Source organism: Pristis pectinata, chromosome 12 (assembly GCF_009764475.1).
Source record: "Pristis pectinata isolate sPriPec2 chromosome 12, sPriPec2.1.pri, whole genome shotgun sequence".
In the NCBI taxonomy this organism is placed as follows: domain Eukaryota; kingdom Metazoa; phylum Chordata; class Chondrichthyes; order Rhinopristiformes; family Pristidae; genus Pristis; species Pristis pectinata.
This window is the reverse complement of record NC_067416.1, coordinates 56,679,840-56,750,140: the sequence shown is the minus strand read 5'-3', so window position 1 is coordinate 56,750,140 and position 70,301 is coordinate 56,679,840. Positions and strand designations below refer to the sequence as shown.

General features: G+C 46.7%; 1 pseudogene; it reads right to left on the bottom strand.

Moving 5' to 3' along the window:
* Positions 1-9,587: 9,587 nt before the first annotated feature.
* On the bottom strand, positions 9,588-38,798 carry LOC127576519 (Ig heavy chain C region, secreted form-like; annotated as a pseudogene).
* Between the last annotated feature and the right edge of the window lie 31,503 nt (positions 38,799-70,301).

The window sequence follows — 70,301 nt, the reverse complement described above, 5'->3', positions numbered from 1 at the left end:
TTTGGTCACATCTCCTTTAATTTTCTCCTTCTTGCTCACCTGCCAGTAGATTTGGACCTGGCTCAGATCAGCACCCACAACCATGCACACCAGAGTAGCCGTCTTGTTGATCCAAATCTCTTCAGTGGAGGGATTTTGGATAAAGACAGACAATTCTGCAGATGAGAAATAGAAAACTTACAAAGCGGACAAGCTCTGGTGTCAGCTGGCTTCACAACTTCAGCATAGACTTGCACTGAATCTCACTCTGTACAAACTGTACATTGGAATGAAACCAGGGTTGTTTATGGTGGGGGGGGGGGGGGGTTGATTCTCTCTGCTTACAGCCTTTGACTGGGAAAGTAAAATCAAACATCAGGTAACTCATTTCGTGGGGAACCAGTGGGACTTCAAGATAGTTGCAAGGCTGCGACATTTACCTGCTTTGCTGTCAATAAAATGTGATCTCAGAGCTGTGAAATGCAATCAGAGATGCAGTTGCTGACCAAAGAAAACATTTCCTGAATTCTTCTTGTCTGGGTGCCTGTGTGGGACTGTCGATCCATTTGTGACATTGGGCCTGCTGAATCATTGAGGTATCTCGTCTCTGTTCAGACTGAGCCTGGGATTCCTCCAGCTTGAAAATCCTGATGTCGACTTTCCAATCTCCATGACCCTGCCTCTCTCCATGTCTGTAACTTCCACCAACAAAACAAGAATATTCAGAGAATATTACACTCCTCCCGCTGTTGTCCCTCAGTGAACAGGACTCCTGTGACCGGTGACTGTGCCTTCTCTGTAACGTCGGTCACAAGCACTGGAAGTCACTTACTAAACCTCAGTGGTAAATCCCCTCTGTCCTCCTTCAAGCTGATCCTTGAAACAATCACATGTGGTAAGGTAGCATATTGGTTCAGCGACTGGCCTGGAGACACGAGTTCACATCCGAACAAGGCAGCTGAGAATTCAAATTCAGTGAAACCAATTCTGCAATAAATCCAGTGTCAATAACACCGACAACAAGATGACTACATTGTTCAAACCAACTGGTTCACTGACATCCTTGATGGAAGGAAATCTGCCATCCATCCCTGCTCTGGTCCATGTGTGACTCCACACCCACTTGTGACTGCTCTCAGAAATGGCCCAGCAATCCCTGATTTCAAGTACATTTCGGGATGGGCATGTTACGCTGGCCTTGCCACTGAGGTCGAAATGCTTTGAATGAATCAAATATCTTTGACCAGGTTTGTGGGCACCTGTTCTCTGGCTTGGTGACAGCTTTGTCTGTCAATGCTCCAGTGAAGTACTTGGTGTGTTTAAGTTTTTCAAAGGAACTCTTTGATGGGAACTTGTTGATGATCACCAGGCAAAGAAAGGTAATTTGCAATGGCTGTGCAAAACACTTCTTCTCAAGGTTGTGACTACTTCTGCAGAGAGGTATTTTCCCCCAACTTTCAAACCTGAATCATAAAGCATAGAACAGTACAGTACAGGAACAGGCCCTTCAGCCCACAATATGGTGCCAAACCAATTACATTTGTAATAGAATGTCCAACTAAACTAATCCCTTCTGCCTACACAATGTCCGTATCCGATCACTTCCCTCACATTCATGTGCCTATCTAAGAGCTTCTTGAATGCCCCTAATGAAATTTGCCTCCACCACCACCCCAGGCAGCACATTCCAGGTACCCACCACTCTCTGTGTAAAAAAAAACTTGCCCTGCACATCTCCTTAGAATTTACTCCCTATCACCTTAAATTCATGCCCTCTGGTATGAGACATTTCAACCTTGGGGAGAAGATACTGACTGTCTACTCTATCTATGCCTCTCATACTCCTATGAACTTCTATAAGATCTCCCCTTAGCCTCCGCCGCTCCAGAGAGAACAACCAAGTTAACCAACCTCTCCTCATAGCACATGCCGTCGTTGGATGAGGAACAGAAGGTTTGATCAATTATCACATGTATTTTACACTGTCACCTGTCTTGTAAAGCACCATCGTCACCTCAGGTACCCCTCAGCTCACTGCATGTTCTGTGCACCATCCACACACGCATTCACTCTGGTCCACATTGACTGATCTCACTCTCCAAGACTTGTGTGGAGAGGGAGGGTGCCTGTGTGATTCGCTGTGTCTGATTCGCTGTGTTAAAACTGAATTGTACAAAGGTAAGAGGAGTGAACTGCTTCGGCTACAGGTTGAGCTGAGGGCCTGTTGACAGGGCCCTTTCTTCAATAAATTTACAGTGTTCTCTATTTCTTTTCACTGATGTCTGAATAAGTTTGTGGCCAATTTCTTTTCAAACGTATTGGGCAAATGGAGCACTACGACATTCTGTAGTCGTAGATTGGTAAAGGTTGGTCAGAGTTTGGGCAATGATTTGTGAATTTAGGTTCAGTCAGCAGTGCCCTGATGTTGAAGATTGCCAAGTGTTCAGCCCTGTGCTGCAGTGCTAATCCGAAAGCAGTGTTTAATTTTGTAAACCTTAGGGTGGAATTTAACCAAACACCGACCTGAACTTGAGAATACCAAATTTCTATCATTGACTGAACTCAGTGATTGGGAAGCAGGAAAATAGAACTGTTATAGGTTTTGCTCCTGATGCAAACCCTAATCTGCGGGTCATAAGAAAACAAGAACACAGGAAAATAGGGACACAAGAGACTGCAGAGGCTGGAATCTGAAGCAAAATCAAGATGCTGCAGGAACTCAGCAGGTCAGGCAGCATCTGTGGAGGGTAATGGACAGTCGGTGGTTTGGGTCGAGCCCTTCATCTGGTCTGATAGAGGGGAGATTGAGGTGAGGGGAAGGGTTGCAGCAAGAGTTGGCAAGTGATAGGTGGATCCAGGTGATGAGGGCTGATCGGCAAATGGAGGAGGAAGAGTGGAAATAGCGACAGAGGCTTTGAGGTGAGAGGTGGAGGTGACAAAGGGCTGTTGATGATGGAATCTGATGGGAAAGGAAGGTGGGACATGGAACAAAATGAGGGAGGTGGGGAGGGCAGGTGGGAACAGTAGGGGGAGTGTGTGGGTGATGGGCAGATGAGGGGTGGAGGAGGGGGAAGAAACAGGATGATGGGGTGGCTGGGATGGGTTTAGCAGGAACTGGGGAGACCAGGAGGAGAGGGAAACATCGACTGTCCAGTGCCCTCCACCGATGACGCCTGACCTGCTGAGTTCCTCCAGCGTTTTGTTTTATGCAGAAGACAACAGGAGCTGGAGGAGACCTCCTGGCCCCTCGGACCTGCCCCCGTCAATGATCTCACTTTGCTGCAGTTGTCCCGTTCACTTCATCTATTGGCACCTTGACACTTTAAACCTTCCTGCCACACTTCTTACAATGGCACCTGCTTTACTGTTGCTGGAAGCTCAGAGAAATAGCTTTGCATCCCATGATCTACGTCATTAATAAGGTCAGTTAATAGTTACAGTGTCAACAAAGATCGTTGCAGGATACTGTTCATCATCACATCCTGCTGGGTTCAGTACCCACCCATCGTCTCTTCTGTCTGTCTCCTGTCATTCAGCCAATTCCCAACCCAGCTGAACATACAAGATGTGGCCATTTCCCATTGGCTAAGTGGGAGTTACTTCAAGTACATTGTGACAGGTGGACTCAGAAAGACCGAGGTCCAATCCGTTCACCTTCTGTCACCCTGACTGTCACACGACACAGTGATAATGGAGTTGTCGACGAACAATTGCAAATAATCTCTGTCCATGAGTCTACAGCAGATCCAGGCACGGTGTGGGGACACCCACTGGTGGAAGGTGTTGTCCACTGTAGATCCAAAGTCACTCATTTCTCCTGAGTCTGCATTACCTACCACAACTCATTTCCCAAGGTACTCGTTTAATGTCTCCCAAAACACACCTGCATTTTCATATTTTCTTTGATTGGTGACACTGACATACATTTAACCTCTCATTGGGACTGGACAAATCTCATGTGTGATCTCCAGTCACATTCCACAATGCCTGCTCCAATGGAACTCTGAGATCTCCACCAATATAAAGGCTGGCTGATATAGTCCTCTGGACATTCAGTGTGATCAATGCCAAGGAGAGATGTTGTGGAAAGCTGGAGGAAAGTGTGTCCTCAATCACCCCTCCAGATATAACATCTAATCTCTGACCCAACAATAAAGCTGCTTGTGTTGGACCTTCAGTGAACTGGATCAGAACTGGTGTCGCAGCTGCAGTCACTTGAGCACAAACAGTGCATTAGGATTTCAGCCGAATGTTCGTCACAACCCTGTTTAGATTGTGAACCACGTAACAGCATTCTGCACTCTGCACAGAGTATCAGTGACATTCTGGAGATACAGTGAGGAGTGAGGTCCCAGTGGAGGAGCACTGAGGCCAGTAAATCATTAGAGGGCCTCCCTCTGTCTCTGTCTCTCCCTGCTTTAGCCTCTCAGTTTGTCCTACTGCCTTCCCTCTTTGATTCTTTCACACACTATTTCTCTCTCTGTCTGTTTCTCTCCCATTTCATCTTTTGTCTCTGTTTGCAATTCTCTCCGTCTCTGTCTCCACTCGTCTCACAAGAACAAAAGAAAATGGGAGCAGGAGCAGATCACCAGGTAGCTCCAACCTGCCCTGCCATTCAGTGTGATCATGGCTGATCTGTGCTGGCCTCAACTCCTCTTCTGTGCCTCTTCTCCAAAGCCCTGAATTCAAATGTTTATCCTTCTCCACCTTAAATATATGGAATGATCTGGCCTCCACCATTCTCTGGGGCTGAGAATTGCAGAGATTCACCCCCTCTGAGGGAAGAAATTTCTCCACACCTCAGTTTTAAATGACCGGCCCCTGACTTTATAACTATGTCCCCTTGTTTGTGACTCTCTCACTGGTGAAAACATCTCAACATCTACCCTCTCATGTCCCTTCGGTATCTTGCATGTTTGAGTAAAGACATCCCTCATTCTTCTAAACTCCAAGGAATACAGACCCAGACTGTCCAGCCTCTAACTGTCTGACAGTCCTGAGAGACAAAGGTTTAACTGCACCATCGGAATAGAACAGTTCCCAACACTGAGATGTTTCTTTTATTCAGCCCCACACGTGCAGAGCTGGTGAGCAACAGCAAGGTGACCGAGGACAGTGATCCCCCTTGTTTGACACAGATGTAATGTGTGGCTCAGTGGTTCGCAATGTCTCCTCTTGGTCAGAGGTTGTGGGTTCAATTTTCTTTCCAGGGCCTTGCACCAATAATCAAGACCAACACTCCAGAGAAGTCCCGAGGGTCAGATCCACCATTTGAGGTGCTGTCATTGGGATGAGGTTTTAAGCAGAGGCTTATTAAGTAGATCTCAGTCATCCCCGACACAACTGGAAGAGGAATATGAGAGTTCTCCTTGGAGTTTATCATGCAACAAGCAGCTAAACACAGAAGATCTGACCAGATCCGATTTGCTCTGTGGGAGCTTGCTTGGAGTACATTGTGACAGTTAGACGAGGAAAGACCATGGTGCAATCCGTTCACCTTCTGTCACATGACACAGTGATAATGGAGTTGTTGGTCAATGATTGCAAACAATCTCTGTCCACTAGTCAACAACAGCTCCAGGGATGGTGTGAGGACACCCGATGCGGGAAGGTTTGGGACACCATTGATCTAAACATACTTATTTCTCCCTGAGTGTGCATCACCTACCACACCTCATGTCCAAAGTTACTCATTTCCTGCCTCCTAAACCCACACCAACAAGGGACACTCACAAACCAAACATTTTCATGTCACATTGATTGAACTTGGATCAGTAGATTGAAACATGCAAAGACTTGATCATAGAATCATTGAACAGTACAGCACAATACAGGCCCTTTGGCCCACAATGTTGTGCCAACCTTTAAACCTCACTTAATTCTATCTAACCCCTTCCTCCCACATATCCCCCTATTTTAAATTCCTCCATATGCTTATCTAGCAATCTCTTGAATATGACCAATGTACCTTCCTCCACCAATACCCCAGGCAGCACATTCCATGCCCCAACCACTCTCTGGGTAAAAAACCTTCCTCTGATATCTCCCTCGAACTTCCCACCCATTACTTTAAAGTCATGCCCACTTGTATTGAGTATTGGTGCCCTGGGAAAGAGGCGCTGGCTGTCTACTCTATCTATTCCTCTTAATATTTTGTACACCTCTGTCAGGTCTCCCCTCATCCTCCTTCTCTCCAAAGAGTAAAGCCCGAGCTCCCTTAGTCTCTCCTCATAATGCATACTCTCTGAACCAGGCAGCATCCTAGTAAATCTCCTCTGCATCCTCGCCAATGCTTCCACATCCTTCTTATAATGAGGTGACTAGATCTGGACACAGTACTCTAAGTGTGGTCTAACCAGAGTTTTGTAGAGCTGCATCATTACCTCGTGGCTCTTAAACTCAATCCCATGACTTATGAATATTAACATCCCATAAGTTTTCTTAACTACCCTATCCATCTGTGAGGCAACTTTCAGGGATCTGTGGATATGAACCCCCAGATCCCTCTGCTCCTCCACACTACCCAGAATCCTGCCATTAACTTTGTACTCCGTCTTGGAGTTTATCCTTCCAAAGTGTACCACCTCACACTTCTCCAGATTGAACTCTATCTGCCACTTCTCAGCCCAGCTCTGCATCCCATCAATGTCCCTCTGCAATCTTCGACAACACCACCAACCTTTGTGTCATCTGCAAACTTTCCAACCCACCCTTTTACCCCCGTCATCCACATTATTAATAAAAATCACGAAAAGCAGAGGTCCCAGAACCGATCCTTGTAGGACACCGCTAGTCACAGCCCTCCAATCTGCATGCACTCCCTCCACCACAACCCTCTGCTTTTTACAGGCAAGCCAGTTCTGAATCCACACTGCCAAGCTTCGCTGGATCCCATGCCCTCTGACCTTCTGAAGAAGCCTACCATGTGGAACCTTGTCAAATGCCTTACTAAAATCCATGAAGACCACATCTACTGCACTACGCTCATCAGTCTGCCTGGTCACCTCCTCAAAGAACACTATCAGGCTTGTGAGACATGATCTGCCTTTCACAAAACCATGCTGGCTGTCCCTGATCAGACCATGATTCTCCAAATGCCCATAGATCATATCTCCAAGAATCCTTTCCAACAGCTTGCCCACCACAGACGTAAGGCTCACTGATCTATAATTCCCTCGACTATCCCGACTACCTTTTTTGAATAAGAGGACAACATTTGCCACCCTCCAATCCTCCGGTACCATTCCCATGGACAACAAGGACTCAAAGATCCTGGCCAACGGTTCAGCAATCTCCTCCCTTGCCTTGCGGAGGTGCCTGGGGAATATTCCATCAAGCCCCGGGGACTTATTTGTCCTAATATTTTCTAACAGCTCCAACACATCCTCTTTCTTGATATCCACATGCTCTAGAACATTAACCTTACCAAAACTGTCCTCAGCATCATCAATGCCCTTCTCCTTGGTGAATACTGAAGAGAAATATTCATTGAGGACCTGACCCACTTCCACAGCTTCCAGGCACATCTTCTCTCCTTTGTCTCTAATTGGTCCTACCTTTACTCTCATCATCCTTCTGCTCTTTACATAAGTGAAAAGTGCCTTGGGGTTTTCCTTAACTCTACTCACCAAGGCCTTTTCACGTCCCCTTCTTACTCTCCTCAGCCCCTTCTTAAGTTCCTTCCTTGCTACCCTGTATTCCTCATGAGCTCTATCTGATCCTTGCTGCCTACACCTTATGTATGCTGCCTCCTTCCTCCTAACTAGATGTTCCACCTCTCTTGTCACCCATGGTTCCCTCACCCTGCCATTCTTTCTCTGCCTCACTGGGACAAATTTATCCCTGACATCCTGCAAGAGATCCCTGAACAACAACCACATCTCCATAGTACATTTCCCTTCAAAAATATCATCCCAATTTACACTCGCAAGTTCCAGCCTTATAGCCTCATAATTTGCCCTTCCCCAATTAAATATCTTCCTGTCCTCTTTGCTCCTATCCCTGTCCATGACAATGCTGAAGGTTATGGAGCAGTGGTCACTGTCCCCCAAATGCTCACCCACCAAAAGATCTGTCACCTGACCTGGTTCATTACCTAATACTAGATCTAATATGGCATTCCCTCTAGTCGGCCTGTCAACATACTGTGACAGGAATCCGTCCTGGACACACTTCTCAAACTCTTTCCCGTCTTCAACTTTGGTACTAAGCAGGTGCCAATCAATATTTGGGAAGTTGAAGTCTCCCATGATAACAACCCTGTTATTTTTGCACCTTTCCAAAATCTGCCTCCCAATCTGCTCCTCAGTATCCTTACTGCTACTAGGGGGCCTGTAGAATACTCCCAGTAGAGTAACTGCTCCTTTCTTGTTCCTAACTTCCACCCGTACTGACTCCAGAGAGGATCCTGCTACATTGTCCACCCTTTCTGCAGCTGTAATAGTATCCCTGACCAGTAACACCACCCCTCCTCCTCTTCTCCCCTCCTCCCTATCCCTTTTAAAACCCAAAAATCCGGGAATATTCAGTATCCATTCCTGCCCTGGTGACAGCCAATTCTCTGCAGGAGCCACAATATCAGTTCCATATATTTATCCAAGCTCTCAGTTCATCAGCCTTATACCTGATACTCCTTGCATTTAAGTAAGTGCACTTGAGCCCATCCACCTTACTACTTTTATACCCTATACTCTGCTTCTCCTTCCTCAAAACTCTATGTTAGATCTGTCTTTACTCCATGCACTTTTCCACTGACCTATCCTTCTGGTTCCCATCCCCCTTACAAACTAGTTTAATCCCTCCCGAACCACACTAGCAAACCTGCCTACAAGGATATTGGTCCCTCCTCGAGTTCAGGTGTAACCCGTCCACTCTGTAGAGGTCCCATCTTCCCCAGAAGAGAGCCCAATGATCCAAAAATCTTAAACCTTGTCCCCTGCGCCAACTCCTCAGCCACGCATTCATCTGCCATCTCCTGCTATTCTTACCTTCACTACCACGTGGCACTGGCAGCAATCCTGAGATTGCTACCCTTGAGGTCCTGTTCTTCAGCCTTCTCCCTAGCTCCCTAAACTCACTGTTCAGGACCTCATCCCCCTTCATACCTATGTCGTTGGTACAAACATGCACCACGACTCCTGGCTGCTTTTCCTCCCGCTCGAGAATGCTGTGGACCCAGTCAGAGACATCCCGGACCCTGGCACCTGGGAGGCAACATACCATCTGGGATTCTCGCTCACGTGCACAGAATTGCCTGTCTGAGCCCCTAACTATAGAGTCCCCTATCACTACTGCCCTCCTCTCTCTTTCCCTCCCCTTCTGAGCCACAGGGTTGGACTCTGGCCAGAGGGACTGCCGCTGTTGCTTCCCCCAGGTAGGCTGTCTCCCCCAACAGCACTCAAGATGGACCACTTATTGTCAAGGGGTACAGCCACAGGGTACTCTCTAGTACCTGACTCTTCCCCTTCCTCTCTGTGATCCACTTGCCTCGTGCGATCCCACAGTGTTCCATTTGAACATGGCAGAAAAAGGTCTGAAACGGGTCCCAGAAGCTCTGAGGTTTGTGGTGAATCATGTTTGTAGCTTCATTTGATTCTTGATTCTAATTTTGTTCTTAATTATTTTAAAAGGTCCAGATTTTGATCATGTTTCAATGAGTTAAACTGTCCTCTATGACAGTTAATAATCATAAAACTATCAAAACAAGGGTTTTATTGATTGAATCATGCGGTTTTATACACAAGATTTAAAACTATCAGTCAGAACAAGTGAGAGATTGACCAGGGTGGGTTTGCTCTGAGATTTATTGATGCTTCGGAACAGACTGGTTGTGATCGACTCATGTCCCACCAGACAGGAGAAAGTGGTGCCGCTATTCCAGTCCTCTGGAGAAACCTTCAACTGACTGGTCATTGTGTTCCAGCCGTTTCTGGGGTCCTTGGTCACTGGCTGGTTCACGAACCCTGTCTTCAGAAGGGTGTCGTTGGCCATCCAGGCCACGTAGATCTCTGCAGGAGAGAAGTTGGTGACCAGGCACATCAAGGTCACCGTCTGATCTGTCTCTACCTCATCCAATGAAGGGGGGAGGAGGTAGACGTGAGGACGAGTCACAACACCACCTGGGAACAGAGAGAACCTCAGTTAGACTGAATCTTTCAATAATTTCCAACGCAACACATTCTGCTCTTATACCAACATGGGCAACGTCTGCATTTTGAGGGACTTCACTTTTCCTGAAACTAAAGGCTTTTCCTTTTCTGCTCATTGTTGGGATGTGCAGAGTGGAAATCTTGAATCTGGTGCATTTTATAGCTTCCAGTGAGGTTAGTATATTCAGTTTAATCAACGGGAGCCACTGAACACAGAGACTTGACAGAAAGTGGAACTCAGCCCCTGGACTTGTGTCATCCTGTGCTGTCTGTTCTATCTCGCCTTCAGTCTGTGCCTCAACCTCCCTGCCCTTCCAGTCACTGACTTGACCCAGTCTCAACCTCATGCTGTGAAAGCTGCAAATCCCTCTCCCTCTACCCCATCACAGGAACTCACCACACAGGAGCCAGTGTGGTTTTGGGTGAGGCTGCTGTGGGGATTTGGGATTTTACTGATGTGGTTAATCAGGGGGGTTAAATCTTCTTTTGGTCCCTCACACTCTCTGACAAACTGTACTGGGCATTCACTGCAGTTTAGAAGAATGAGAGGGAATCCCATAGAAACCTGTCAAATTCTTACCAGGATTGGACAGACTGGATGGAGGAAGAATGTTGGGGGATGGTGGGGGAATCCAGGACCAGGGCTGGCAGTCTAAGCTGTGTTGGTGTGAGAGGGAGTGAGAACCTGTGGAATTCTCTCCCACAGAAAGCAGTTGAAGCCTCATCATTAAATATATTCAAGAGTGAGTTGTATATATTTCTTCGGGTGGAGGGATCAAGGGATATGGAGAGAAAGCAGGAACAGGGGACTGAATTTGGTTGATCAGCCAAGACCATATTTGAATGGCTGAGGAGGATGGAGGGGCCCAGTGACCCACTGCTGCTCATTTTCTGTTGGTCTGTCACAGTGCTGGAAGGTGATAACTCTGTCCATTTGTGAAGATCAGACTCACACCGAGCTCTGTCCACACGTACCTGTGTCCTTCTTGATGGATCTCTTCTCCGGCGTTGGCAAACTCTTGTCCTCCACCCGACACAAGTACTCAGCCCCACTGTCCCACTCTGCAGCAGGGACTGTCAGTCTGCTGGTGATCGTGTCTTCACCTCTGTCGCTGTGTGGACCCTGAGTCCTCACCCCATCTTCTCTCCTCCTTCCGTCCACCTGCCAGGTTACCCTGAATCCCTGTAAATCATTGTGAACCACCTTACACAGAATGGTCGCCGTCCTGTTCGTCCAGATCTCTTCGAAGGAAGGTTTGCTTAAAGTGACTGAGGGGCGGGTATCTGGACATTCATCAGGGAGAAACGTCACAATTATTATTTCATCGTTTCCCAGTGAATGAGTGCGTCACTGACAGGACCGACATTTCTTGCTCAGCTCCAGTGAATGCTTTGCCGGTCCCATCAAGATCAGTTGAGACTTATCTACATTGGTGAAGGAATGAAGCTCCCCTATTGAGCAGACAGGGTAAACACCCCGAAGGAATGTACATGAACAAGTTTGGCTCTTACATTTTTGCTTTTTCACTTAAACTGTTATTAAAACAAATACAGAAATTACCCAGCATTTCAGGCTGTGTCTGTGGAGAGGGAAACACAGCTGAGGTTTCAGGTGAAAACTATTCCAGCACTTTTCCTTTATATTTTAAAATTTAAGCATCAGAAATATTTAGTTTTTGTCACTAACGTTTAAATGCATTCATTCTCGAATAGAACATGGAACGGTACAGCACAGGAACAGGCCCTTCGGCCCCCAATGTTGTGCTGAACTAATTAAAATAGTAATTAAATGCCTAATTAAACTAATCCTTTCTGTCTACACAATGCACAAAGCCACCAACGCAGCTGAACCTGTGATCACAGTGGAGGACATAAGATCAGTCTTCCGAAGAGTGAACACGAGGAAAGCACCTGGCCCAAATGGTGTCCCGGGCCGCATGCTCAGATCTTGTGCTGATCAGCTGGCAGAAGTATTTGCGGACATATTCAACCTCTCCCTGCTTCAATCTCAGGTTCCCTCCTGTTTTAAGAAGACCACTATCATCCCGGTACCAAAGAAAAGCAAGGTAACATGCCTCAATGACTACCAACCAGTGGCTCTGACATCCACCATCATGAAGTGCTTTGAGAGGTTGGTCATAGCACACATCAACTCCAGCCTACCAGACAACCTGCACCCATTGCAATTCTCCTATCACCGAAACAGGTCTACAGCGGATGCCATCTCCCTGGCCCTTCACTCAGCTCTGGAATATCTGGACAGTAAAGACACTTACATTAGACTATTGTTTATTGACTACAGCTCTGCCTTCAATACAATAATACCAAGCAAGCTTGTCACCAAACTTCGAGACCTAGGACTCAACATCTCCCTCTGTAACTGGTTCCTTGACTTTCGAACAAACAGACCGCAATCAGTGAGGATGGGCAGCAATTCCTCCGGCACGATTATTCTCAGCACGGGTGCACCTCAAGGCTGCGTACTCAGCCCTCTACTCTACTCCCTATACGTTCATGACTGTGTAGCCAGATTCTGCTCTAACTCCATCTACAAGTTTGCAGATGATGCCACCATTGTAGGCCGTATCTCAAACAGCGATGAGTCGGAGTACAGGAAGGAGATAGAGAGCTCAGTGGAATGGTGTCATGACAACAACCTTTCCCTCAATGTCAACAAAACTAAAGAGCTGGTCATTGACTTCAGGAAAGGGGGCGGTGTACATATGCACCTGTCTACATCAGTGGTGCTGCGGTCTAGAGAGTTGACAGCTTCAAGTTCCTGGGAGTGCACGTCACCAACAACCTGTCCTGGACAAACCATGTGGATGCCATGGCCAAGAAAGCTCACCAGTGCCTCTACTTCCAAAGGAGATTAAAGAAATTTGGTTTGTCCCCTTTGACTCTCACCAACTTTTACCAATGCACCATAGAAAGCATCCTATCAGGATGCATCACGGCTTGGTATGGCAACTGCTCTGCCCAAGACTGCAAGAAGCTGCAGAGAATTGTGGACACCAGTCTCCCCTCCTTAGACTCTGTCTTTACCTCTCGCTGTCTTGGTGTAGCAGCCAGCATAATCAAAGACCCCACCCACCTGGGACATTCTCTCTTTTCTCCTCTTCCATCAGGTAGAAGATACAGGAGCCTGAGGGCACGTACCACCAGACTTAAGGACAGCTTCTACCCCACTGTGATAAGACTATTGAACAGTGCCCTTATACAATGAGATGGACTATGACCTCACGATCTACCTTGTTGTGACCTTGCACCTTATTGCACTGCACTTTCTCTGCAGCTGTGACACTTTACTCTGTACTGTTATTGTTTTTACCCATACTACATCAATGCACTCTGTACTAAATGTAACTGCACTGTGTAATGAATTGGCCTGTAAGATCGGTTTGTAAGACAAGTTTTTCACTGTACCTTAGTAAAAGTGACAATAATAAACCAATACCAATGTGCATATCGAAGGGCCTTTTAAACACCTCGATCGTATTTGCCTCCACTACGACCCCTGCCCGTGCATTCCAGGCACCCACAACTCATTGTGTATAAAACTTGCCCTGCACATTTCCTGAGAACTTACCCCCTCTCACTTTAAATGCATGCACTCTATCTGGTATTAGGCATTTCAACCTTGAGAAAAATATACCAGCTGTCTACTCTATCTATGCCTCTCATAATCTTATAAACTTCTATCAGGTCTCCCCTCAGCCTCCAACTCTCTGGTTGAACAACCCAAGTTTGTCCAACCTTTCCTTATAGCACATGCCCTCTAATCCAGACAGCGTCCTGGTAAACCTCTTCTGCACCCTCTCCACAGCCTCCACATCCTTCCTGTAATGGAGCAACCAGAACTGGATGCAATACTCCAGATGCAGCTGACTAGAGTTTCAGCAAACAGAGTTAGCATTTCCGATGAAAAATATTCCAGCACATTGCTTTATATTTTAAAATTCAGGGCTCTCCAGGGTGCCTGTCCAGTGAAACGGTTTGGATTGTCCTCAAATTATGAAAATATTTTCAGAGATGCAATTATTTCTCTGGCCAGGCTTCTAGAATATCATTTCACTCACATAACCACAACAGGGCTGCACCATGTTTCAGTGTTGACCTTGTCTGGCAGAGTTTATAGTGCAAAGCAAACAATTTCAATTATGGGGTGAGTCCCAGTCCCTACCTTGGATGTTCTTCACTTGCTTCTTGATACGGGTGTTGGAGGGGGGATGTGTCACTGTGCAGCTGAAGACTGAGTCTGACTTCCACTCCTGTAAGCTCACGGTCAGGAAGTAGCTGGCACTAAAAGTGCCCCCCTGCTCCAGAGCAGTCGGTGTAGCGCTGGTGTTGGAGGTGATCAAGGAGCTGCCTTTCTCCCAGGTGACGCTGACGCGGTCGGGGTAGAATCCAGAGACCACACACTCGAGGGTGGCCGTGCTCCGATTCTTGGTCTCTTCCTGTGGTGGAGGCAGCAGTCTGACCTCGGGACCCTTTGTCTCCACTGGAATAGACGAGCAAACAAACAACAGACTAGTAAAACACTTTTACTCAGGAAACTAATGTTGGCCGTTTACTCATTGATCTCTTGCCCACCTTTGGTACTTTTTGTTCCTGCTGACACTGGTGTGGATGGATGAGGCCCTTGAGCAGAGCACACGTACTCCACCCCACTGAACCACTCCTCCACACTGGTCTGGAGTTCACTGATCACTGTGTTTCGGATCCCTTCCCTCTCCGGTGGTCAGGTCACAGCTTCTTTAGTTCTGTCCTTCCCGCTCACCTCCCAAGAGATGTGGACCTTGCTCGGATCAGTACAGATAATCGTGCACTTCAGGACAGCGGTGTTGTTGATCCACATCTCTTCAATGCCAGGGTTTTGAATAAAGACAGACAATTCTGTGGATTGAAAATGGAAAAGTTCAGGATCTTACTGCAGACTTTCCTATTGCTTATCTTCGGTCAGGACGGATCATCAGTACTTTACAGCTGTATTTACTGGAAACAGAATGACAGAAACACCCAGGGTTTCACACGTTGCTGCAAGTTTTGACTGTGAAAATAAAATCAGAACAAAAGACGTGCCAACAAGGTTTTGAATCCCTTTCCAATGACTGTGACCAATAAATTTACAGTGAGGCTGAGCAACATTTAGTTCCTGTGAGAGAGAGAAGCATGAAGGTTCCTTAGCAGAGACACAGTTCAGTATATCCTCTGCTTGGAGCCCCTGTGGCATTGATAAGTAACACTGAGCACTGTGAATCAATGAGAATCCTTTTCTCTGTCTGGGCTGAGCCTGGGATTCACTCACTTTAAAAACTTCACATCCCGACGTTCCAGTCTTACTGTGACCGTGGCCTTCCCCATCTCTGCAACCTTCACCTCCCACACAACCTTCAGTAAAGGTTGCATCCTTCCAACTCTGGTCACTCATACACCTGCACTCCATCTGTTGGTGGCCGTGTCTTTAGCAGTCTTGCTGACAAACACTGAAGCTCACTCAGTAAACTTCCACAGGAGACCCGAGTCTCTCCTCCTTGAAATGAGCAGCTATGATAAGAGTGTATCCATAAGTTGCTGTGCTGATGATCTGGTGATGTAGTTCAAATCCCACCTGGCAGCTGGGAATTTAAATTCAATTAATTAATGCCTTCTGGAGTAAAAAGCTGGCATTATGTGGTGAGAACTGTGGAAGGTTTTGAACTGTCATAAAACCCATGCTGTTCACTGCTTTTCTTCAGGGGAGGAAATCTGTCACCCACATATGGTCTGGCTGGTATGTGACTGCAGACCTGCAGCAATACGGCTGAATCCGAACTGCATTCAGAAATGGCCCAGCAAGCCCCTCAGTTCCAGAGCAATCAGTGATGGACATGAGATGATGAATGAATAAAACATCTCTCTGTCCAAGCTTTGGGGCATCTGTGCCCTGAGTTAGTGTCAGTTTTGTGTGATTGTGCTCCAGTGAAGTTGTTGAGGTGTCTAAGCATTTGAAAGGAACCATTTCAAAGGAAGAAGTGGGTGACTCGTTCTCCAGCAACAACAGAGCAAACCAGGAATCCAGAGAAGTGACAGAAGTCTCCCTCTTGCTACAGGTTGGGATTATTTTCTGCATTCGATGGACTTTCCCTTGTTTCATTTTCAGAACCACTGGGGCTAGTAGGAGAATGATTCACCAACTCATCACAAGTGGTCTGCACTTTCGCTTGTCTCCTGCAGCACCATCGTCCGCTCAGTAACATCGCAGCTCTCTGTAAGTTGTGTACACCATTTACACACTCGGTCACTTTGGGCCACATGGGCATTTTTGCTCTCTGACACTTATTGTGGAGGGTGATTGTGTTTGTGTCAGTGTTGAAACCTTTAATGTGACCGTGAGTCAATGCCTTTGATTGAATTTAGAGCAGATGTAATGCACACTGTGCCTGTCTGACAGGGGATGTATCATTCGACAACGTGTGATGTTGTATATTTCTTAACCCCTCTTTCTTGAAACAAGATCATGAGCAATTTCCTTTGAAAAATAGAAAACGCATGGAACTCGTCTGGATGATCATTGTTGCAGTGTGTAATGTGTAAACCTAGGTCTACACTGTAGGCTCCTTGCTTTTGTGAATCCTGGTTAGATCAGCATTGTGATGTTGTTAAACATTTGTTTTGTTTTGCAAGGTGCTCAGTCCTGTCCCATATCAGTGACAAAGTCGTGATGTTCAACAGTCCCTGGGGAGGGTTATCCCCCTCATCAAACCTGACAGCTGACAGAGGCAGGAGAGCTCTCCTTATTGCAAAATGGTGATGTTATTCCACTAGAAGTATATTATTCTCTTAATCCTTGGGTGATGCTAAAAAAGGACTCTCCAAAGTAACATTCCTTGTGATCACTGAGATTCTCTCTTGGACTGAAGTCAGTGTCTGGGAGGTGGGTTAATGGAATTTCTGCAATTTGTGTGATCCAGATTTTACTCCCAAAACATGTCGGAGTGGACAGGACACTGGTTAGACCCTGTGTCTTGTCTCACCAATTTGCCGTAGCCCGATCTCTATCAAAGGGTCACCCATCCTTCTACTGTGGAAATTCGTCACTTCAGCCCCGTTCACCTTCATCACCTCCTGCCTCACAGCCACTGGGTGAGAAATAAGTTCCAGTTCTTGCTGACTGGAGTCAGACCAGGAAGACATCTGGCCAAGGGAACTGGAACTGGGATCTGAGTCACACTGAAGCAGCAATGTCCACAAATGAATGAGTGTGTAGATGAGGTGTGGAGGGGAGAGGGAGGCAGTTTGAATCGGGTGTTTTCTCCTTTCTCTGTTACACTTTGATCCCAATGGATACCAGAGGTTGGACTATAATCCAGTAAATGGATTATAATAAAACTCGATGACGAATTCCACCCACAGTTTTTCACACTTTCCTGCCAAAGAATTATACTGTCGGGTAGAACCATCTGAGAATGTCGCATTGAGATTAGTCTGGTGCAAGAACATTGGCACATACTCCGAACAACTGCTGGGACATGGTACACCTGGAAATGGAAGATTCATAGAATTGAGTATTAGTCACTTTCACCTCCCCTCCTGTGCTGGGAAAATGCGAGCCCCACATATTCCCAATCTCTGTCCTCTGTATCTGGCATCCTAGAAGGATGAGGTTATACCAACCATGATAAACTGCTTCACCTGGCCCAGGACCAGAGAACGCAAAGTCACAACATTCACTCAAGGGTTGGGGGTCAATTCAAAAATAATCCTGGGCAGCTACATTTCAGTGAGTGGATAATCTACAGAACAGGCTCTCAGGAAATAGAGTGGAGAAGCAATCAAATCAAAAATTGCAGAAATGCTTTTTAAGCAACGAACATTGAGAAGAGAGTGAAAAGGAAGATTTTCTCCAGATGGTGTGAAGGATGGGACGTGTGTTTTGCTCACCTTCTCATTTTTCTTGTCACTGCACACAGAGACAACTAAAACTGTGTGAGTGAACAGATAGGAGACCCAATCTTGCACCTTCCCTGCCCAGTAGATGGTGTTAGAGTTACTGATGGAAAGAGTTGATTCAAAGTGCAAAAGCAAAATACTGAACATCATGCATCACTCGACAGGACTGACATTAGGGACAGGAATTGGGTTGGACTATCAGTGAGGTAGTTTAACATGGTAAATAAATTAACGTTCCTTCAGAAACCACTCACTCTCTTGATACCTCATGTTGACCTTCTCCCTGAAACCGGAAGGTGTGTGGGTCACTTCACAAGTATATTCCTGTTTGCTGATCCATTCCCGCACAGGGACTGTCAGGTAAGTGACTGTTTCAAATGCACCGTCAGTTGAAGTGGAAGGGAGAACGATGCCCACTCGAGCAGATCCAGCTTTTTTCCAGGAAACCTTAATGTTGTCAGGATAGAATCCAGATATCGCACAGCCCAGGACAGCAGTTGTTTGATTGTGGATAACATCCGGGGATGGAACAAGGGGGATGATCTTTGGAGGTCGAGCTGTATGTAACACATTACAATATCTCTGATTACATGACTGGCCAGAGTGTCGGTGGACTCCATTCCCCCAACATCCAGGGCAAGTCCCCCAATACCAGCCCTCTCCACACTGTTGTTGATTTGCTGGTGACCTGCTGACATGCAGGACCCCACAGTGAGACGGTGGAGGGAGCTGTGAGTGGTAGGGCTGGATGTGTAACCCTGGCCTGCCAAGCAGTGTGCCACATTCTGCAGTGATAAGGCAGAGAGCTGGGTCAGTGGGGCTGATGTGCAGACCATCCGTGATCTAATTGTTTGGTGAAGCGGGCACAGGGAACAGAATGGCCGACACCACTTCCCGTCAGCAGGAGTGGATGGACTGGAACTGGTTCCACTGGCAGGAGGTTTGGGGACCACAATTCTGGCATAAATGGGAAGGAAGAACAGATGGACAGGAGGAAATTATTTTGTTTTAGCTGCAAGGGTTTGTTCAGATCTGGAAGACGATGGTTAGAGAGCAGTGGAAGCAGATTCTTTCATCACATTCACAAGGGAATTGGATTTTACTTGGAGAGGGGACAGCTGCAGGGTGGAGGGGGAAGTGCAGGAAGAGTGGGGTCAAGTTTAAATTGTCGTCCCGCTGGCAGGGGCAGGATGGGCCTGTGGTCTCTGTGTGATTCTGTGTCCGGGAGCTGATCTGGAGGGAGGTGTTTGGGGGTGGGGGTGGTGGAGAGGCTTCCGAAATTAGACAAAGGAGTGGATACAATGGGGACAGATCAGCACAAGTTGCTTCCTCCACCCTCCACTGATACAGAGTTTCATTGACTTCAGGATGAAGTTTCCCCTCTTACTGACTTCCACAGTTTCCCACAGCCTTTTGTTTGTGAGCAGCAGCGGTGCTGGCTTGTAGGAATAGAATAAATGAGCAAGAGAGTTAATTGCCATCCTCCTACATTGTTTGACAAAGGTTCCTACTCTGGGTTTATCCCCTGACACCAATGCAGCTTTAAAGAGAAAATAATATCTTATACTAACATTGAGGAGGTTTCTGGAACTCCGCTGTTACCATCTTGCTTGGCTCGTACCCTGCCTTGCAGGAGTAGACTTTATTCCTGTTCCAATCCGCTGCAGGGACTCGGAGCAAGCTGCTCATTGTGTATGTTGAACTTTGCCCCAAGACTGCCGGGTACTTCTTGATTCCAGTGGTGATGTCCCCACTCTTGGTGGACCATGTCTGACTGATGCTGTCAGGCTGATAGTCCTTGACCAGACAGAGGAGGCTGATGTCTTGGTCAGATTCTGTGTTGCAGGTGGGGGTGATGTAGACTGACGGCAATGACTTGGCTGCTGAAATGTAAATAAATTCGCAGACTGTTCTGTCAATAAATGCATTACCAGCAAGTGAAGCAGAGACATGGTGTTGCATGGTAACATGGGTAAGAACGTACAGAGGAACTGTGGAAATACATGGGCCCAGACTATGTGGGAAGGTGCCGGCCAACAACTGACGGTAAGGATGAGATTCCTGAGCAGATGCAGAAAATTCAAAATGTTGTTAGATGTAGATGATATTTTCACTGACTGACCAGCCCAGAGAGTCCAGTGAGGAGGCTTTGTGGGTTTCGCTTCGGAAGACATTGGGACTTCGGAGCAGATAAGTTCTTTGTTTTTTCCTCTTCTTTTTAAAATAGGGTTTTTATTATAAGGGTTAGTTTTTAATAGGGTTGTTATTAGTAGGGTTAGTTTTTTTTATAAGGTTCTTTTTAAGTGTTTCATAAGTTTTAATGGGGAAGAGTGGGGGCTGAACTGCGCAGGCGTGGCGCCGGCAGTTTAAAATGCGAATTGCCATATCCAGCAGGCAGTTGAGTGAGAGGGAACTGAGTGGTTGGGCTTTGGCTCAAGGGGCTTCAGCGTAAAGGGGCGAGGAAAGGTTGGTGACTTGAGTTAAGGAAGGGGTATGAGTGCAGTTTGTCAGATGTGGGAGTTCCCAGAGTCTCCCTGCCTCTGGGAAGGCTACGTCTGCACCAGGTGTGTCGAGCTGCAGCTCGAGGGACTGTTTTAGGGAACTGGAGATGCAGCTCGACGACCTTCGTCTGGTCAGGGAGAATGAGGAGGTGATAGAAAGGAGTTATAGGCAGGTGGTCACACCGGCACCACGGGAGTCAGTCAAGTGGGTCACAGTCAGGAGGGGGAAGGGGAAGAGTCAGGTACCAGAGAGTACCCCTGTGGCTGTACCCCTTGACAATAAGTACTCCTGCTTGAGTACTGTTGAGGGAGACAGCCTACCTGGGGGAAGCAACAGTGGCGGTGTCTCTGGCACAGAATCTGGCCCTGTGGCTCAGAAGGGTAGGGAAGGAGAGAGGAGGGCACTAGTGATGGGGGACTCTCTAGTTAGGTGGGCAGACAAGCAATTCTGTGGATGGAGGAAAGAAACTCGGAAGGTAGTTTGCCTCCCAGGGATGTTTCAGATCATGTCCAAGATATCCTGAAGGGGGAGGGAGAACAGCCAGAGGTCGTGGTACATATTGGTACCAACGACGTAGGTAGGGAAAGGAATGAGGTCCTGAAAAAAGACTATAGAGAATTAGGAAGGAAGTTGAGAAGCAGGACCTCAAAGGTAGTAACTTCTGGATTACTGCCTGTGCTAAGCGACAGTGGGTACAGGAACAGAATGAGGAGGATGTTAAATGCGTGGCTGAGGGATTGGAGTAAGGAGCAGGGATTTCTGGATCATTGGGGCCTCTTTTGGGGCAGGTATGACCTGTTCAAAGAGGACGGGTTGCACTTGACTCCCAAGGGGACCAATAACCTGGTGGGGAGGTTTGCTAGGGCTACTGGGGAGGGTTTAAACTAGAATTGTTGGGGGGTGGGATCTGAACTGGAGAGACTGGGGAAGAGGTGTTTGGCTCTCAAATAGAGAAAGCTAGTAGTAGGTACAATAGGCAGGTGATAGAGAAGGGACGTACTCAGATGGGTTTGAGATTGTCTATCTTAATGCAAGGAATATTGTGAACAAGGCGGATGAGCTTAGAGCTTGGATTGATACTTGGAGATATGATGTGGTGGCCATTACGGAGATTTGGATGGCTCAGGGACTGGAATGGTTGCTTCAAGTGCCGGGTTTTAGATGTTTCAGAAAGGACGGAGGGAGGTAAAAGAGGTGGGGGAGTGGCACTGTTGATCAGAGATAGTGTCACGGCTGCGGAAAAGGTGGACGTCATGGAGGGACTGTCTACGGAGTCTCTGTAGGTGGAGGTTAGGAACAGGAAGGGGTCAATAACTTTACTGGGTGTTGTTTGTAGGCCGCCCAATAGTAACAGGGATATTGAGGAGCAGATAGGGAAACAGATCCTAGAAAGGTGTGAGAATAACAGACTTGTTGTGATGGGGGATTTTAATTTCCCAAACATTGATTGGCATCTCTAGACAATGAGGGGTTTAGATGGGGAGGAGTTTGTTAAGTGTTCAGGAAGGATGCTTGACACAATATGTAGATAGGCCTACAAGAGGAGAGGCTGTGCTGGATTTGGTATTGGGAAATGAACCTGGTCAGGTGTCAGATCTCTCAGTGGGTGAACATTTTGGTGATAGTGATCATAATTCTATCTCCTTTACGTTAGCACTGGAGAGAGATAGGAACAGACAGACTAGAAAGGTGTTTACTTGGAGTAAAGGGAATTATGAGGCTCTCAAGCAGGAAATTGGAAGATTAAATCGGGAACGGATGTTCTCAGGGAAAAGTACAGAAGAAATGTGGCAAATATTCAGGGGATATTTGTGTGGAGTTCTGCATAGGCATGTTCCAATGAGATGGGAGTCAAGAGAGGCTACAGGAACCGTGGTGTACAAAGGTTATGATAAATCTAGTCAAAAGGAAAAGAAAAGCTTACAAAAGGTACAGAGAGCTGGGTAATGATAGAGATCTGGAAGAGTATAAGGCTAATAGGAAGGAGCTTAAGAAAGAGATTAGGAGAGCCAGAAGGGGGCATGAGAAGGCCTCAGCAGGCAGGATTAAGGAAAACCTCAAGACATTCTACAGGTATGTGAAGAGCAAGAGGATAAGATGCGAAAGAATAGGGCCTATCAAGTGCAGCAGTGGGAAAATGTGCATGGATCCGGAAGAAATGGCAGAGGTACTTAATGAATACTTTACGTCAGTGTTCACTACAGCAAAAGATCTGGGGGATTGTAGTGGGGACTTGCAGCGGGCTGAAAAGCTTGAGCATGTAGATATTAGGAAAGAGGAGGTGCTGAAACTTTTGGAAAGCATCAAGTTGGATAAGTCGCCGGGACCGGATGAGATGTACCCCAGGTTGCTGTGGGAGGCGAGGGAAGAGATTGCGGAGCCTTTGACAATGATCTTTGCATTGTCAATGGAGACGGGAGAGGTTCCGGAAGATTGGAGGGTTGTGGATGTTGTTCCCTTATTCAAGAAGGGGAGTAGGGATAGCCCAGGAAACTATAGAGCAGTGAGTCTTACCTCAGTGGTTGGTAAGCTGATGGAGAAGATCCTGAGAGGCAGGATTTATGAACATTTGGAGAGGTGTAATATGATTAGGAATAGTCAGCATGTCTTTGTTAAGGGCAGGTCCTGCCTTATGAGCCTGATTGAATTTTTTTGAGGATGTGACTAAACACATCGATGAAGGGAGAGCAGTAGATGTAGTGTATATGGATTTCAGCAAGGCATTTGTTAAGGTACCCCATGCGAGGCTTATGGAGAAGGTGAGGAGACATGGGATCCAAGGGAACATTGCAATGTGGATCCAGAACTGGCTGGCCCACAGAAGGCAAAGGGTGGTTGTATAGAATATATAGAAAGTAGAAATGTAGATATAGAATGTATAGAAAATAGAGACTGCACAGACATGGTTACTCATAATATGTTTTGTGCCTAAAATGGCACTGGCTCCTTCTCCATCGGAGGGAAGAGAAAGCCCGTGTGCAGGAGGAGTAAGGTAACTCGTGGGTGACTGAACACGATGATCTACGCACAACCCTGAGCCTGGTAATGATGTCTCTACTGCAGAAATGACTAGAGCACGTTGTGATTAGATTAGAAGAGCTGTAGCGAAGTACAAGCATGTTGTGATTAGATTAGAAAGGCACTTGTGAAAACAACTGTGGCAGAATGCAGTGGAACGAGGGGTCTGTGATTAGATGTCACTATGTAGCTGAAACTGACTTGATTGATTATGCTAACTGGACTAGGAAGGGGCCATAAAAAGAGCTGTGAGTTTTTGTTCAGAGGCTATCAGTGACTAGCTCTCTGACCGTCACAGCCTTTGTTTGCAAATAAAGGTTTAACTTCTTGAAGAATCTTCTGCGTCTCCTGATTATTATTGAATCTCAGTAATCCATGACATCTGGCGTAGTCGGCAAGATCGGAAAGAGACCCATAAGAAAAGAGCGACAAATCAGGGCCGCTTCCTGGTCCCTCGGGGACCCCGACAAGACTAGCAGAGTAAAGGGTGACGACCCAGAAAAAAGGTAAGCGTTTTCGCTGTTAATTTGGACTAAAAACTCTGTTAGGTGTGGGAGGTCTCCGGGACACAGAAGTGTTAAACGATTGTCGAAGGGTCTCTCCTATCCAAAGAATCTGATAAAAATTGAAATTAAAGGAGATTCAGAGGATTGATCAAGAAAACCGTGCAGTGGGGTGAGTAGAGATAAGATGATAGAAATTGATTAAAGTAAAATTCCACGTGGTGTTGGTAAGTCCCTGTGGATACCACCTAGCTGGGAATGAGGTTCTGAACGGGCAGGGCAGAAAAAGTCCTCGTGGATACCGCCTCGCAGGGGGCGAGGGTCTGAACGGGCAGGGCAGAAAAGTCCTCGTGGATACCACCCTAGGAAACGTAAGGGTCTGAACGGACGAGGTTTAAAGGAAAGTTCTATGGATACTGACCTAGGTAGGTGTCTGCACAGGCAGAACAAAAGAGGTAAGAATAATTTATAAATTGAATAAAATTAAATAAGACAAAAGCCAGCAAACTGGGTAGTAAAATTATAAGGTTAGGCGTAGAAGTAGTATAAGAGAAGTTGGGATACTAATAAGAGAAAGTAATCAGATAAGTGAGTTGTGAATATCCAAGGAATACCCTGTAAAGACAACATGATGGGGAAAGGAACTGCAGTCGAGATGTTAAGCAAAAAGTTTCCAGTATCCAAAAAAAGATATCGAAAGAATTTCAGAAATCCCAGCAGCTTATCTAGAAAACTAGTTGAAAAAGTGGAGACTGGAAACAGAGCAAGAGGTGGAGGGTAATCAGTTGATGACCACCATGTTTCGGGCTGCTATTGTGGATGCGATGCCCCCCAAGTCAAGTCCAGACTTGAGGAGGTGGTAGGGCTGACGTCAATGTCCTACCAAGAATTCAGGGACCATGTAGTCCATGCAGTCGAAAAGTACCGAAAAGACAGAAAAAGGCTGATTGAGCAGCAGGAGGAGGTGCAAAGAAAGCTGGCACAGATGCAGTTCGAGGAGCTTAAAAAGAAAGAAAGAGAAAGAGGCAAAAAAATGTTGCCAATAACAACTGATCAGATTGTGATCACTGAAACGAATGAAGCGCCAACCTACGGAGGAACCTGTTCTACTGCCAGAAAAGGGCCAGAAAGCCCCATGCCAATAACAAACGTCTTTGGGGGAGCATTTCTGCAAATGCCATATCAGGGGCAAAACAAATTTAGGCAACAGCCCAGACAGGACTGGAACTTCCAAGGAAGGGGGCAGAGAGGTAATGGGCAAAAAGGACCAGTGAAAAAACAGGTAGAAAATGGAACAGGAGGATTGTGTTGGGGATGTAATCAGCCAGGGCACATCAGGAGAGACTGCCCGTACAAACCCTGGCCTGCCACATTTCAGCAGGAGGCAATAAATTGAGAGCAACAGTTTAATCAAGGATCAGCCCCAGCAGGTCCAACTGGACCTGTGAACCCCTATGGAAGGTGCTCGGGGTGCCCAGAGAACCCAGGTGGGAAGGGACAGTACCAAATGATAAGATGGGAGGCAGAAGAGGAACCTATTGTTCAGATCACTTTAGAAGGGCAATTAACACCAATGATGATAGATACTGGAGCCACGTACACTTGTGTACAACCGCAATATGCCTTCCACCTTCCCATGTCAGGAAAATTTATTAAAACTGTAGGGTTCTCAGGAAAAGCACAGTTAACACGATTTACAGCTCCAGTGAGTTTAAAGATGGGAAATAACGAAATAGTCTTGCCAATTCTAGTGTCCAAAGGAACCTCAATTAATTTACTAGGCAGAGATGCATTGTTAAAACTGGGATTGAAATTGGAATGCACCCCAGATGGATTAAGCGTGGGAAAAATAAGCAATCAGCTGGTGATGCAGGCAGCTAGAGGAGCGAATGTGTATTGGATAGGGGACATAGAAGATCAGGTCTGGAAAACTTGGAGAAAGTGGAAAGAGGGCACTCTGGCAATATAACCTAAGGCTAAGCCGCCCAAGACTGAGTTGCATTGTACAGTGATTTTTGATGAAACCCAGTGTAAGGAGATAGAGAGACAATGGCACAATGAAGTAAATACCCAGCAGCATTTAAAAGGTGAGGCAATAATAATAGGGAAACGGAGCAGCAATACAAATAAAACAAAGTGCATTTCTGGAAGAATGTTACAGGGTGCCAGGAGCTGCACCCCATGTAACGTTGTTATAGTAAATGAGGGATACCAGTCCAAAGATTTAGGGCCCATGGTGAGGCAAGCAGGAATGATTATTGAATGGCAGACAGTGACACCAAGGGTCTGGAAGTCTGGGGACAATGACTATATTAAGATAGTAGTAGATGTAGAAATCGTAGGAAGTCCCAAGGAGATTGAAGTAGCCCCTCAACGGCATACGACATTGCTAGTAGAAGAAGAGGGCCAGCAGAAGGATAGACGGCTGGAGGCACTGCCAGCCATTTTATGGTCACAACACGATACAGATGTAGGAAGAGTAAGATCAGCAAGCCCAGTAGAAATAAAATTAAAACAGGGAGTGATTCCACTAAAAGACCACAATATCCCCCGAAACCAGAAGCAGAAGAAGGAATAGCGCTAACAATACAGGGATTGCTTGAGGTAGGAGTGCTTGAGAAGACGAGTAGCCCCTGTAATACTCCACTGTTATCTGTCCTGAAAGCAGTTAAGTCCAAGTGGAGACTGGTACATGATCTGCAAGCAGTGAATGAGGTAGTGGAAGATTGGCCAGCTGTAGTGCCAAACCCACATATGCTGCTGACTAATGTTCCACCGGAGGCAGTTTGTTTTTCGGTGATTGATTTGTGTTTGGCTTTTTTCAGCATTCCCCTGGCAAAGCCGTGTCAGTATTTGTTTGCTTTCACTTGGAGGTAACCAGTATATTTACACTAGGATGCCGCAGGGATTTAAGCATTCACCGCATATTTTTAACCAGGTATTGAAGGCAGATCTAGAGGGTATATCACTGGAAAGTACACAGTATGTAGATGATTTGTTGGTTTGCTCCAAAAGCGAGGAACAGTGTGAGCGGATACCTTGGAAAGATTGGCATATGGGTCATAAAGTATCGAGAAAGAAGCTGCAATTTTGTAAATGGCAAGTAGAGTATTTGGGTAGATTAATATCTAAGGGAGCAAAGTTGATAGCGCTGGATCAAATTGCGGCGATAACTAAGGCTCCTAAACCTCAGACAGTAGGACAGATGATGACATTTTTGGGAATGGCAGGATACAGTTCAGACTGGATTGGAGAATATGCTGAGATTGTGGCGCCATTGAGGACAATGATGAAGGAAGCTGGACCTGAAGGGTGTTGAGGAGGCAGAAATAGCTTTCAACACTCTTAAGCAGGAATTGCAGTCAGCCCCAGCGCTAGCCTTGCCCAATTATGAAAGGATCTTTCACCTCTGTGTGTCTAACAGACAGGAAGGTTATGTTGCAGCAGTACTGACACAGGAAACGGGCATAGGGAGAACAAAACAGCCAATAGCATATTACAGTGTGAAATTAAATGAGGTGGCCCAGGGATATCCACCTTGTTACCAGGGACTGGCAGCATTGCACTATGCCTATGAAAAAGCATCATCTGTGGCCATGGGTTATCCTGTAATTCTGTATACGCATCATAAGGTAGCAGAATTATTGGAAAAGGGATAGTTTGTACTGACGCCAGCCAGGATAGTTGCGTTTTGGATGTTATTGACATTCCCAGACATAACTATACAAAGGTGTACCACAAGTAACGTAGCTGATTATGTTCTGCTGGGCTATGAAGACGAGCCCCCTGAGCGTGTGAGGGAAATGATATTTGCCAAATTAAGAGCGGACCTACAGTCAGAACGGTTGGGTGATGAGGATAAGAAGATTTTGTCTGTGGACGGCTCCTGTTACAGGGACCACGATGGGAACCACGTAGGGTTCTCGGTGGTGCAAAAGGATCAGGCTCAATTTAAAACGATTAGGTTGGAAGCTTGTCCGCAACCCTGTTCAGCCCAATTAGTGGAGATTAAGGCTCTGACAGCAGCATGAGAGATGACGGAGGGTGAGAAAGTTGCTATTTATACGGATTCAGAATATGCTCATGGGGTATGTCATTTGTTTGGAGCAGTATGGAAACAAAGGGGTTTCAGGAAAAGCAGCGGAGACCCTATACAGCATCGTCAGCAAATTTTAGATTTAATAACAGTGATGATGAAACCTAGAGCGTTGGCTATTATAAAGTGTCAGGCGCATAAAAGGGGAAATGACATGGTGACAAAGGGAAATCCGGCTGCGGATGAGGCAGCCAGGAGAGCCTCTGGATGCTGTTTGGCTGTTATTGCACCTCAGGTGAGTCTGAACCCAGACCCCGTAATGGAGGACAGAATTGAAATACAAGGTAAGGCAACTCTAGCAGAACAAACAACGTAGAGACAAAGAGGGGCCAAGCGGAACCGGGAAGGCTTATGGAGCACGGATGATGGTTTGTTGATAGCGCTCACCCCCTTGTTGACTACCCTCATTTCAGAGGCACCTGGGCTAGACCATTGTGCAGGGGGGAAGTGATGAGAAAAATAAGAAAGGATGGTTTCTGGTCACCCTACTTAGAGGCTTTGGTAGATCACATCTTGTCACAATGTGAGGTGTGTGCACAACACAACGTTAGGAAAGGAATTACGACTCCTATAGGACCATTTAAACATTTAGTGATTGACTTTGTGGATATGATAAAAGCAGTAAGAGGAAAGAGATACATGCTGGTGGTGATTGATAGATTGAGTAGGTGGGTAGAGGCAGTGCCCTCTAAAGACTTAGGAGCAGGAACTGTAGTGACATTTTTGACAAATGAAGCAATTCCAAGATTTGGAATACCTTCAGAGATCAGTTCCGACAATGGGTCAACCTTTATCCAAAAAGTGGTTAAATTGGTATTACAAGCTCTGAGGATAAAATAGAGATTTGGATGCATATATCATCCCCAGTCACAAGGTATGGTGGAAAGAATTAATGGGACCTTAAAAACTAAACTAAATAAGATCTGTGCAAGCACTAAGCTTAACTGGGTTGATGCCCTGCCATTAGCGCTGATGAGCTATCGCATGCAGACTAATCGTATAACGTGCCTGACACCACATGAGATGCTCCCTGGCGGACCCATGCCAGTGCCCAAATGGAGAGGCCCATACAAAGGACCTAGTTTGGAACAATTAGAATTGGAACTAAAACAGTATATGCAACAACTAACTATGATACACAAGTCTATCTATACACAGGAAAAACAAAAGGAGCCAAAGACAGATCGGGAAGAAGGACCTGTTAAACCCGGAGACCAGGTTTATGTGAGGGCATTCTGAAGAAAGTGGAACGAGCCATGAAGGGAAGGGCCCTTTACAGTAACCAAGGCATTGCCCACCGCAATTCAGGTGGAAGGACGGTCCACCTGGTATCATCTTAACCACTGCACCAAGGCGTTTCCACAGGTACAGCCTGGTGTTGGGCCCGGGGTAAGTGAGAGTGGGGAGAGGGTAGTGGAAGACGAGCAGGAAAAGCAGAGAATCACTACCCTGCCGCACGACTTTAACCAACTAGTAGGTGAGATCTTTGGACACACTGATGGTTCTGAGAATGATAGTGATGAGCCTGTGGAGGATAACCCTCCCCCAGATAGTGGGGATGGGGATGATTTGGGGACGACCAGTCCCAACCCCTGTGATAACAAGATCATCAACTCCTGTGCAGATTGGGAAACCATCAATTTGGCAGAGTTGGCAGACCTGGCATGGTAATATCAGGGCTTTGCGAGACCTAAGAGGGAGGGTGAAAAGAGGTGCAACATTTACTTCCTTACCATGGCTGCAGGCACGCACTAATTATTGGTACCAATGGGAAAATTATACAGCAGCAATGATGACTAGAACAAGCTTCTACCTTTGTGCCAGGGTGAGACCAATACACCATATAATGCCTATGCGATATAATTCCTCCACCTACACACAACGGATAGAAGAACGTAGAGAGTCATGTGAGCGACAGTGTAATGAGAATCGGACCTGTGTATCAAAAAACCCCTGTGTGAGTAAAAATACGTGCTATCAGTCGTGTACTGAGGCAGTACCACACTGTCCTTTCTATTGCATGTTGTACCAGGGTTCATCCAATTATGACCAGGTCTCACTAAAAAATGTAATTACAGTAGGCCCTGGGCAACCATCCACAATAACCAGACACTTCCAGTTGAGAGGCTATACCTGACAGAGGGGTTGAAGTTCAAATGCTTCATGCAAAAGGGAATTGTCCCCGTTGGTAACTTTACGGGCCTCTGCAGTACTACTTGGTACGTGAAAGCAAGACACACGGCTGGTACCCCGCCACCTGATGGTACACTGAATGCCCAAAATATCCCATTGGCCGACACCTTGTGGCTGTGCGGTCTGGGGAAGAGTTGAGATCGACACTTCCTCTTGGATGGGAAGGCACTTGCACTCGTGTCATGCTACTGCAGCCACTTGCTTTATCCTCAAGTATAAAACTGGACACGCCACCATAGCAGGTGCTACAGCGTAGTAAGAGAGAATATACCCCGGACCCGGCAATTCACATTGATAGTATAGGTCAGCCTAGGGGTATCCCCAATGAATTTAAGGCAAGGAATGAGATTGCGGCTGGATGGGACTCAATAATCCCTGCTATTGGGATCAGTAAAAATACGGAATGGATAAATTATATTTATTATAATCAACAGCGATTTATCGATTACACTGATGACGCCCTCTCCGCATTAGGAAAGCAATTAGACGCAACCAGCAAAATGGCCTGGCAAAACAGACAAGCATTAGACTGGTTACTGGCAGAAAAAGGTGTCTGCGTACTGTTTGGAGAACATTATTGTACTTTTATACCAAATAGCACCAGCCCAGAGGGATCTTTTGCTAAGGCGATGGATAAATTGAAAAATTTGAGGAAAGAGGTCAGACAGAATGCAGGGTTTGGACATTAGTTCTTTGGTTGGAGAGTAGATTGGGTGGTTGGGGGGCCTGGCTAATTAAAATTGCAATGATTGTGGGTACTATGCTGCTTATTTTTACAATTGTGTTGTGCTGCTTCCTTCCATGTTTTAAGTCCCTTTTAGTGCAGGCCAGTGAAACAGTTTCTGATACTTCCGACACTGGCTGAGATGAACCCCCCCGGAGGAGGAAGCTGTGACAACATATTTCTATGATCTGAGTCGGGGCAATGTGCTGAATGATTATGATAGCACTGCAGAAGACAACTATGCTTATCTTGGAAGTAGTCTGTGAGGGCCTCAGGGTCTTTTCCCCTGTCTCCATTACGGAGGGGCAGGTTTTTGGCCCTCTGGCCCACAAAATAGAGAGTGAATTCATGGGGCCTTTGCACGAAAAAGTACATTATACCAGTTTTTGGGATGATTGGCTTTAGTCTCTGGGTGTCGTGCCCTTTGAACTCTCTCTCTCTATGTGAGACCATTAGGTCTCAAAGGGGGGAATATAGAATAAATAGAAAATAGAAATATAGATATAGAATGTACAGAAAGTAGAGGCTGAACAGACAATGTTTACTCAATCTGTTCTGTGCCTAAGATGGCGCTGGCTCCTTCTCCATTGGAGGGAAGAGAAAACCTGTGTGCGGGAAGAGTGAGGTAACTCGAGGGTGACTGAGCACGATGATCTAAGCACAACCCTGTGCCTGGTAATGATGTCTCTACTGCAGAAATGACTAGAGCATGTTGTGATTAGATTAGAAGAGCTGTAGCGAAGTACAAGCATGTTGTGATTAGATTAGAAAGGCGCTTGTGAAAACAACTGTGGCAGAATGCAGTGGAACGAGGGGTCTGTGATTAGATGTCACTATGTAGCTGAAAGTGACTTGATTGATTATGCTAACTGGACTAGGAAGGGGCCATTAAAGAGCTGTGAGCTTTTGTTCAGGGGCTATCAGTGACTAGCTCTCTGACCGTCACAGCCTTTGTTTGCAAATAAAGGTTTAACTTCTTGAAGAATTTTCTGCGTCTCCTGATTATTATTGAATCTCAGTAATCCATGACAGTTGTTGAAGGATTGTATTCTGCATGGAGGTCAGTGACCAGTGGTGTACCTCAGGGATCTGTACTGGGACCCTTACTCTTTATGATTTTTATAAACGACCTGGATGACAAAGTAGAAGGATGGGTTAGTAAGTTTGCGGATGACACAAAGGTTGGATGTGTAGTGGATAGTATAGAGGGCTGTCAGAGGTTACAGCAGGACATAGATAGGATGCAAAGTTGGGCTGAGAAGTGGCAGATGCAGTTCAACCCAGATAAATGTGAAGTGGTTCATTTTGGGAGGTCGAATACGATGGCAGAGTATAGTATTAATGGTAAGACTCTTGGCAGTGTGGAGGATCAGAGGGATCTTGGGGTCCAAGTCCATAGGATGCTCAAAGTGGCTGCACAGGTTGACTCTGTGGTTAAGAAGGCATATGGTGCATTGTCCTTCATCAATCGGGGAATCGAATTTAGGAGCCGAGAGGTATTGTTGCAGCTATATAGGACCCTGGTCAGACCCCACTTGGAGTACTGTGCTCAGTTCTGCTCACTTCACTTCAGGAAGGATGTGGAAGCCATAGAGAGGGTACAGAGGAGATTTACAAGGATGCTGCCTGGATTGCAGGGCATGCCTTATGAAAGCAGGTCGAGGGAACTCGACCTTTTCTTCTTGGAGCAACAGAGGATGAGGGGGGACCTGATAGAGGTTTATAAGATGATGAGAGGTATTGATAGGGTAGATAGTCAGAGGCTTTTCCCCAGGGCTGAAGTGGTTGCCACAAGTGGACGTAGGTTTAAGGTGCTGGGGAGTAGATATAGAGGAGATGTCAGGGGTAAGTTTTTTAACTCAGAGAGTGGTGAGTGCGGGGAACGGGCTGCCGGCAACGGTGGTGGAGGCGGAAACGATAGGGTATTTTAAGAAACTTTTGGATAGTTACATGGAGCTGAGAAAAATAGGTGGCTCTCGGAAAGCCTAGTAATTTCTGAGGTAGGGACATGTTCGGCACAGCTTTGTGAGCTGAAGGGCCTGAATGGTGCTGTAGGTTTTCTATGTTTCTAAGTTTCTAAATGCAGGTTATGGCAATTCCCAACCACTTAAGTTGCAAAATCCACTCGAAAGAGCTGATTCTCAATTCATTTCACTGAAAATGAAGGACTGTTGACTTACCAAGATAAGAATCAAGTTCAATTACTTCACGTATTTCTAAATGTTGTAAATGATTTTGTTTACATAATTTTAATCTTAATAGTTTGATAGATTTGAATATTTTTGAATGCTCAGTATATTGACAGCTTGGACAGGTGGATAAATTGGCGATGTGGTTTCACCGGTTGTCAGCTTGTTCTGGCCCACTGACGTGATGTCATTTACCTTGTGATAGACTCTGCCGATGGCAGCTTGTTGATCATGGATGAGGTTAAATCACCCAATCAGAATGTGTGGGCAGACAAGAACATGCAGGGACCCTGGGAGCAGGAGACTGGCAGGAAAGTAGACATCAGACAGTTTGAATTGTAGTAGGTGAGGGCTCTGTTGTCCAACAGTCAGATGGTCAACAGCCACACACACACTGAGATATATTCTGCTTTTGGAAGGGCAGCAAATTCAAAATTTGGAGAAAAAAAAAGTGGTGGGAAGGTCAGGATTTCAATCAGCAATAGAACAAAATAATGAAATATTTACTTCACGATAACATCCATGGGAGGAAGGAGATAAAATGTTGAAATCTTGGTTTCAAATAGAAGATATAAAACAAACAAATAGCAATGGGCATGATTGAACTGGTCAATAATTACAGGTACATGTTTAAGAATCTTTTCCAGGTGACACTGTCAGGATTGTTAACTCAGAACATTTGCATTCCTGAGTAAACACAGGTGATTCAGGCTGACAGAAGGTCAGGCAGAGCAGAGAAATTGTCCCTTTCTAATTCCTTTCACACTGTGTCTGAAACAACCAGTGAAATGCTGATCTCAGACTGCTCATTGGGGAGATAGCTTCTGTCAAACAGCGGGACAAGCCGACCTGTGCTGTGGGTGAAGTGTCACAGGACAGGAAGCACAGGGCACGGCGCCAGCTGGACCATATCCACACACCGGGCTGAATGGTGCTGGTTCCAACCTGCTGCTGGGACTCTCCCCACGCTGCTGCACAGGGAAAGGTGGGACCTTGCTGGGCTTCTGGATGCTGGAGGCCTGCAGTGAGGTGTATCGAGGCCTCAGCATTGAGTAGCCTCAGGCAGCACACTGCTGGTATTCTGGGCCCAGAACAACCTGACACAAGGTAAACCTGGGGTGTCAAATCTGTCATGTAATTTAACATGTTTTAAATATCTCAGAGACATTGAAGTTGATTTAATTTCCTGCAACAAATAATATTTTAGTGTGTTTTGTTTAAAATAATAAATCTGTAGTGCAGTAAAAACACAATAGTTGCCCAGAAGTCATTCAGAACTAACTGTCTTCCTGACTCTGCAGGCCCAGAGTCCCCAGTCACATGAATGGGGACTGTGATCCTTTGCCAGGTCCAGTCTGGGAGGGAATCATTGAGGTGGATTCCCCAGTGTAATCCTGGGATGTCCAGCAGGACCTGGCTCCATGTGGTGGAGTGTGGTGACAGGCCCGGTGGCATCTGCCGCTCAGTAAATCCTGGGGTACAGTGGGTCTGTGGAGGTCCGGGACTGACTCCAGTGTAAGTGGCTGAACACTGGTGGTTCCCTTTGGAACTGCCAGCCACAGCCAGCACCATTCGTCCCACAGTATCCTCAGCTTCCCGGATACTCAGCTGCTCAGGAAAGGGATGGTCAGCTGTGGCCTGAGGAACTTTGCTGCTCTTCATCAACATTAACCCCTGACAGCAGGGGAATTGCTGGACCAAAGACCTGAGACCATCTGGACGGCCTTTAACTAACCAATGTCTATCTACCCATCTACTGCAGAGTCAGACTTCAGATGAGGGGTCCCCAGTGGTGGAGAGCTTTGGGAACTGCAGGCCCAAAGTGACCATTCCCTCCCAACATCACCCAAACAGACCATCTGGTCATTTTCTGGTTCAGTTTGTGGGACCAAGATGCAGACAAGTTGGATGTTGAGTCCCCCTGTGTACAAAGTGACTGCACTGCAGAAGTACTTGCTGGGCAGGGAAAGGCTTTGGGATGTTCTGGCCTTCATTAGTCAGGGGATTCAGTTCAAGAGCCGTGAGGCAACATTGCAGCTCCATAAAACCCCGGTTAGACAACACTCAGAGTATTGTGTTCAGTTCTGGTCACCTCACTATAGAAAGGATTCAGAAGCTTTGGAAAAGGTGCAGAGGGGATTTAACAGGATGCTGCCTGCACTGGAGAGCATGTCTTATGAGGATAGGTTGAGTGAGCTCAGGCTTTTCTCTTTGGAGCAAAGGAGGGTGAGAGGTGACCTGAGAGGTGTACAAGATGAGAGGCATAGATCGAATGGACAGCCAGAGACTTTTCCCCAGGGCAGAAATGGCCAACATGGGGGGGGGGGGGGCATAACTTTAAGGTGACTGGAGGAAAGTACAGTGGGGATATCAGAGGCAAGTTTTTTTTCTTTACACAGAGTGTGGTGGGTGCATGGAATGTGCTGCCGGGGGTGCTGTTGAAGGCAGATACATCAGGGACATTTAAGAGACTCTTAGATAGGCACATGGATGATAGAAAAATGGAGGGGCATGTGGGAGGGAATGGTTAGATTGATCTTAGAGTAGGCTAAATGGTCAGCACAACATCGTGGGCCAAAGGGCTTGTACTGTGCTGTAATGTTCTGTTCCCTTCTCTACAACAGGGCTGTACTGTGAAAGTACTTCATTGTCTGTGAAGTACTCAGGGACACCATGAAATGTGCCCTGTAAATGTCAGCACATTCTCACAACTCCCTTCACTGAACCACAAGCAACACTGGTTAATGTAGGAAAGTGCCTGTTAAACATACAGTCGGGTGACAGAGGAGAGCAAGAAATTAGAGCAGTTGCTCTATCTGTGAACTGAGAATAAGCAGTTCTTTTGAACAGTAAAGCTAACAACAGAAATATCAAGCAACTTGACTTGGAAGCTAAACTACGAGCTGTCAGTGAATTCATAATGATGGATAAAATATTGAGTTACTAAGGATCCAAGTGTTGAAATGCAACAGAAAACAGAAAAACTGTTGTGCCAAACCCACAGTTTGGACCACATGTAACATATTCCTTTGTTCAAATGAATCATTGTATTGAACTTTTGTCTTTGAATTAAATGGCATCAAGTTGTTTTCCAATGTAAACAATCTCCTGTGTTCTGAAGCATTTAGCCTGGGAGTGTTTGACAGAGCAATGTAGAGAGAGCTTTACTCTGTGTCTGACACACTGTCCCTGCCCTGGGAGGATGTAACAGGACAGTGGAGCGGAAACTTCACTGTCTAACCCATGCCCTGGGAGTGTGTGATGGGACAGGTTGGAGGGAGCCTCATTCTGTGCATAACTTGTGATGGGACAGTGCAGAAGGAAATTTGTATCAAATCCATAGCTGACAGGACAGTAGGGGGGAGCTTTATTCTGCATTTAACTTGTGCTCTGGGGTACTTGATGGGATCCCTTTGAGGAAGCATTTGCTAGATTTACAAAATCAATAATATTCCATTGAATGACAGAGCACAGAACGAGGCCATTCATCCGATTGCATCTGTGCTTCCCTTTAGCTGAGCAAACCCAATGAACCCATCGCTCCCTCTGCTCTTTCCCTGTATCCCATGAAAAGGAGGATTTCCTTCTGTTCCCTCTCTGCAGTCAGTCTTCAGTCGGCTACCACCATCATTCAGGCAGTGTGTTCCAGATCACAGCTGCTGCATCAACAAACGTTCCCTTCAATGCTCCCCTATTCCCCATTATTGACTCTGAATGTTTCCCTCCCCACCCCACCCACCAATGCAAGGCTGCCTGCAATGTATGAAGTAATTGTGCCTTCAATTCCCTGCCTTACCTTTCCGGCACCACTCCCCCCGCTGCCTTCTCAAATCCAAACTTCTTCTCTCACTGAACCCCACCTCCCGGCCACCCACCAGGGAATAAAACGAAACCTTTAATCCCATCAATTAATCCTGGGATATTCTCAATGTGCCCTCAGTGCTGCCCGATACTGTGCTGTATCCTGGGACGGGCCTCACCCCAGACATTCCAGGACGGGACTGACACCCACCTGTACCCTGCAGATATTGAGCCATCAACCACATCATACATTTGCAGACCATTCCCTCAGACTATGTCTTAATCCAATTACCTTTAACGTGAAAGCAGCGGAGAGTAAAACCTGACCCAGTAACTTGACCCTGAACAGATCCAGTGTTGTCATTGACAGGGAACACGTTAAACTGCACTGAAACGCTCAGCCCCTGAACGTGGGTTCAGTTGGCGCTGAGTATCAGAACCCAGACATGAACCAAACACTGAGCTCACTCACCACACAGGGTTCATCGGCTGGTGTCGAGGCACAGCCAAAACCTGAGGACAAGATCCAACCCCATTCCCCTGCAGCCTGTTCCCGGGCTGTGGACGGGTCACTGGTGGAGTGGGGGATGTACCGTTGGACTGTTCCTGGGGATGTTCTGACTCTGGAGAAACCCGCCCGTCTCGGGGGGATTCATGTCATTGCTCCAAATATCTCACCGATTTCAGGCGAATCACCGAATTCGCCAATACCGTAAATTAATGAAATACAAATGGGTGAGGATGGCATTGAGAATTGGTTTTACCTGAAGTCACCGTCAGCGACGTTCCTTTCCCCCAGTAGTAAAGATAGTCACACTGCTGCGTCTCCCCACTGTCCCAATGCAGTAACTTCACTTGTCCGTCACATCCAACAATCCCAGCAAAGTGTCAACATGAACCGTGTCCGGACCGGGAGCAGCCGCTCCCTGTGTTTCCCTCCCAAACTCCGCGCTGCTCTCTTCCGGCAGTGGGAATAAAGAGGCATTTTTGCCGTTGTCCTGTCTGCGGACACCGGCCCCCGCCGTCGCCCAGAAACACAATCGCCTCCTTTTGGGCTTTTCATTGCCCAGAAATGGACATTTGCCCCCAGCCGTCCGAGTCAGGCCTCAGGTGTTTGACTCTGGGAAGCAGCAATGCGGAGTCGCTGGAGACAGGCTGCGCTGCAGACGCTCATTTGTCGGGACCGGTTTGTGTTCAGCTCCCCACCGCCGTGCTCCATACCCCCTCCCAGCAATATCTCTCGCACAGTAATAGGTGGCCGTGTCGTCCAGTCTCAGGTCGTTCATTTGCAAATAAAAGTTGCTACTGTCCTTGGAAGCGGTGAACCGGTCTTGGACTCCAGGCGCGTAATTGTTGCTGCTTTCGGAGTAATACTGCACCAGCCACTCCAGCCCTCTCCCGGAGACCTGCTTCACCCAATGCATGTAGTAGCTGCCGACGCTGAACCCACTGACTCCACAGGTCAGTCTGTGTAGGACTGCCCGGGCTTCACCACCGCTGACGCGGGCTGTGTCAGCACGACGTCGGACCGCACGCCTGTCAATAAAAGAGAAAAGAGCGGACTTTAATAAACAGTTCCACGGGCAGAGGGTCACAGAGCCTCCGAGAAGCAGCCGGGCCCCGGGTGGGGCACAAGCGGCGGGGACACCCACCTGCCAGACAGGACAGAAGGAGACAGAGATAAGAAGCGACCCCCATCGCCCTGTGCACTGAGCCAGACTCGGACACTCCAGAAATCGGCGGCTTCAGCTGCGGCCGGCTTTGTCGGGAGCCGCAGTGAGCGCTGTTTAAATAGGGACGTGGGTTGAACAGGCCGCCACCCACTGAAACCAGAGGCGCAGCTTCCTGTCCCCGCCCCCAGCAGCGATTTCAATTCCCCAAAAGATGTTTGTCTCCACAACAGGGGGCAGGTCAGCGGCGGTGATCAGATCCGGACTAAAGATCTGTCACACTCTAACTTCAATGTTGAACCGTCTGTGTAAACGGAAACACCCAGACCCCAGAGAGGGCCTGAGAGACACCGGTCAGTGCACACACATTCCCCGAGGGAGAGGGACTGTGAGACACCAGTCAGTGCACAGATATCACTGTACAGATATGTTTAGCTGATCTCAGAGATCTTGGGATCCAGAGTGACTTGGTCGGTTAAATTCAAACTTACTTGGTCATAGAAGACACAGGGTAATGGTGGAGGGGTTTCATTCTGAATGGAGGTCTATGAACAGGCAGCAAATAGAGCGATGGGACCATGTGCAGGAAGATGGTGTTGGTTTAACTTGGCATCATAGTCGGTGCAGACACGGTGGGCCTAAGGTCTTGTGCCTGTGCTGTACTGTTCTATGTTCCCTCTAAGGCCGAGCAGATAACATGAAAGGAGAGATTCCACAGTAAGGGAGAGTGTACATGGAATGTGGAAGGAAATTAAATGGCTGGGTTGAGACTGGGACAGTGTAGAAAGCCCACAGGCTGTGGAAGGAGATTTTCCTGGGTCTTGCTGTGATGATTTCTGATAAGAAGGCAGTAAAAATGTTGATCTAGAAAATGTGAGCTGTTTTCCATAACTCAGGAGTCACCTCTCAGCAGGGCCAGTGGTCAATGATGAAATTCCCCATCGTCTTCAATGCACCAGCACAAAGTTCAATTCATCACGGAAAAGCAGGATTTTAAAATCTAACACAAAACTCTTGGTCTATTGGGCTGCAGTGATCTCTCTCGTCCTGTATGCTTCTGAGACCTGGACTACCCATATCATGCACTTTGTTTTTCAATTTTGGGATCTGGCATTGCTGGGAAGGCCGCATTAATTCTCCATCGATAGATGTCCTGGAGGTGGTGGCAAGTGGTCTTATTGAATTACTGCAGTCCTTCTGGAGAAGGTTCTCTCACAGTGCTGTTGGGCAGGGAATTCCAGGATTTAGACCCAGTGATGATGAAGCACTGATGATATATTTCCAAGTCTGGTTTGTGTATGACTTGGAGGTGGTGATGTTCCCATGCTCCTTTCTCCTTGCTGATTCAGCTGTCTCTTGCAGGAGAGCCCATTGCTTGGCACTTCTGTGGTGTGAATGTTGCCTGCTACTTGCTGGTCCTGAATGTTGATTGGATCTTGGTGCATGCAGGTGTGGACTGCTTCATTTGCTAAGGAGCCAAAATGGGGTTGAACATCATGAAATCATCTGCACAGATCCTGTTACAATGGAAGGAAGTTCATTAATGAAGCAACTGGGGTCTTGTTCATTGTCCTGAGAAAAAGGAAAAACAGTGATATCCTGGGGTTGGGATGATAGACCCTGCAACCAAACGATCTTCCTTTGTGTGAGGCATGACTCCAACCATTGGAGTGTTTACCCACAGATACCAAATGACCAGTTTTACCAGGGCACCTTGAGCCAAACTCATTCAAATGCTGCTTTGTTGTTGAAGGCAGACAGTCTGACCTAATCTCTGGAATTCAGCACTTTGATCCATGCTCAGACCAAGGCTGTGACAAGGTGAAGAACCAAGTGGTCCCAACAAAATCTTAACTGGTCACTGGTGATTAGGTTATTTGGTGAGTCAGTGCCAATTGTCAATGCAGTTGATTATGGCTACCATCACTTTACAGAAGATTGAGTGGATTGGTTGGGCACTAATTAACTGATTAGATGTGTCCTGTTTTTTGAGAATGGGGCATACTTGGGCAATGTTTCAGATTATTGTGTAGGTGTCAATGTTGGATCTGTACTGGAACAGTTCAGCTGGTATGTCCAGTTCAGTGGGATCAGGTCAGAGCACAAATTTTCCTGTTTTCAGCCTAATTACGCAACACCATAAATCTGAGACACATCTGTTTTCTTCCCAATTGAACCTAATAATTTGATTCAGTTCAAGGCAGTACTTTATCTCCCTCAAAGGCAGATGTTCTCCATGCTTGCATGGAGCATGTGTCTTTACCCCTTCTCCCTTCAGACTTCTAGTCCCAATAGTCAGTCCTCTTTTCAGTAACACAAGAATTGTTTCTTGGTGTTGGTCCCGAAATCAGAAACACATTTCCATACCTCAACTAGCTGCTTATTCTTTATAGTAAGTCTGTTCCCTCTGGGAGGCCCCCTGTTCAGGTTAAGTCAAGCTGCCATCTCAGGAAGTCTGAGAAGAAAATAGACCCCAGATCACGGCACAGTTTCACACACCCGTCAACAATGAAAATATGAAATGTGCTTTTGGTAAATCGACAGCTGCTCACAGAGATTCTGTTCAAATCTGTCCCATGCATCGAGTGTCAGGAGGTTGTTCAGCCCTCCAGTCTATTCCCACTGATGCAGACCTGCATCTGAGCTCCATTTACCCACCTTGGCTCCACATCCTTGAATAAATCTAACAAAATTCTATCAATGTAGAAATTTTCAACTGACTCCGGCCTTGACAGTTTTCCAAGAGAGTTCCTGATTTCCAGTGCCCTGAACATCCTGGCTCTGGAATCCATAGGGGAGGTAACAGATTCTCTCTGTTACTCTTCTGCACTCTTCAATAATTTTAAACTCCCCAATTACACCAGCCTTTAATTTTCCACACTTCAGGGAACATAAGACCAGACCTAATGTTCTAACCGTACCAGTCCCAGTCAAGCACCTTTGCTCTGTCTGCCGCAACAGTCAGGACTTCCCGGTGGCCACCCACCTCAAATCCACATCCCACTCCCAGACTGACATGTCGATCCACAGCCTCCTCTACTGTCACGTCGAGGCCAGATGCAGGTTGGAGGAACAACACCTCACATTCTGCCTTGGGAGTCTCCAACCTGATGGCCTCAACATCGATTACACTAACTTCCGGTAACCCCACCCCTTCTTTTTCACCCTTCCCCTACCAACTCCTTTATTCCATGGTCCACTGCTCTCTCCGACTGAATTCCTTGTTCTTCAGCCCTTTGCCTCTTCTACCCATCACCTCTCAGCTTATTACATCTTCCCCCATCCCCACCCACCTACCTTCCCCTCTCACTTGGACTCCACTATCACCTGAACTCACCTACCTCCTGCCTGCGTGTGCTCCTCCTCCTCCTCCTCCTCCCCCCCACCTTCTTATTCTGGGTTCTGCTCTCTTCCTTTCCAGTCCTGATGAAGGGTCTCGGCCCATAATGTCAACTGTTTATTTCCCTCCATAGATGCTGCCTGACCTGCTGAGTTCCTCCAGCACTTTCTGTATATTGCTCCAGATTCCAGCATCTGCAGAATTTCTTGTATCTCCATTCCCAGCACCACTCTGCTGGACCTGGGCCACCCCCCCACAAGGACAGTACATCGTCCTGAATGGTGATGCCCAGAATCACAGCCAGTGCCCCAGATGTGATGTATTCACAGCTCTATTCCACAGCAGCGTAATGTCTACCCCTTTGTATCCCTGTGTTCCCCAGTAACTGATGAACGTTGGGACCTTTGGTTCAAATTCATCCATAAGATCAAATGCCAAACCTGCCAGTGGTCTCTGAACACAAAGCAAACTTTCCACCTTTCCTCTCTGTCCGATAGGATTGGTCTTTCCCTTATGGAATCTGTGTCACAGCTGAAACAACAGCTCTATTGAAACAAGAGCTCACCAAACAACAACCTCTGTTACTGTGACTGTGGGCAGTTTCCCTCCTTATGCTTCTCGTCACAGCTGAAACCTTTCAGACAAACATGCCTGCACCCACCAGTTGCCCGTATTCATTACAGGTTGTTTAAAAGTGATGACGAGAGTAAAGGTAGGTCCAATTAAAGACAAAGGTGGGAAGATGTGTCTGGAAGCTGTGGAAGTGGGTGAGGTTCTCAATGAATACTTCTCTTCAGTATTCACCAAGGAGAGGGTTCTTGATGAAACTGAGGACAATGTTGGTAAGGGTAATGTTGTAGGGCATGTAGATATCAAGAGAGAGGATGTGTTGGAGCTGTTAGAAAATATTAGGACAGATAAGTCCCCGGGGCCTGATGGATTATTCCCCAGGCTGCTGCGTGAGGCGAGGGAGGAGATTGCTGAACCATTGGCTAGGATCTTTAAGTCCTCGTTGTCCACGGGAATGGTACCAGAGGATTGGAGGGTGGCAAATGTTGTCCCCTTATTCAAAAAAGATAGTGGGGATAGTCCAGAGAATTACCAACCAGTGAGCCTTACACCTGTGATGGGTAAGCTGTTAGAAAGGATTCTAAGAGGTAGGATCTATGAGCATTTGGAGAAACATGGACTAATTAGGGATAGCCAGCATGGCTTTGTGAAGGGAGGATCTTGCCTCACGAGCCTGATAGGGTTCTTTGAGGAGGTGACCAGGAAGATTGATGAGGGTAGTGCAGTAGATGTGGTCTACATGGATTTTAGTAAGGCATGTGACAAGGTTCCACATGGTAGGCTTCTTCAAAAGGTCAGAGGCCAAGGGATCCAGGGGGACTTGGCCATGTCGATTCAGAATTGGCTTGCCTGTACAAAGCAGAGGGTGGTGGTGGAGGGAGTGCATTCGGTTTGGAGTGCTGTGACTAGCGGTGTCCCACAGGGATCGGTTCTGGGACCTCTACTTTTTGTGATATTTATTAATGACTTAGATGAGGGGGTGGATGGGTGGTTTAGCAAGTTTGCAGGTGACACAAAGATAGGTGGTGTTGTGGACAGTGTGGAGGGCTGTCGGAGCTTGCAGAGGGATATTGATAGGATGCAGAGCTGGGCTGACAAGTGGCAGATGGAGTTCAATCCGGAGAAGCGTGAGGTGGGACACTTTGGAAGGACTTACTCCAAGGCAGAGTACAAGGATAATGGCAAGATTTTGGGCAGTGTAGAGGAGCAGAGGGATTTGGGGGTTCATATCCACAGATCACTGAAAGTTGCCTCACAGGTGGATAGGGTAGTTAAGAAAGCTTATGAGATGTTAGCTTTCATAAGACGTGGGATCGAGTTTAAGAACCACGAAGTGATGATGCAGCTTTACAAAACTCTGGTTAGGCCACACTTGGAGTACTGTGTCCAGTTCTGGTTGCCTCATTATAGGAAGGATGTGGAGACATTGGAGAGGGTGCAGAGGAGATTTACCAGGATGCTGCCTGGATTGGAGAGTATGAATTATGTGGAGAGACTAAAGGAGCTAGGGCTTTACTCATTGGAGAGGAGGAGGATGAGAGGAGACTTGATAGAGGTATACAAATTATTAAAAGGAATAGATAGAGTGGACAGCCAGTGCCCCTTACAAGAGGGCATGGCTATAAGATAATGGGTGGGAAGTTCAAGGGAGATGTCAGAGGGAGGTTTTTTTTACCCAGAGAGTAGTTGGTGCATGGAATGCACTGCCTGGGGTGGTGGTGGAGGCTGATACATTGGTCAAATTCAAAAGATTGTTAGATAAGCATATGGAGGAACTTCACATAGAGGGATATGTGGGAGGAAGAGGTTAGATAGGATTAGGCAAGGTTAGATGGTCGGCACAACATGGTGGGCCGAAGGGCCTGTATTGTGCTGTATTGTTTTATGGTTCTATGGTTCTAAAACTATCTGGGCTGACGGCTGTCAGATAAAAATCTCACAGCTGGCTGCCCCGTTCCAGCTTCCACTGCCTCTGTCTCCCATTCTGAGCTGAGACATAAGGCAGAAGTTACCCGAGCCTGACGATCTGACATACCAGACCGCAGGTCACAGGTCTGGGCGCCAGCTGCTGCCGCTGGGAAACAGCAGCTCCTGAGAGAGAGTTTGGGAGAGGGTGATGGAGAGAAAAATGAAGGAAAAATGAAGAGAGGAGAACATGCAGAGAGAGTGAAGGAGTCAGAGCACAAGAGACATGAAGTGGGAGGGAATGGAAAGGGGGAGGAAGAGAGGAGGTGGTGATGGGGGGAGGAGGAAATGAGAGAGAAACAACATGGATGTGCAAAGAGCTGGTGAAGGGAGGAGAGAGAAAGACGGGAAAAGATGGAGGAGGGTGGGAGAGGAAGACGGGAATAGATGTTGTTCCTCCCTGTGACTCTGGCACTACACAGACTTACATTGAACATATGGCACAGGAGCAGATTCAGAGCAGCTATTTCATTCCAGTGTTTATTGTCCACACGAGCCTGCAGCCACTCCATCGTCGTCCAACTGGGTTAACGTCTCCTTCTGTTCCCTTTCCCCATATTCACTTCTGTGGGAGAGTTCCACATTCTCCCCACTCTCTGGATAAAGAATTATCCAGATGGGATTATTGGTGATTATTTACACTGGTTTTAGTTCCCCCGCAGACCGAAACATCTTTTTCCTCCACCCTATCAAATATTTTCATCATCTTGGAGGTGGAAATATGCCTTCCCCTTCAACCTTCTCATGAACCTTTTATACAGGGTTAATTTGAGCATCTAAATCTTCCACTTCTGTCACTAATGAAGTCAAAATTTCCTTCTGTTTCCACATTAAAGAGCCCCAGTGTTGCATCCAGTACATTACAGCATCAAGGACACAGTGATCCTGCTGAGAGAATGTCATGGGACTGAGTAGAAGGAGAGCAGAGGTTGCTTTTTGTTTAAAGGAAAACACAGGTTTTCACCTTTGCATTAACCTGGGTGGAAGTTCATGAACTCTCAGTTCTGGTTGCCCCATTACAGGAAAGATGTGGAGGCTTTGGAGAGGGTCCAGAAGAGGTTCACCAACATGTTGCCTGGATTAGAGAGTATTAGCTACAAGGAGAGGTTGGACAAACTTGGATTGTTTTTCTGGAGTGTCAGAGGCTGAGGGGCAACCTGATAGAGGTTTATAAAATGATGAGAGGCACAGATAAGACAGACAGGCAGAGTCTTTATCCCAGGGCAGAAATGTAAGATGGTAGAAGAGAGAGTTTTAAAGTGAGAGGTGGAAAGTTTAAAGGAAATATGTGGGGTATGTTTTATTTTCACAGAGAGTGGTTGGTGCCTGGAACACGCTGCCATGGGTCCTGGTGGAAGCAGACACAATGGTGGCATTTTAGAGGCATTTAGACAGGGACATGAACATTCAGGGGATGGAGGGACACGGATCATGTGCAGGCAGATAGGTTTAGATTAATTTGGCATTATAATTGGCACAGACATCATGGACTGAAGGGCCTGTTCATGTGCTGTACTGTTCTATGTTCACTTGAAGCTCAGTAACCATTTGTTATTGATATCTGACAGATGTCTGAAACTCTGCGATAACATTGAGACTCAGTCCTTCTCCTTACACTTCCTCTCAGGTTTCACAGGCAGGTTTAATTTGAGCAGGGGACCCTCCCAGTGGAGCCCTGTTACTAAATAGAATAAATGCTGCTTTACATATGGAAATACAATTCTGATGTTGTGCTTTGCACCAACCAACAGGTTCACGTTCACCAAACCAAATGGGACAGAAGAAATCGAAACCAATGGGCAAAAGATCCACAGACAGCAAGACCCTCTTCTCATTTCAGAACATTAACCACGTGTAAGAAACAGGCTCACAGTGATGATGATCGACTGTTACTGATCGATTATGCAGTGGGAATGAGCAGTTCAGATGTAGATACACCTGCATTTTAGGTTCTGAAGCAGTTGGGAGACTCCCACCAACAACTTATTGTGTGTTTGCTCAAACTGATCACAGAAGTCCACCCTGATGACTGTAGTTAAGGTGATCAGATAGTTGGAAATTGGCAGCATTAAAGCAGAAAATAAGGACAAACAAAAAGGCGCCACAGGCTGCCTTGTCAACATTACAAAAGGCCGTGGGCAGAAACCCTATATTTGTTGATCATTGGGATCTGTTCTGGAGTAGGTACAACCTGTACAAAAGGGATGGGTTACACCGGAACTGGAGGGGGATCCAATATTCTCGTGAGCAGGTTTGCTAGGTCTGTTGGGGAGGGTTTAAACTAGTCTGGCAGGGAGATGGGAACTAGAGTGATAGGTCAGAGGTTGATGCATTTAGTGTACAAGGAGATGCAGGGTGTAGAAAGACTGTGAGGAAGGATGGGCATTTGCAAGGCAAAATTGCAGTCAGTTGGATGGGCTGAAGTGTGTCTAATGCGAGAATTGTCAGAAACAAGGCTGATGAACTTAGAGCATGGATAAGTATGTGGAACTATGACGTGGTGGCCATTACAGAGACTTGGCTGTCGCAAGGGCAGGAATGGCTGCTGGATATTCTGGGGTTTAGATGTTTCAAAAGGGACAGGGACGGAGGGAAAAGAGATGGGGGAGTGGCTTTGGTGATCAGGGACAGTGTCACAGCTGTAGAAAGGGAGGATGTCCTGGAGGGATCATCTACTAAGTCAGTCTGGGTGGAAGTCAGGAAAAGGAAGGGAGTGATCACTCTATTGGGAGTATTCTACAGACCCCCCAATAGCAGCAGAGACACTGAGGAGCAGATTGGGAGGCAGATTTTGAAGAGGTGCGAAAATAACAGTGTTGTTGTCATGGGTGATTTCAACTTCCCAAATATTGATTGGCACCTCCTTGGTGTGAGGGGGATAGATGGGCCGGAGTTTGTTACGTGTGTCCAGGAAGGATTCCTGACACAGTATGTGGACAGGCCGATGAGAGGAACGGCCATTCTGGACCTGGTACTAGGCAATAAGCCTGATTAGGTTTCAGATCTCTCAGTGGGAGAGCATTTTGGAGATAGTGACCGTAACTCCTTGGCCTTTACTGTAGCCTTGGAGAGGGATAGGAGCAAATGATATGGGAAAGTATATAACTGGGGGAGGGGGAAATTATGATGCCATTTGGTAGGAACTCGGGAGCGTAAATTGGGAACAGATGTTCTTGGGAAGTGCACAGTGGAAATGTGGAGGTTGTTTAGGGAGTACTTGCATAGGGGTTCTCCATAGATTTGTCCCATTGAGGCAGGGTAAGGATGGTAGAGTGAAGGAACTGTAGTTGACAAGAGATGTAGAATATCTTGTCAAGATGAAGAAAGAAGCTACCTGAGGTTTAGAAAGCATAGATCAGACAGGGCTCTGGAGAGTTGCAAGGTAACCAGGAGGGACATTAAGAATGGACATAAGAGAGCTAGAAGAGGGCATGAGAAGTCCTTGACGAGTTGGATCAAGGAAAACCCCAAGGGGTTCAACACATATGTGAGGAATAGAAAGATGACTAGAGTGAGGGTAGCACCGATCAGGGATAAAAGAGGAAAGATGACCCTGGAGTCGGAAGAGGTAGGGGAGGTCCTTAATGAATACTTTGCTTCAGTATTCACCAGTAAGAGACCTTGACGATTGTGGGGATGGTGTACAACAGGCTGATATGCTCAGGCATGTCGACGTGAGGAAAGAAGATGTGCTGGAACTTTTGAAAAACATAAGATAGATAAGTCACGGGGGCTGGACAGGATATATCCAAGGTTGTTACGGGAAGCGAGGGAAGAGATTGCTGCGCCTTTGAAATGATCTTTGCGTCCTCACTGACCACAGGAGTAGTGCCAGATATTTGGAGGGTGGCAAATGTTGTTCCTTTGTTTGAAAAAGGGAGTAGGGATAACCCTGGGAATTACAGACCAGTGAGTCTTACTTTAGTGGTGGGCAAATTATGAGAGACGATTCTTAGAGACAGGATTTATGGGCATTTGGAGAAGCATAGGTTGATGAGGAACTGTCTGTATGGCTTTGTGAGGGGCAGGTTGTGCCTCACAAGGCTGATCAAATTCTTTGACGATGTGACAAAGCACATTGATGAAGGTAGAGCAGTGGATGTGGTGTACATGGATTTTAGTAAGGCATTTGATAAGGTTCTTCATGGAAGGCTCATTCAGAAAGTCAGGAGGCATGGGATCCAGGGAAACTTGGCTGTGTAGATTCAGAATTGGTTCGCTCATAGAAGACAGAGGGTGGTGGTAGATGGAGCATATTCTGCCTGGAGGTCGGTGACCAGTGGTGTTCCACAGGGATCTGTTCTGGGATACCTGCTCTTTGTGATTTTATATAAATGACTTGGATGAGGATGTGGAATGGTGAGTTCGTAAGTTTGCTGATGATATAAACATTGGTGGTGTTGTGGATCATGTAGAAGGTTGCTCTAGGTTACAACAGGATATTGATAGGATGCAGACCTGGGCTGAGAAGTAGCAGATGGAGTTCAAACCAGAAAAGTGTGAAGTGATACACTTCAGGAGATTGAATTCAAAGGCAAAATACAAGGTTAATGGCAGGACTCTTAGCAGTGTGGAGGAACAGAGGGATCGTGGGGTCCACGTCCATAGATCCCTCAAGGTTGCCACACAGGTCGATAGGGTGATTAAGAAGGTGTATGGTACGTTGGCCTTCACTAGTCGGGGTATTGAGTTCAAGAGCCGCGAGGTAATGTTGCAGCTCTATAGAACTCTGGTTAGACCACACTTGGAGTATTGTGTTCAGTCCTCTCTGGAGAGAGTGCAGAGGAGATTTATCAAGATGCTGCCTGGATTGGAGAGCTTGTCTTATGAGGATAGGTTGAGAGAGCTGGGGCTTTTTCCTTGGAGAGGAGGATAAGAGGTGACTTGATAGAGGTGTCCAAGATGATAAGAGGCATAGATCGGGTGGACAGTCAGACATTTTCCCTAGAGTGAAAATGGCTCACATGAGGGGGCATAATTTTAAGGTGATTGGAGGAAGATATAAGGGGGATGTCAAAGGTAAGATTTTTGCACAGAGAGTGGTGGGTGCGTGGAACGCACTACCAGCAGAGGTTGTGGGGGCAGATACATTAGGGATATTTAAGAGACTTAACCATAGAACCATCGAACCATACAGCACAAAACAGGCCCTTCGGCCCACCATGTTGTGCCGTCCATCAGACCACCCTCACACTACCTAGATAGCCACATGGATGATAGAGAAATGGAGGGCTCTGTGGGAGGGAAGGGTTCGATAGATCTTAGAGCAGGATAAAATGTCAGCAGAACGTTGTAGGCTGAAGGGCCTGTACCGTGCTGTAATTTTCTATGTTCAATGAATCTTATTGAAACCCACCGAATATTGAAAGGCCTGGAGAGAGTGGACGTGGAGGCGATGTTTCCAGTAGTGGGAGATTCTAGGACCAGAGGGCGCAGCCTTAGAATAAAAGGATGTCCCTTTGGAACGGAGATGAGGAAGAATTTCTTCAGCCAGAGGGTGGTGAATCCGTAGAATACATTGCCACAGACGGCTGTGGAGGCCAAGTCATTGGGCATATTTTAAGCAGAGGTTGACAGCTTCCTGATTGGTCAGGGTGTCAAAGGTTACGGGGAGAATGTAGGAGAATGGGGTTGAGAGGGAGAAATAAATCAGCCATAATCAAATTAGTATTGGTATTGGTTTATTATTGTCACTTGTACCGAGGCACAGTGAAAAGCTTGTCTTACAAACCAATCATACAGGTCAATTCATTACACAGTGCAGTTACATTGAGTTAGTACGGAGTGCATTGATGTAGTACAGGTAAAAACAATAACAGTACAGAGTAAAGTGTCACAGCTACAGAGAAAGTGCAGTGCAATAAGGTGAAAGTTCACAACAAGGTAGATCATGAGGTCAGAGTCCTTCTCATTGTGTAAGGGAACCATTCAATAGTCTTATCACAGTGGGGTAGAAGCTGTCAAGTCTGGTGGTACATGCCCTCAGGCTGCTGTATCTTCTACTCGATGGAAGAGGAGAGAAGAGAGAATGTCCCGGGTGGGTGGGGTCTTTGATTATGCTGGCTGCTACACCGAGACAACGAGAGGTAAAGACAGAGTCCAAGGAGGGGAGGCTGGTGTCCGTGATGTGCTGGGCTGTGTCCACAACTCTCTGTAGCTTCTTGCGGTCCTGTTCAGAGCAGTTGCCATACCAAGCCTTGATACATCCAGGTAGGATGCTTTCTATGGTGTATCGGTAAAAGTTGGTGAGAGTCAAAGGGTACAAACCAAATTTCTTTAGCCTCCTGAGGAAGTAGAGGTGCTGGTGAGCTTTCTTGTCCATGGCATCTACGTGATTTGACCAGGACAGGCTGTTGGTGATGTTCACTCCCAGGAACTTGAAGCTCTCAACCCTCTTGGCCTCAGCACCATTGATGTAGACAAGTGCATGCTTTCCTGAAGTCAATGACCATCTCTTTAGTTTTGTTGACATTGAGGGAAAGGTTGTTGTCATGACACCATTCCACTAAGCTCTCTATCTCCTTCCTGTACTCTGACTCATCGCTGTTTGAGATACGGCCTACAACGGTGGTATCATCTGCAAACTTGTAGATGAGTTAGAGCAGAATCTGGCCACACAGTCATGAGTGTATAGAGAGTAGAGCAGAGGGCTGAGGACGCAGCCTTGTGGGGCACCAGTGTTGAGAATAATCGTGCCGGAGGTATTGCTGCCTATCCTCACTGATTGCGGTCCATTGGTTAAGATAAGATAAGATACCTTTAGTAGTCACATGTACATTGAAACGCACAGTGAAATGCATCTTTCTGCGTAGTGTGTTCTGTGCGCAGCCCACAAGTGTCACCACGCTTCTGATGCCAAAACAGCATGCCCACAGCTTCCTAATCTGTATGTCTTTGGAATGTGGGAGGAAACCGGAGCACCCGGACGAAACCCACGCAGACACGGGGAGAACGTACAAACTCCTTACAGACAGTGGTCGGAATTGAACCCAGATCACTGGCGCTGTAATAGTGTCACGCTAACTGCTACACTACCGTGCCTGTCAAGGATCCAGTTACAGAGGGAGGTGTTGAGTCCTAGGTCCTAGGTGTTGAGTTTGGTGACAAGCTTGCTTGGAATTACAGTATTGAAGGCAGAGCCGTAGTCAATAAACAATAGTCTAACATTAGTGTCTTCACTGTCCAGATGCTCCAGAGCTGAGTGAAGGGCCAAGGAGATGCATCTGCTGTAGACCTGTTTTGGCGATAAGCGAATTGCAGTGTGTTAAGATTGACTGGGAGGCTGGAGTTGATGCGTATCATGACCAACCTCTCAAAGCACTTCATGATGGTGGATGTCAGAGCCACTGGTTGGTAGTCATTGAGGCATGTCACCTTGCTTTTCTTCGGTAATGCTTTTTTCTGCTACTATGTATTATGGTCAATAAGGCCAACGGGACAAGACGCTGTAGGGTAAGGGGAGAGGCAGGGCCGGGGAACCTGTCGGTTTGCTGGTGTGTGGAACCAGCACAGACTGCGGGCCGAACTGGAGCGGGGAAAGAGGAAACCCACAAGATGAGGGTGAGCCGGAGACACGGGGGCTGCAGATGCCGGAATGTGGAGCAACAGACAACCTGCTGGAGAAACTCAGCGGGTCGGGCAGCGTGTGTGGGGAGAGAGAAACTGGGTTAATGTTGCAGGTTGGTGAATGTTTTTCATCGGGACTGGACAGTTCTGTCACAAACCGGAATGGCCGGTTATCTGAGATTGTTGAGGACGTCTCTGAGCCCCGGGGCTGTAATGTGCCTCATTGGGAGATGTGATGTCCTCCCTCAGGCTTCACTGGAACACATTGGGATGTCAGAGTGAGAACGGTCAGAGTGGGACGGTGAATTCAGGTGAGAGGAAAGTGGAATCTGTAGAAAGGGAGGAGTTCTTGAAAGCAGTCACTGGGTCTGTGGTTTCCCCGGTGTGGGGGAGTCCACGTCCTGAGCAGGGCACCAAGTACAGGAATTGGAAGATGCACCAATGAATCACTGCTTCACCTGAAAGGAACCCTTGGGTCTCTCAGAGTTGGGATGTTTGATCTCCTGCAGTGAGAAGGGCAGCGGATGTTGTACGGTCACAGTTGATCAATGCGGAAGATTGAAATGGGGAGTTATGGAGGAACTGAGCCTTTGGAAGGTTACATGGGAGGGGAGGGAAGATTTGTCTGGCAATGACATTACATTGAAGGTGGTGGAAATTACAGAAAATTGCACTGAATGTGGGTGCTTGTGGGTTTGATGATGAGTGGGAGGGAACAGTGGAGTGAGAGTGAGAGTGCTGTAAATGGAAGAGACGTGGTTGAGAGCTTGGTCAACTGTGGTGGAGGAGAAGCCACGATAAAGGGGAAAGAGACACCTTGGAAGCACTGATGTGAAGGTAATATCAGAGGAGATGCTGGATCCAAGAAAAGAGAATGTAAGAGAGTCCGTTCAGCAAGTGGATCAGAAGGATGTGAATCTGATTCAATGGTTGAATGGACACTAGGTTGGTTATTCTGTGTGTGTTACTGGGACAGGGGTTGGGCTCTGAATGAATGGTGGTTCTAGATAGATAGACGGAGCCATGCTGTGATTGAGCGAATGGTGGGACGTTGATGTTATTGGTGAGGGTGAGTCTCTTGATAATGATGGGATAGTGTCATAGAGCGTGTGGTGCGCATGATCGGTGGTGAATCTGTTTGGATGGTGTGTGAAGTGGGGGCGAGGCACTGGGTAGTCAGTGTAGTGCAGGGAGGACTCTGGAGGGTGGTGTTGGGAGAGGTTCTGATTGCTTGACGCATGGACTAGAGGTGACAATCTTGGTGGGTGGGGTTGAGAGAGGTGATTGTACGACCGGTGGACTAGTGTGGACTGTGATTAGCTGGTAAGGCTGGTGATGGGGCTCTGATTAGATGGTGGGTGACCAGACATCAAGTGGAGTTCATCTGACGACTTGTGATGTTACTGTGAGCATCTGTGAATTGGCAGCCTGAAGCCTTGGGCAAGGCAGCTCACAACCAGCCCACCAAAGCCAATCACTAGCAACACACATTCATTCCCAGTGTGGTGTCCGTTCATTTTAAACACTTGGTGGAAATGTAACTCCAGGTGAGGGTCTCAGCTGTCAATCCCCAATCCCAATTTATCCCCCACCTTGTTTCCAACCATAATTCCTCCTGTTTTCCTTTCCAGTTCTGTTAACTCAGTCTACAAAATGTGATATTGCCTGACTGTTTCTGTAATTCACCCATCAGTTCTTTAGATTTTCAGGAAAATGGGGAATAGAAACTTCTTTCTCTTCTTCTAACTAAATAAGTCTGTTACACAATTCAGCGGTGGCACTACAGGATAATCTGTCACATGCCTTTGACCATCAGGCTGTGGAAAGAACCAGCTAGGTCAAACCACTGCTTTCTCAGGATTGCAAACAGACTTTGGACCTCCACAGCCTGTCAGCTCTGGAGTTCATGGACTTCCTCTTCAGGACTCTCTCCATCAGGGCAGGAGAGGGGGTTCTGTCCAGCTTGCCAGGACACCTTCACTGAAGTTCACAGTGTAGGTGGACCCGTCCTCAGTGTGGGGATGTTAACCTCTCACTGGTGGGTGTCTTTATATGTTGTTTGTCTGTGTTCCTTTGGCTGAATTCTGGACAAAATGACAGTTGAATGCCCCATGTTTTCCCAGTTAATTTTAAATTATTGTGAATAAAATAATTTGAAGCACTGTAGTTCTGACTTTGCACCAGTAGCAAAGAGACTGGGTCAGTGATCCAGAGACACTGATTCAGAGCCCACCATAACCGAGGAGAATTTGCTTTAGTTCATCAAAGTAACCTGGAATTCCAACACCGTTAGTTGGGAAGATCAATGATGTGAAACCACTGGGTTGTTGTAATCTATCAGGTTCACTGTCCTTTAGGGAGGGAAAATTGCCATTCCTTCCTGCTCTGGTCCTACACGAGACTTCAGAAACAAAGCTGTATGTTTGACTGTGAAGTACTTTAGCTGTCCTGAGGTTGAGAAAGATGCTGTAAAAATACAGGTTCTTGTTCTCCTCAACTCACACGTCTTGTCCATTCCTGGGTCTTGTACACCCCTCCGATGGCAGCCATACCTTCAGCCTTCCAAGCTGTCAGCATTGGACTCCTCACCCAGAATCCTTCTGTGTCTCTGTTTCTCCCACCTCTGAAAAGCTGTTCCATAAAACACACGTCTTTATCCAAGATTGGGATCAGCTGAACAAACACCTGGATATGGTGAGAGACAGATGTTGCCTCCATTCGCCTGCATTTACAATCCCACTGCTGAGAGCTGCTTCAGTTAGTCAGGAATGATGGCACCAATTGGCCTGTCAGTGTGAAGGCTTTGGAGGTCGATTGTGGAGGAAGACAAATTGTACAGAGAGAGAGATAAACAGAATAGATACACAATGTGGATATAAAAAGAGAGATGCCTCACCAGAAGATTTACCAGATCCTGATCCCACCCACCCTCTTCAGCTGACTGTCAGTCATCAGTAGAGCAATGGCAGCTGCCATCTGTGGTGCTATAAAGTGGGAGCTGCTCATAAATAAACTGCTCACTGATGCTCAGCTTGAGTTTCCTCAGGACCACTCAGTTCCAGTTCTCATTGGGCTTTGTTCCAAGCATGGACAAAAAAGGCAGAAATGTAGAGATGAGACGAGACCCAGCACAGTCTGTACATCGGTGAGACCAAGTGCAGACTCAGTGACCGCTTTGCCGAGCAGCTACGCTTCATCCTCCGATGGCCATCTGGAGCTGCCTGATGCAAGCCATTTTGATTCCCCTCGTCATTCCCACTGGTCTGTCCTCAGTCTCCTCCACTGCCAGAGGCCCAATGCAAGCTAGAGGAACAGCAGCTCATATTCTGCCAGGGTAGTCTGCAACCTGACAGCATGAACACTGAATTCTCCAAATTCAGGTTACCTGTTCCCCTTCTCTCTCCACCTGGTCTACCCAGTTCCTCCTAAACACATCCAACCAGCACCCCTGCACCCCCAGCCCCTAATCACCCTGTAACCACCCCTCCTTCCGCTACTCCAACTGCCCATTGTCCGCACTCTCTTCTCACTGGTCCCCCGACCCCACCGTTCCCATCTGCCCACCCACCTCCCTTATTTGGCTCCACCTTCCTTTCGTACTGGATTCCATCATCTGCGGCCTGCTGTTGCTTCCAGCTATCACCTCCCAGCCTCTGTTGCTGTCTTCACTCTGCCCTCCTCCATCTGCTGATCACCACTCCTTCCCTGGATCCACTTGTAGCTGACCAATTCTTGCTGCACCCCTTACCCTTGCCTCTTTATCCTGGCTGTCTCCCCTCGACTCTTATAATCCTATCCCCAAGAATCTTCTCCCATAATTTCCCTGTCACTGATGTGAGGCTCACCTGCCTGTAATTTGCTGAATAATCCCAATTGCCCTTCTTAAACCAAGGAACAACATTGGCTATTCTCCAGTCCTCTGGGACCCCACCTGTCGTTAAAGAGGATAAAATGATCATCAGTTCTCGCCCACCCATCCCCCTCACCTATTTATACTGGCAATCTCCCCTCTACTCTCAGTCAAGATGAAGGGCTCAACCCAAAACGTCAAATTGCCCATTTTCCTCCACATCATCAGACTTGGACCATTTCCGACAGCTCCCTCTCCTTTCTTGATGTCTCTGTCTCTATCTCAAGAGACAGTTATGACAAACCCACTGACTCCACAGCTACCAAGACTACATCTCCTCCCATCCTGTCTCTTGTCAGGATGCAATTCATTTCTCTCAGTTTCGCCACCTCTGCAGTATCAGTTCTTGAGATGTCCTCCTCTTTGAGAAAAAAGGGCTTCCTCCTCATTCCCACACTGTGGTTGGTGGAGCCCTTACCCACATCTCCATTTCCCACACCTGCTCTCACTCCAGCTCCCCCCCAGACAGAGCAGGGAGAGAGTTCCCTTGGTCCTTTGGATTTCACCCCACTTGCCTCCACATCCAGCAATTCATTCTTCGACATTTTGAACAGTTACAACAGGATCCCACCGCCAGCCGCATCTTCCCCTCCCCACCCCAATCTGCTTTCCGGAGGGACTACTCTCTCCACGATTCCCTGGTTTGCTTCTACCTCCCCCTCCCAGGCATTTTCCCTGCAATCGGAGATGGCATCACATCTGTCCTTCCATCTCCTCCCTCACCACCATCCAAAGACATAAACAGCCTTTCCAGATGAGGCAGAGATTTACACGCACCTCCTCCAGTGTTGTCCATTGCATTCAGTGCTCTAAATGTGGCATCCTCTATGTCAGTGAGACCAAATGCCGACTCAGTGACCGGTTTAACAAACACCTGCACTTCATCTGCCGTGGCCATCTGGAGCTCCCACTTGCAAGTTATTTTAATTCCCCTCCCCGTTCCCACTCCAACCCGTCTGTCCTTGGCCTCATTCACTGCCAGTGTGAGGCCAAACGCAAACTGGAGGATCAGCGCCTCATATTCCACCTGGGTAGTCTGCAACCCAATGGTAGGAATGCTGAAATCTCCAATTTCAGGTAAGCGTCTCCCACTCTGTCCCTCCTATCTCCTCCTGATCTACCCAGGTTCTCTCTCTCATTCTTCTTTCAAACACCACACCTCACCCCCCCCCAACCCACCAGCCCCCAATCATCAAGTTTCTTCCCCTCCCCCACCTGCTCCATTTGCCCAACACCCCCACACTGCTCCCACTGGGTCCCCCCCCCCCCTCCAGCCAACTGTTCCCATCTGCCCACTCCACCTCCCTTATTTGGTTCCATGCTCCACCTTCCTTTCCATTATCTACAGCCCTTCATTGCCTCCATCCATCACCTCTCAGCCTCTGTCGCTATTTCCACCCTTCCCTCTCCCATCTGCCAATCAACCACTGCTCACCTGGATCCACCCACCACTTGCCAGCTCATGCACCATCTCTCTCGTTCTCTCGCTCTGCTACTCTTTCAGTCCAGATGAAGGTTCTCAACCTGAAACATTCACTGTCCATTTCTCTCCTCAGATGCTGCTCGACCTGTTGAGTTCCTCCAGCAGCTCCAGATTCTGGCATCTGCAGCCACGTGTCTCCGTACAAAGATCATTGATGGGGTGTGGGTGTCACTGATGAAGTTGGTTAAGATTGCCCACCCCCTTGACCCAGCAACCTGCTCTGTTCAAGGTTGTTTCAGAGACACAGTAAGCAGAGAAGCCATGTTGCTGTAGATGCGGGGTCACATAGCGATCAGGCTGGGTAAGGGCGTCTTTCTTCCCAAAGCTTGATGCTCATATTTCTCGGACAAGCTCTTCATTCCAGGATTATTTAATTTACTGAATTTGAATTCCCAGCTGCTTTGGATGGATTCAACATTTGCCTCTGGATCACTGGTCCAGGAACAGATCCACAAACCAGTCCAACTCACTCAACCCATCTCATTATCCTATTCCCTCCCACCCCCAACATTTCAGCACCTTTTACCATTTCCCTCCCCCACCATCTGAGCCTCTCTCATTGACCGAGCCCTGACCATTTAACCTCATTACACCATCGTACTTCCAAACATTTCACCCTTCCCTGCATCGGACCCCCTGCTATTCAACCTCATCTTGATTTCTTAACCAACCGCCAGCCTTCAGCTCCATCTTAGCTGCTTCCTCCCCTGCCATTTTACCTCTTGGTGTCTCTGGAGGCTGATCTGTGATATAATTTCAAAGTGAATTGAGGGAGGATGCAGTGGGAACCCTCGCGCTCTGCAATAGGTGGGGCACGAGCTGCTTTATGGAACAGCAGGTGGTTAGTTTGAGAGCTGGTGCACTCCTTTCACCATTTACAATGAGCTTCTTCGTACTTCTGAAAAAAGCTCTCCTCGTGCTCTCCCAAATGCTCCTTCTCCATTGAGTGACCAAGGACCAGAGATTCCCATGTTGAGGGAATATTCCACATTTTTAAAAGGCTTTGAGAACGTTCTTGAATTGCTTCCTCTGTCCACTTTCGAACCACTTGCAGTGAAGGAGCTGAGGGTGACTGCGAGTCTGGTATCGGGAAAGTAAATAATGTGGTCGGCTATTTCAGCCCTCTGAGTGTAATTAGGATCTCAGTGCTATCATGAAATGTGGTTGTTGGCCTGGGGAGAGGATGCTGAGGTTGGTTCACTTACCCTGTCTGTGAACTTGAAGGATGTTCCAGCATTGGTGGTACCTGTCCAATAAGATGCCTGCTGTAGGAGGTCAGTGTCTCAGGAATGTACAGGAGGGGGCAGATCACTGCTGACTGGCAGACCATGAGCTTTGAGCTAGGTTGAAAGATCCAGATCTTCGAACACTGATTTGGAGTTTCATCATCAATTCTCTGAGGAGGCTCCTGAGGTTTGGGAAGTGGTCCATGTTTTCCAGAGTTTCATCATGGACTTTCATTGCTAAGTGGTGTAATTGTGCAGCAGGGCAAGTTGGGTGAGGACCTATGTTTTGGGAATGGTTGTTGCAAGACTATTCATACATTTCAGTGATGCTGACTTGGAGCTTGGCCTCTGAACCTGCGTATACAGCAGCATTGTCTGTGTCCAGTAGCTCAATGGATGAGGTTAGTGTGGACATTGGTTCTGTTGTGAAGGTGATGTGGGTTATGGAATTTCCCTGTTGTCCTGCGGATCAGCTCCACTGCAGGCGGAAACTCCCGTATTCAGAAGAATTATATGGACAGCCAGTTGCCATGGGTCACTACAAGGATCCTCGTGACTTGAAGGTTTTATCCTGCACCAGATGTTGGCATTGCCACCAAGGCCAGCAATTTCCTTGTCCATTTCTAATTGTCTCTGAGCCAATTAGATGGATCTTGCAATCATAACCTGCAACCACTGGGGGTCAGAGGAACCTCCAACTATTGAGACTTCTATTGAGGGCGGCACAGTAGCGTAGCGGTTAGCGTGACACTATTACAGCGCCAGCGATCAGAGTTCGATTCCCGTCACTGTCTGTAAGGAGTTTGTAAATTCTCCCGTGTCTGCGTGGGTTTCCTCCGGGTGCTCCGGTTTCCACCCACATTGCAAAGATGTACGGGTAGGTTAATTTGGGTTTAAAATGGGCGGCGCGGACTCGTTGGGCCAGAAGGGCCTGTTACCACGCTGTAAATAAAATTTTAAGTTTTTAAAAAAAAATTTAAAAATTCAGTCAAACTGGCTGCTGTAAGAGTAACCGACAGCCACTGGGTGTCAGTGTAACAGGGCCATGCGCTTGAAAGTCCGAACTTGATTTGACTTTCCAAAATGCAACATCTCTCACTTATCTGAATTAAACTCCATTTACTATTCTTCGCCGCACTTACTCAGCTGATCAAGATCCCCCTTTAATTTTTGATAACCACCTTCACTGCACTATACCACTTATTTTAGTGGTCTCGTGCAGTGTCATCAGCAAACTTAATAACCAAGCCTTGTACTTTCTTATTGCAATTGTTGATAATAGATGGCAAACTACAAAGGGCCCAGCACTGACCCCAGAGGAACATCGCTCGTCACGGGCCTCCAGTCTGAGGAATGACCTTCCACCATCACCCTCTGCTTTCTACAGTCAAGCTAATTCTGTATCCAATCAGCCAGCTGTCCCTAGATTCCATGCAATCAAACCTTCCTGAGCAGATGACAATCTGGAACATTATCAAAGGCCTTACCGAAGTCCATACAGACCATGTCTACTGCCTCGCTCTCATCGACCTTCTTGGTCACATCATCAAAATTACACTCGTAAGATATAATTTCCACTCACAAAACCATGTGGACTACCCCAGTCAATCCCTGTCTTTCCAGATGCATGTACCTCTTACATAGAACATGGAGCACTTACAGCACAGTACAGGCCCTTCGGCCCATGATGTTGTGCTGACACTTTATCCTGCTCTAAGATCTATCTGACCCTTCCCTCCCACATAGCTCTCCATTTTTCTACCATTCATTTGGCTATCTAAGAGTATCTTAAATATCCCGAATGTATCTACCCCCACAACCTCTGTCAGCAGTGCGTTCCATTCACACACCACCCTCTGTGTGTAAAAAGAAAAAAAATTGCCTCTGACATCCCCCTTATACCTTCCTCCAATCACCTTAAAATTATGTCCCCTCGTGTTAGCCATTTTCACTCTGGGAAAAAGTCTCTGATTGTCCACTTGATCTATGCCTCTTATCATCTTGTACACCTCGATCAAGTCACCTCTCATCCTCCTTCTCAACAAAAGAGAAAAGCCCGAGCTCACTCAACCTATCCTCATAAGACATGCTCTCCAATCCAGGCAGCATCCTGGTAGATCTCCTCTGCACCCTCTCTTAAGCTTCCACATCCTTCCTACCATGAGGCAACCAGAAATGGACACAATACTCCACGTGTGGTCTAGCCAGAGTTCAACAGAGTTGCAACATTACCTCAAGGCTCTTGAACTCAATACCCCGACTAATGAAGGCCAACACACCATACGCCTTCTTAACAACCCTATCGACCTGCACAGCAACCTTGAGGGATCTATGGACATGGATCCCAAGATCCCTCTGTTCCTCCACACTGCTAAGAATCCTGCCATTAACCTTGTATTCTGCCTTCAAATTCGATCTTCCAATGTGCGTCACTTCACACTTTTCCGGGTTGAACTCCATCTGCCACTTTTCAGCCCAGGTCTGCATCCTATCAATGTCCTGTTGTAACCTACAGCAACCTTCACTATCCACAACACCACCAACCTTCGTGTCATCAGCAAACTTACGAAGCCACCCTTCCACATCCTCATCCAAGTTATTTATAAAAATCACAAAGAGCAGGGGTCCCAGAACAGATCCCTGCAGAACACCACTGGTCACCGACCTCCATGCAGAATACACTCCATCTACCACCACACTCTGTCTTCTATGGCACACTATGTTGTCGCCGGAAGTGTAGCAACACTTGCGGGCTGCCCCCAGAACACTACGCAGAAAGATGTATTTCACTGTGTTTCAATGTACATGTGACTAATAAAGATATCTATGGGTGAGCCAATTCTGATCCCTCAGAATCCTCGCCAGCAACTTGCCTCCCATTTACTGATCTATAGTTCCCAGGCTTTTCTTTGCAGCCCTTCTGAAATAAAGGCCCAACAGTTGCTGCCCTCCAGTCTACCGGCACCTTATCTGTGGCTAACGATGATGCAAATATCAGTGTAAGTGAGGAGTAGAATCTAAGGGGGGAGTCGGGTGGAGACAATCAATGAAAACGTGGGGAGAATTAAAATAATGGGGTTAATGTAGTTAATGGTTGGTGCGGACTCACTGGGCTGAAGGGCCTGTTTCTGTCCTCTGTCACTCAGGGAACAGTGCAGACAGGGAAGAGAAGCCCTTGTAAGTGTTCCTGCGGCTAACTATGGAAAGAGGTAAGTGTGACCCCACTCAGCTAAACAAAACAGGAGAGAAGGCAGAAGAAACTGGGATGGACTAACATTTAAAACCCTGTTGACTATTCAAGTAGACCCGGATAAACTTTGTCACAGTCACGTAAAATGTAATGGTGTCTTTTTCCAGGGGAATTGTTTATTTCTGCAAAGCAAATGTTATGGGGCAACAGGGCCTGTATGAATTTATTCACATGGGCTCCTGGTCAGGGTGGAGAGTCAAGGTACCAGTGAGATGGGATGTTTTCCTGCTACTGGACTTGTTCAGTAAATCTCTAACTTCCTCAGCTCTGGTGAAAGGCACTGACTTGAGATATTAGTTTGTTTCTCTCTGCACAGACACTGCCTGTTCCATATTTCCATGAGGTTTGATTTCTGACTTGCAACATGTGCAGTTATGTTTGTATCGGTGATGATTTCATTCTACCTGTTGGAGCCCAGGTGCCAATTTGGACTGAAGCTAATTTGACAGAAAGGATTTGTTACCTTGCAATAATAACCTACAACCACTGGGGATCAGAGGAACCTCCAAATATTGAGGCTTCAGTCAAACTGGCTGCTGTATTAGTCACTGACACCACTGGGTGTCAGTGTAACAGCCAGACAGAGAGGGGCTGCTGGAGGGTGTGGGTGATGCAGTGCACAGGAGGATTCCACTGCACCAGGAGGTCCTGAGACTGCAGGAGCTCTTCAGATGAATATGTCGCATTGGAAGTGACAGACAGGGAAAGGGCAGGGTATTAACTCACCAGTTAGTAACTCGCTGACAGGGCAGAGCTTTCCAACAGGATGGAAAGGACATTTTCTACTCTTCTTGTTTCCTCTCGTTGTGTTTTTCTGACAGTGCATCATTATTTTTCCCACTCTTTCTCTCTCCGTTTCTCTTTCTGTTTCTCCTTCAGTTCTTACAATTCCATCTCCATTCTTCTCTTGGTCAGTCACTTTCTTGGTCTCTGTTTCTCTCTTCTTTCGCTCACTTTCTCTCTCTTTCTTGGTCTCTCTCTTTCCTTCGGTCTCTTCTGCTTTATCTTCTCCCTTTCAGGCTCACTATATCTGACCCATTCTCTCTCTCCATCTTGTTCTTTCCCGTCTCTCCCCATCACTTTCTCCATCCCAGCCTGACTCTCTCTCCTTCTCCCCTCCCTCTGTGCTGTGTTCCCCTGTTTAAAGCTGTCAGGGACTGAAAACCTGCCCTTCTCCCTTCCCTCTCATGTCATTTTATTTCATACCCTTTGGATGTGATTTCCTTCAAATCTGAGGGGGAATGCAGACCTGAATCACAGATTTCTGTTCTTCCCACACACTGCTGCCTCGCTGTTTCCTGATTTTGTTTTCTGCTTTCTTGCATATTTTAATACTGAAAGAGACTTTCTTGTGACTCAGCCCCTGTTTATCATCAATGACTATTGTGGCTGATTTGTGTCCATGGTTGGCCTGCAGTACAAATAATTGGACAGTTTCACCTGACAGCAACGTCTTGCATTTAGAGACGGGCTTTACTATAGCAAATCATCACAAGGTGCTTCACAGCATAAATCAAATGCCAGGACATGGAAGGAGATGGAATGACAGGTGAGCAACAATCTGGTCAAAAAGGAGTCTGGAAGCAATACCATAATCTAACAGGATGAAATGCTGAAATGGTTTGGACCACAACTGACTGACTCATTGAGAAATCTGACGCAGAGTGATGAAAGACTGAAGGGCACGGAAATGATGTCTGTAATATGGATTTCAAAAGGAAGAGCAAGATACAGTTTTAAGTTAATGAGAATGAATCTTTAGACTGTTGAGGAAGTTCCTCAAAACAGTAATTGACAGTAGACTGGATTCCCATATGGAGCAGGGTGAGAGGAAAGTCAGGAATCGTTTTAGAATGAATTAATTGCAAAAGTCAGGAGAGTTCAGGGTCTTGCATCTATGGATTTAATAGAGTGAATGTCAAATATACCCTCAGCTCTATTACCAGTCTTACACTGCAGCTGAGCTTGTGTTGATTTTACCCAGCCTGTCTGTTGGATAAATAGATCAGCACTGAAACCTGAGAATATAAAATTTCTCAAACAACAAGTCAGTACCCTTTCTGCGCCTTCCTCGGAACAGTTAGTTGCAGGTTCTGTGAGATCTATTCATTTCACCTTCCCAGAATTGACCCAGAATTTAAAGAGACTCAAATCCAGTTACAGTGAAATTATTTTATTCAAGATGAACCCAAAAATCTAAAAGCAAGGTACCGCCACAAGGCCGTTACAGGAATAAAATTATACACATTTTACTGTCCAGATGCCAGAAAGAAAAGTTTTGCAGATGTCTATCCTCGCAGACCTCATCAGCAGACAACCTTTCATCTTCCCTTGGATAACAGATTATTGATTCGCTTTGAATACCCAAGTTTGTAATCCCTTAATCTTCAGGGCCTGTGAGCTTCCAGGCCAATCATAACCCCCAGCTCCCACAGTGATCCACAGCTGATTGTGGTCTATGATTCTGCTTCAGTCTTAAACTTGATTCACCAGGCAACCTTGGTTCTCATCAGCTAACATCAGCTCAACCATGTTATACAGGGCTTGTGCCCACAGCCTTTTGTAATGTTGACAAGGCAGTCCTTGGCAACTTTTTGTTTGTCCTTATTTTCTGCTTTAATGCTGCCAATTTCCAACTATCTGATCACTTCAACTGCAGTCATCAGGGTGGACTTCTGTGATCAATTTGAGCAGACACACAATAAGTTGTTGGTGGGAGCCTCCCAACTGCTTCAGAACCTAAAATGTAGGTGTATCTACATCTGCACTGCTCATTCCCACTACATAATCAATCGATCAGTAACAGTCAATCATCATCACCGTGAGCCTGTTTCTTACACGTGGTAAATGTTCTGAAATGAGAAGAGGGTCTTGCTGTCTGTGGATCTTTTGCCCATTGGTTTCGATTTCTTCTGTGCCATTCGGTTTGGTAAACGTGAACCTGTTGGTTGGTGCAAAGCACAACATTAGAATTGTATTTCCATATGTAAAGCAGCGTTTATTCTATTTAGTAACAGGGCTCCACTGGGAGGGCCCCCTGCTCAAATTAAACCTGCCTGTGAAACCTGAGAGGAAGTGTAAGGAGAAGGACTGAGTCTTAATGTTATCGCAGAGTTTCAGACATCTGTCAGCTATCAATAACAAATGGTTACTGAGCTTCAAGTAAACATAGAACAGTACAGCACATGAACAGGCCCTTCAGTCCATGATGTCTGTGCCAACTGTAATGCCAAATTAATCTAAACCTATCTGCCTGCACATGATCCGTGTCCCTCCATCCCCGGAATGTTCATTGCCCTGTCTAAATGCCTCTAAAATGCCACCAGGACCCATGGCAGTGTGTTCCAGACACCAACTGCTCTCTGTGAAAATAAAACATACCCCACATATCTCCTTTAAACTTTCCACCTCTCACCTTAAAATTATCTCTTCTACCATCTTACATTTCTGCCCTGGGATAAAGACTCTGCCTGTCTGTCCTATCTGTGCCTCTCATCATTTTATAAACCTCTATCAGGTTGCCCCTTATCCTCCGACACTCCAGAAAAAACAATCCAAGTTTGTCCAACCTCTCCTTGTAGCTAATACTCTCTAATCCAGGCAACATGCTGGTGAACCTCTTCTGGACCCTCTCCAAAGCCTCCAGATTTTTCCTTTCAACGGGGCAACCAGAACTGAGAGTTCATGAAGTTCCACCCAGGTTAATGCAAACGTGAAAACCTGTGTTTTCCTTTGGACAAAAAGCAACCTCTGCTCTCCTTCTACTCAGTCCCATGACATTCTCTCGGCAGGGTCACTGTCTCCTTGATTCAACATTGATAAAATGAGATTGGGGTTCTTCACTATGAAAACAGAAGGAAATGTTGACTTCATTAGTGACAGAAGTGGAAGGTTTAGACACTCAAATTAACCCTGCATGAAATGTTCATGAGAAGGTTGAAGGGTCAGGCATATTTCCACCTCTAAGATGATGAAAATATTTGATAGGGCGGAGGAAAAAGATGTTTCAGTCTGCGGGGGGACTAAAACGAGTGAAACTAATCACCAATAATCCCATCTGGATTATTCTTTATCCAGAGAGTGGGGAGAATGTGGAACTCTGCCACAGAAGTGAATGTGGGGAAAGGGAACAGGAGGAGACGTTAACCCAGTTGGACGACGATGGAGTGGCTGCAGGCTCCTGTGGACAATAAACACTGGAATGAAATAGCTGCTCTGAATCTGCTCCTGTGCCGTATGTTCAATGTAAGTCTGTGTAGTGCCAGAGTCACAGGGAGGAACAACACCTGTAGGTAGCAAGTAAAGCTCACGCTACACTGTTGTCACATACAGGAACAACACCAGTAGCACATTACACATTACCGTGTCCAGTAACTCACCATCCACACTGGTCTAACTCGACAGTTGGCAGTGTCAGTATCTCAGCCAGAGCATGTGAATGTCAGGTCAAGTGACAGGGTGCCTCCTTCACCTCTGTCTTCTGATGTATCAGAAAGGGGCTGCTAAACACTGCGCTGATTGTTGGGGTTGAGGGTGCAGCAGTGCTGTTGAATGAGGTTACTTACAGCAAGTGCAGGGACTGGTTGGAGAGTGACCGAAAGGAACATAAACCCTGCCATGGAACACGGCTGTAGTGGAGCCAGTTTCTGTGCTGTAAACATTGTGTTACATCAAACAGCTACTGGTCAGGAATAACAGGATAGATACAGACTGAAACTTCCTCTCCCTTGACACATGAAACACTTCAAGAGACCAGAGAATGCTAACAAATGAATTGGAAGTGGGAGTAGGCCACTTGGAGTTCCAAACACTCACAAACCTCGAGATCAAAAAGTTCACCTAATTTCCATTTTTAATGCCTGATTTTTTAATCAGTGATCCCCAGTTCTAGATGCTCCCAGTGGAGCAAACATCCACTCCACATCCACTTGTTAAGATCCCTCAGGATCCTCTCCGATAATGAGTGACTCTTCCTCTGTACTCTCACCTTCAAAACTTCCCAGGACAATGACAACACTGACAAATACAGAGTAAAGTTTCCTGTATACTTTCTCATCAGCACTCCCACAACAGGTGCAGCACAGATTAAATATACGGTATCGTTTCTACGATATTAAAAAATCATACAGCTCCTGGAGATGTAAAGTCTTGGTAAAACTTGAGACCCACAGATCACTCACCCCTAAGCCATGAGACCACGTGCACGCAGAGGTTTCGATATCACAGTGTAAAGGGAACCTGTTCTGATTTTTGTATTTGTGAGAACTTCTCAGTTGTAGATTAACTGTTCATCAGAGCAGGACTACTCATCCCAACAACAGAAACCTCTATTAGTCCAGGGAATTACAGACTGGTGAGCCTTACGTCTGTGGTGGGTAAGCTGTTAGAAAGGATTCTAAGAGATTGGATCTATGAGCATTTAGAGAATCATGGACTGATTAGGGACAGCCAGCATGGCTTTGTGAAGGGAAGATGTTGCATCACAAGCCTGATAGGGTTCTTTGAGGAGGTGACCAGGAAGATTGATGAGGGTAGTGCAGTAGATGTGGTCTCCATGGATTTTAGTAAGGCATTTGACAAGGTTCCACATGGTAGGCTTCTTCAGGAGGTCAGAGGCCAAGGGATCCAGGGAGACTTGGCCATGTCGATTCAGAATTGGCTTGCCTGTAGAAAGCAGAGGGTTGTGGTGGAGGGAGTGCATTCAGATTGGAGGGATGTGACTAGCTGTGTCCCACAGGGATCGGTTCTGGGACCTCTACTTTTTGTGATATTTATTAATGACTTGGATGAGGGGGTGGAAGGGTGGGTTAGAAAGTTTGCAGACGACACAAAGGTCGGTGGTGTTGTGGACAGTGTGGAGGGCTGTCGAAGCTTACAGAGGGATATTGATAGGATGCAGAGCTGGGCTGACAAGTGGCAGATGGAGTTCAATCTGGAGAAGTGTGAGGTGGGACACTTTGGAAGGACTAACTCCAAGGCAGAGTACAAGGATAATGGCAAGATTTTGGGCAGTGTAGAGGAGCAGAGGGATTTAGGGGTTCATATCCACAGATCACTGAAAGTTGCCTCACAGGTGGATAGGGTAGTTAAGAAAGCTTATGGGATGTTAGCTTTCATAAATCGTGGGATCGAGTTTAAGAGCCGCGAAGTGATGATGCAGCTTTACAAAACTCTGGTTAGGCCACACTTGGAGTACTGTGTCCAGTTCTGGTTGCCTCATTATAGGAAGGATGTGGCGGCATTGGAGAGGGTGCAGAGGAGATTTACCAGGATGCTGCCTGGATTAGAGAGTTTGGATTATGAGGAGAGACTAAGGGAGCTAGGGCTTTACTCACTGGAGAGGAGGAGGATGAGAGGAGACATGATAGAGGTATACAAATTATTAAGAGGAATAGACAGAGTAGACAGCCAGCGCCTCTTTCCCAGGGCACCAATGCTGAATACAAGAGGGCATGGTTTTAAGATAATGGGTGGGAAGTTCAAGGGAGATGTCAGAGGGAGGTTTTACACCCAGAGAGTGGTTAGTGCATGGAATGCGCTGCCTGGGGTGGTGGTGGAGGCTGATACATTGGTCAAGTTCAAGAGATTGTTAGATAAGCATATGGAGGAATTTAAAATAGAGGGATATGTGAGAGGAAGAGGTTAGATAGGATTAGGCGAGGTTAGATGGTCGGCACAACATGGTGGGCTGAAGGGCCTGTATTGTGCTGTATTGTTCTATGGTTCTATTAGTGAAGCAACTGTTGACAGGAAAACTGCTGCTAGTGATGGGTGCTCAAGAGATCAGAACTGGTAGAACACAGAATTGTTGTAGGGCTGGAGGTCGTTCCAGAGCCAGCAGTGACATCATGGATGGAAAAGTTAGGTCTAAATATGAGGATTCCAATTATGGGAAGAGTCGTTGGTTCTTTTGGAGCCAAAATAAAATCAATAGAAAGTAGGAGGCAGACTGAGAATCTGTTGGAATAGTTGGGTCTGGAGCCAATCGGAGCATGGGGAATGGTATAATTACCATATAAGAAGAGAAAGGAGCAGAGATGTGCAGTGTTGTGGAGGTGAAGATCGGTCACTGTGATGGAGTGAGATTTTGGTTGGAAGGTCAGCTGCATTTCAGGTGGGAGGCTGAGATTGTGAGCAATCTGGTGCAGCCAGAGATAACGGGAATGGAGATGGAATCAGTGCCTGGGGAACAGACATTGTGGTGGGTCTGAAGGCAATGGCATTCGGGATGATGGATGTGATGTCTGTGGAGAGGCTGAGATTATTTCCTTCACTGCAGAGAGTGTGAGGGAAGTCTCTGGACTATTCAGTCATCTGAGGCATTTTGAGCTGAACCTGTAACTCTGGCGGAAGGGAATGTGACCAGAGGACTGGTCATCAGCTTTCGACCAAAGGGATCTGTGAGATGCTCCTGAAAACTGTCAGCTGTACAAGCTGAAAGAAATGGTGTTAACGGGTGACGATGAGGTGGATTTGGATATTGACAATGGAAGTAAGAATCTGATGTAATGTCTTCAAATTATTTCATTGGGAGGATGCTTGTGGATGAAAAATGGATGGAGGGCAAGAACAGAGCATTGGGGGCTCCAGAGGGAACCATGTAGAGGTGGGAGGGGAAGCCACAGCAGCAGAACCCTGGCTATGACTGGATCAGTAAGAAGGGAGCCAGGCAAGGGGTGACCCGCACTGGGGGACACTGGATAAGGATGGTGTGGTCAATCATATGAACATACCTGTCGACCCTTTTGATCGTAATACGTATACAAGAGCTTTCAAACCAGTGAGGGATGTTTAACAGTCTTAAGAAATGTATCTATCAGTTGAAAGGCAAATTTCAAAACCAGTTAGTAATGTAAATTTATGGTGCGGAAATGAAAACATATTCAGAAACTCGTTCATAAAATGAAACCGGCAAAGCATTTAATCAGTTGCTGTATTAATTGTTAACATTATATCAATACAACATAGAACAATCAACATATTTCAGTAATAACATAATTTGTGTTGCTAAATAATTGAAATCAGTAATTGTGACATGGAATTAATTAAAAGGATTATTGGAAGAATTGCAGTTTTAATTGCATTGTGAAACAATAATGGAAGACAGTACTGGGAATTTTTTTAAAGAGTTTATAAGGAAAAGAATTTCCTTTTGAAGGATCGGGAAAGGTCTGATGGACCAGGGAAAGGAGAATGGGAGTGGAAGAGAGAAAATAGGGTGAAATGTGAGGGAAGG